This window comes from Lemur catta, chromosome 3, assembly GCF_020740605.2.
Source record: "Lemur catta isolate mLemCat1 chromosome 3, mLemCat1.pri, whole genome shotgun sequence".
NCBI classification, from domain to species: domain Eukaryota; kingdom Metazoa; phylum Chordata; class Mammalia; order Primates; family Lemuridae; genus Lemur; species Lemur catta.
Genome location: NC_059130.1, coordinates 14142393 through 14203340, shown reverse-complemented (window position 1 = coordinate 14203340; position 60948 = coordinate 14142393). Strand labels below are relative to the sequence as shown.

The 60948-nt window shown below is 41.9% G+C and overlaps 2 protein-coding genes across 2 annotated transcripts; both read right to left on the bottom strand.

Moving 5' to 3' along the window:
* Positions 1-1397: 1397 nt before the first annotated feature.
* Positions 1398-39568, bottom strand: GNAI3 (G protein subunit alpha i3). The gene is made up of 9 exons (XM_045546728.1): positions 39240-39568; positions 18855-18897; positions 18596-18737; positions 14191-14348; positions 11765-11893; positions 8543-8672; positions 7977-8130; positions 3858-4070; positions 1398-3767 (listed from the first exon to the last, which is right to left on the bottom strand). Exons 1-8 carry the CDS (start codon positions 39355-39357, stop codon positions 3880-3882), a joined length of 1065 nt encoding a protein of 354 aa, XP_045402684.1. The 5' UTR covers positions 39358-39568; the 3' UTR covers positions 1398-3767; positions 3858-3879.
* A 1241-nt stretch (positions 39569-40809) lies between these two features.
* On the bottom strand, positions 40810-45201 carry GPR61 (G protein-coupled receptor 61). The gene has a single exon (XM_045546727.1). It carries the CDS (start codon positions 45057-45059, stop codon positions 43704-43706), a length of 1356 nt encoding a protein of 451 aa, XP_045402683.1. The 5' UTR covers positions 45060-45201; the 3' UTR covers positions 40810-43703.
* Between the last annotated feature and the right edge of the window lie 15747 nt (positions 45202-60948).

Genomic DNA, 60948 nt, shown 5'->3' with positions numbered 1-60948 from the left:
GAATCCTGGAGTAGAACACAGCAATTACCCCGCAATACCAGCAAACTATTTTTTTTTTTTTATTTGAGAAAGAATCTCCCTCTGACACCCTGGGTAGAGTCCAGTGGTGTCTTTGTGGCTCACTGCAACCTCAAACTCCTGGGCTCAAGCAATCCTCCTGCCTCAGCCTCCTGAGTAGCTGGGACTACAGGTATGCATCTCAATGCCTGGCTAATTCTTCTATTTTTCATAGAGACAAGGTCTCACTCTTGCTCAGACTGGTCTTGAACTCCTGAGTTCAAGAAATCCTCCCGCCTAGGCCTCCCAGAGTGCTAGGATTACAAGCCTGAACCACCCTGCCCAGCTGATAATTGTTCTTAAAGTCAGTATTACATATGAAAAGGAAAGACTCCACAAGTAATAAGACTGAAGGAAATTAGTGCTGTTTTAGGTTTGTTCAAATGAATAGAGGCATGTGATTTTTTTGAACATCTGAAAGGGGAAAAAAAAAAATCAATCAATGGCAGGTTATTAATTGGAATGCAAGACCGACTTTACCTTATATGTAACTGTAATACAGCAAGGAGTTCCATAACAGGAAACTCCAGAACTATGTTACGCATACTAAGCTAATGAATAAATACTATATATGAAGTAACTAGTTAGGCCAAGCAAGCAATGTCCAAAGAAAGTCACAGCTACAAGTCCGAGAATAGTGGCCTGAATATAAGAATATAGGGTGAGTGAATGAATTAAGAAAAACCAGCAGTTATTTTTAAATTGTCTAAAATGTACATATAACACAAACAGAATACATATGAGAATTAAAAAACAAGGCCAGAAAATAGTTTTTAAAAAATCTGGCCCATCTATTCTTAGATTGAAGCACCTTGTGAAAAATAATCCATCAGTGAAAATAATAAAATGATATACTGAACTGGAGATTTAGAAATCTAACAGTGCAAGATGCAAATGTCACCTCAAGATCCACTTATGAATAATCAAATAATCATAAAGGTTTTTGGAATTTTCACACCAGAGGTGGAATCTGCTGCAAGTCTGCATTTGTAAGGTTAGGGAAGACTGTTCATTTAGGAGAGTAATTCCTCTTTACATAGGGACGAATGATGGCAATTATACTGCCCCAGGTTTTAATCAGGAAAAGATGTGGCTGTCAACAAAATAAAGCCACTGTCGTAATCTTTCCTACTAGGGTCTATTTACTGTTCTATATTCATTAAACTTTAATTTTCTTATCTATGATGACTTCTTAGATGGTCCAAAGCCTGGCCACCTGAATTCTGAAACATTATCCATCACAAATCTCCAGGCAACTTTTAGCTTCTTTCATTACAAGTATCAACCCTTTGTTTCAGGTTAGTAGAACGGATGTTTCATCCCACATTCTGACTCTGTTATAAGAAAAGATCTTTTATTTCAAATACAAATTAGTGATTTATAAGCCTAGCTGACAAACAGAATCCCCTCTTAAAAATTATAGATTGCCAGCCCACCAGCCAAGTCAATCTTTGATATGGGTCCAAGTGATTTTTACTTAACTCATATTTGAAAACCACTGCTTTAAACTGCCTCCCTGTGTCCTGAAGGAATGTACATTTAGATAAGTTATTTGGGATGGTGGAGTAAGGGGTGATCTTCATGAAAACAGAGAACAAATGTAAATGGTATAGAGGCAGAAAAGTGGGGAACTACTATTTTCCATTAACAGAAGGGCTAAAAAAATGAACATATCAGATAGGCACATTCAAATGAAAATACAAAATGCATTTCAAAGTAAAATTAACTTTTTTGGATTATTTGTTATTTTAGATTATCAACACCACCATTCCATTAGCCCAAAGTATAAAAAGACTACAGTTGAAAACAATAATCTACCAGTTCTCATTTGCAGATGATCCTATATTACAGAAAACAATAAGGAAAAGATACATTCAAAATGAATAAGAACTATCAACCCTATTACATTGTGGGTATTAAGTCAATCACCAATTAAAGATGGTAATTTTTTCTTTCAGATCAAGTTTTCTCATCCCTAAAGAAAATTCTGCTAGATAATAATTATGCCATCTGCATAGTTATGATTTAAAGAAAAAAAAAAAAAACTACCAACAAAGGCACTGAACTGCTGTGGCTTGCTTTGTTTTGATGACCACCAATGTTTTTTTTTCCTCTTTAACTAGCAAAAGGTCACATCAAAAGATGAAATGGAATCCAGTCCAAAAAGACTGGATCCCAAAAGGCACTGCTCAAACTACTGATTTGAAATGCTCAATATGCACTTTCTTCATTTGCCTTCCCCCCATGGACTATTCAATTTTTAATGACATTTGCTGTACATTATACAAAAGGACCTGCAGGCTGAAGTGAATATACTCTCCACATAAGCAAAATGTAAATCTGGAAAATGGATTATGACAGCATGTCACCTGTACATAGATATGACATAAATTCAAGATTCAACAATACTATTACACCAAAGGACTAGACCTTCAGGAAATCCTTCTACCTAAACCCATTCTCAAACAAAGGCCAAAGCACACTCAGCGGGGGCAAAAGGAAACAGAAGACAGTATTTCCAGAAAAGACTAGTTACAAAGGGGAGGAAACCTGGGCTCTTTACTCAGCATTTTAATACTGCTGCCAACTATAACAGATTAAAATCTGTACACACGACAAAGTGGATAAAAGTGCCAAAATGCAACAGTTTTAGCAAAAGAACATACTGACTAAGGATTACTACAGTTAACATTGCTATAGTAAAAACAATGGCAAACAGGGATTTGGCACCACATTTACAAAGTAAAAGCATGCACTGTTAATACACTTTAGATGTCTCCCAACAGAAAAGGCCATGAAGATGGAAAACAAGGTGCACCTTGTACAAACTCCCTATTGACTGAGACAAACAAGCAAGAATCAAAGTGGTCAATTTAGTAAATATGTAGCAGCAAAGTCACTGGTTCTTTTTGGAATTTAGCAATTTGCATTTCTGATTGGCAGCTGCCATGGGTGTGTCTGTATCCAAGAAGCTGACTTTATCATACCACATCAGCATTTATCTAATAATTTGATAATCAGCATAAACAAGGTTAACCTTCAACCATAAGCTTCAAGAAAAGAGAGCTAGAATCTTACTGTATAACTCTCCCCTTTTAGAAGCCATAAGGTACTTTGAGCAGTATAGTAACATAAATTTCATCCCAAAAAAGCTGTATTTATAATCCCAATAACTGGAAAGAATTTAAAGTAATTATGGCGATATATTCTGACCATACCAAGAGTTAAAAACAAAGAGTTCCTACTAAGAGGAATATTTTCAAGATGATCTGGTCATAACATATGCATAGTTAAGATTGTTTGTGTTTTAATAAAGATTCTTTTGCAAACAAAGAAATAAAATTTAGTAAAGTTATTCTCTTCATGAAAAAAATTTAAAAATGACTACTGGTGGTTTGTTAAGAAGGAGAGGAAGTAAGCTACATATTGAAGTTCTGGAATGCAGCACCTCAACTTCACATCTGCCCTAAATATTTGAGATTATGAAATCCAAGTGATGTCTTGATGATCAAATCATACTTTATAGTTGTTCCAATTCCAATGTCTGACTTTAGCATCTCGTGTCAATTAAAAGTTCCCTAATACAGAAGATTGTGCTAAAGACTGCTAAGATTCTGCATGCTGCTGCCATTCCCTGGTCCCGTTCATGCTTTCAGCTGCCCCATGAGACAGCAAAAGATGTCTGGTCTCAACACTCCACACTGCAGTAACTAGAAAAGAAGAACATTATTAATTAGGAAAAGTTTACAAAGCTAAGAGACATCACTATAGCACTATAACTAAATTGTCTGAAGTTTTACCTTTCACTCACATCCACGCTCTTCAGTAAAGTCCACATTCCTTTAAGTTGTTTTTAATGATGACATCTGTAACAGCATCAAAAACAAACTGCACATTTTTGGTGTCTGTGGCACAAGTGAAGTGAGTGTAGATTTCCTTGGTATCTTTTCTTCTGTTCAGATCTTCAAACTGGCACTGGATATAAGCAGCTGCCTCTTCATATGTATTGGAACCTAAAAGAGACACCCAATATTCTTGGTTTAAATTATAATGGCTCCCTCAACTCAAATGGTCATTACCATTTACTTATGAAGAGAGGCAACATGACCCACTTAAATATGGACAGAATTCTGTATTTCCATAATCATTAAGCTTTTCTATAAATCAATTCTTCATGAGAACAGACTCTCATTGTAACTAAAATAAAATCATCATACACAAAGATTAAGGAAAACAAACTAAGTCTTTCTCTCCCATTTCATTTAGATTTTTCAGCTTAAAAAAAATCTAGAAAGTATAAGAGCAAACTAGGGAAGTAGGAAGGTGCATTTCTAGAGAACGTAATTATTTAAAATGTCAGAAAGAAGCTATGCTCCTTGGAGTGATCTTGAAATAAACAACCCAAAGGGTTATACTCATTCTTCTTTTCAAAATTATCCCACCATTTTAATAGGGTTTACCCTCAGAGCCTTAGGGAAATAATTTAAATAATCAAAGCCAATATACTTTAAAAGGGTGAATTTTATGGTTTGTGAATTAATCTCACAATAAAGCTATTATTTTTTTAAAAGGGGGCCGGTGGCAGGAGCCAAAAGAAAAGCCTGTCTTCAACAACATTTGTCATTAATGTTCTTAATCACCTGCTTTTTACACCATCTTCTCTAGGTATGGAGCCTTTGGAGTAGCCTTAGAAACTAGATGCATAAGCTCATGTCTCTTAAAATAAAAAGAAAAAAGAAAAAAAAGAAACAGAACTAGATGCAAAGCCAGGGAAACTCAACAATATAGTTATTCCAATAAACTAGAGACTATTTTCAGTGACATTAAGCATGACAAAAAATATCAACAACTAAGTAAATAAAGAGTAGATAACAAAAAGCTTAAGAAAGGAAGGAATATTAATTAAGCAAAATATTTAAAGAACTGAAAGAGGCAGCTTTGTAGGCGCTTGAAGTAAAGGTTTCTTGAAATCTGCAGAACCTCTGTAAATGAAAGGAGGCAGATGAGTGACAAATGGATTTCACCAAGAGGAATAGCTACTAATAGCTGGTAAATCAGGACTGTGTGAATCCTTAAGCACAATGAAGTCAATGGAGAATAGGCCTGGAAGTTCACAACAACAAATGGATATGATACGGAAGGCTCTTTGCTTTGTGGGAAGACTCTCAGCTGTGCCTTCAACATTAATGTCAATCCTTTTAACTTGTTTTACATAAGATTTCTCTCCCAATCTTAAATTTTGGCTACTTTCTTTAAACTCACCTAATTCTTACCTGCCCCGTTCCTTATTCTCAACAGAACACCACATTTCCAACTTCCCTGAGAAAACGGAAGCCATGAAGATTAAACTACATCTCAACTTTTTAGCCTATCACCTCGCTTGAAAAGTTAACTATGTACACTTACGTGTGCCTCTGGTCTTAGAGATATATTCCTTACTACTCAAAAATCAATTGCTCTAGCTAGATTCTTTTTTTTTTTAATTAATGAGGGAAATTCACGTAACATACATTTAACCATTTTAAAGTGTACAATTCAGTGGCATTCAGTGTATTCACAATGTTATGCAATCAGCACCTCTCTAGTTTCAACACTTTTTCACTGCCCCAGGGAAACACTCATTCCCATGAAGTAATCACTCCCCATTCTCTCCACTCCCTGATGCTCTGGTAACTACCAATATGCTTTCTTACTCTATGGATTTGCCTAATTTGGACCTATCTTACAAAAGGAATCACATAATATGCGACCTTTTGTTTGGTTTCTTTCACTTAGCATAATGTTTTCAGGGTTCATCCTAGTTGCAGCATCTATTGTTCCTTTATATAGGTAAATAATATTTATTATATGTATATACCACAATTTGTTTATCCATTTGTCCTACCTAGACTCTTAAGTCTTTTTCCCACCTGCTTGTATGTGAATCCTGCTCCACCAATTACCTCTGCTTTTTCCAACTTCTCTTTTGCTTTTAAGATCTTACCCCTAAACCTACAAACATTCTTAAATCTCTCCTTTCCTTTTAATCTATACTGCTCGAGTAGCCTATACTTGTCTTCATTTCTTCACTTCCCACTCAGTAACTCACTGTATCCAGCTCTTCTCTCACCATCCCGCTGACACTGCTCTCAGTAACAGGCAACGGCCTCCTAACTGCTAACTCCAAAGGCCACTTTTCAATATGTATCTCACTTTATTGTTCTGCACATGACATTGTTGACTAAAATATTTAGTCAATTCACTTTTAAAGCTCTCCTTTTGGTTTTTATGATACTTTGGCTGTCCTTGGTCTTCTCTCTGTATGCTTTACAAACCTTTCTTTCTCTCCTGCCAGTGGAGGCTGGTCCTCTCTCTCATTCTATCTGTGGTTCTTTTCTCTCCTCATTCTATAATATCATCTCCCCAGGTCATTTCATCCATTTCCATGTTTTAATTACTGCTGATCTCAAATCAATACCTCAAACCCTAATCTCTCTTCAAGCTCCAAGGCCACAAATAACTGCCTATTAAATATCATGTAAATGTTCCACAGATACTTCAAAATCAACATTCCTAAATATGAATTCAGATCACAGCACCAGCATCCAAGGGAGAAATCTGGGAGTACTTTTGACTCTCCCCACTTCCTTACCTTGCTACACCCTTTCGCTTTATTATAGAAAGTATTTACAGTGTCTGAACTAACAATATAGTTCCTTTTCCCTGGAAATACCTGGCTCTGATCTATGTTTCACGGTGGGACAGCCCTGGCAGTCATGTTTGTACCCCAGATCTCAACTGATTGGCCTATGCATTTTTGCTGCACTTAACCATGGCCAGAATCTTTCTCCTAGGCATTTGAAACTGAGACCACACAATCACAGTCTAGCCTGGTTATTTTTAACAGAGGAGACAAAAAAACTGTGTCAAAGCCATCTTTTACCACGTAAACTGAATAGCAGAGAAAGTTGGTAAAGAGAGAAAGAAGAATAAAAAAGATATATAGAGAGGAGAGAAAAGAAGAGACAGAGTAGCTTCTAGGGTACCTGATGGCTTCTAATTCCATTCTGAAACCTCTCTACATTCTTGCCTTTGGCTTCTATGATATATCCCTTGGTCCTCACCAGAAGTTTTTATTTGCACCCTAAGAGAGTTATTACTAATTCAACCCCCCCTACTATCTAGCTTTATTGTCATTTATTGTATAATATTTCTAAAGCACAGTTTCTAATAGATTATGTACCCAATTAGAATCCTCCAGCTGTTCATCACTGTCTCAGCACAAGAGATTCGGCCTTCCATGAGTTGATCACTGACCATCTCTCCACCCACTCCTTCCCTACCACTTTAAACTCCAGGAATACCAAATTCCTTCCAAATTCCAGAAAAAGGCATGCCATTTTTCTACCTCCATATTTTCATAATGTAATTCCCCCTTTCTAAAATGTTTTTATTCCCTCATCTGCTCGATCATTTCTAATTCATCCTCTTAGCAGTTCACTCAAGTGTCATTTCCTCTAGAAAAAGACTACACTGACCCCATCAGAAGTAATCACTTCCATTCTGCTTCTACTGATGCACATTTTACACTACAGTAAATTATTTATGTGTGCCTCTCCCTCTGCAACTAAATGTCAGTTTCTTGAGCACATAAACTACATCTTTCCTTGTATTTTCTTGAATATATACCAAATTTTAATTTTTACCCTTCTTTATTTTCCTCAAAAAATAAGGACAGAAATTTAAAATAAACACAGAAAACTTGAATATGTCTGAAATACACTTTAAACTTAAGAGATCTTAATTACATGCTTAATGCTGATACCACTACCAGTGAGCACTCTCCATGAATCATTCAAAACAAAAGGCAGTTGTATGACACCAAAGTGTTGATTTAAGTAATGTGTGTACCTCCAATGAAATCTTTCATGAACCCTTACCTGTGTATTCTGGATAACAGATAGTTAGTGGACTCCTCTTTATTTTTTCCTCGAAAAGGTCTTTCTTGTTAAGGAAAAGAATGATTGAAGTGTCTGTAAACCATTTGTTATTACAAATGCTGTCAAAGAGTTTCATGCTTTCATGCATTCGATTCTAAAAAAGAAACAAAGGATGACAGGTCAGTAGCAAACAGTAAAAGTGAATTAATGTAATGAAAAAACACACCAAGTTTTAAAGCACTGAATGGCATTCATGGAAAAATGTCAGACACTAATAACATGAAAGCTGAGTCAGTCGTCATTTTTACAATTCTTGGGGGTGAGAAGGAGGGAAGAAGGGCAGGCTGACAAGAGGATGTACTCAACGCAGCTATCACATCTCTTTAATAGTAATAAGGCATAGATCAACATTTTGAAAAACTAATCTCACTAATGAGGAGAAAAATTAAGGATATTAAGTTTTGGTTCAATGAACAAATGAGTGCACACAGTCTTCTTAAGAGTTATTTTCCATTTCCTGGCCGCATTTGCCAGGTTTTTTTTTTTTACCAGAAACTCCAACATACCATCTCTTCATCCTCAGCCAGAACAAGGTCATAATCACTGAGGGCCACACAGAAGATAATTGCTGTCACTCCCTCAAAACAGTGAATCCACTTTTTTCGTTCTGATCTTTGGCCACCCACATCAAACATCCTGAGTAAGGGGAAAGAAAGCACAAATTCAGTAGGTCACAGATACACCTCTCCCTAAACTGAAATGATTAGGAAACTTCCCACTATTGCATATTTAAAACCTCATTTATAATAGAAAAGACAAACAAGAAGCAGATAAAATGTTGTCAAAATAATTATCTGCAGGTAAAGGTAAAAGAGAATAACATGAGAAAATAAAATTTAGGAATAATGTAAATTCTCATTTTAGATGGCTGGTTGAGCTTCCTCCCTATAAGCTTGCATCAGATATGCCAAAAGTCAGCAGAATAAACACTGAAATGGATTAAAGGAGGGGGTGGGGAAAGACAGGAAAAATAAAGAGCTAAATAATACAGCTTAATAATAATAATAACTAATATTTATTGAGTGTTTACCATGGTGCCAGACAGTATGCTAAACTTAAAAACATTTACTCATTTGGTCCTTGTAACACTCCTATCAGTACTATTATTATTATCATCCCCATTATACAGATGAAGAAACTGAGACACACTCAAAGTTAAATTACTAACAAATGGGGACTGGAGATCTGAACCCAGGCATTTTAACTCCAGCACCCATGCTCTTATCCATGACACTACTCTGCCTCTCAAAATGGTCTGCCTCTAAATCCCCAACTTGTTCTATAACTTCTCCCTATTGATTCAAAAGTTTGTTTTCTTAACTTTAAGGGAAAAATATTTTAGAGATTGATTGTGAAAAAAATAAATTAATTATATTTTACAGGAGGACTCTAAGAAGCCAATATCTTAGGAAAACAAAACAAACAAAAAAACCCTTAATGAGTATTTCCAAACTCCCGGTCTTACTTAAATCTAATTAATAATAACAAAGCTTCAACTGTTCACACACTTTATGGTCCACTTCAGATTAGTTTTAGTCCACTACTCTCTTCTAGGGGGCTTACTTGAGTCAACTGCTGAACTTCTGTCAACAGTGTTCTCATCCACCTCCTCTAGTAAAAAGAACACCTGCACTGCTTTGTCTTTTAGCTGTTACTTAGTGTGATGTGGTATGCATGCAAATGGTCGGATATACTCTTAAGATCTATGTTGGATGACATGATAAAATTTATAAGGATTAAACTCTGTCAAACTGGTTTAATGTGTTAGATCTACAGTGACTAGGGGCCTACATTTCCAGAGGTTTTTTTCGCCCCAGAGATTGAAAGAAATAAGATGTAGTTGTTGATTTCTCAGTGTACGTTTGAAAGGAAACATACATCATATCTCTTCATGACCCAACTCTTCCTTTGGGCTGATCTTGCACAGTTCTTTTCAACTTTTGGTCATTACATCTGAAATGATGCAATCACAAGTTTCTTTAATATAGAACACCTATATAACACCATATATTTTACCATGGAAGTCTCAAGGGGAGACAAATCAGTACACCAATAATTTTATTTCAGTACTCCCCTTTTTTCTTCTATGAAGACCATAAAGCTGGGAGAAAACTGAAGTTCCAAGATGAGCTTTTAGCACATATTAACATTTACAATATCATTTACTAACAGATCAACATTTTATAAACATTACCTCATTAATTGAGAGGCAAGTAAGCAATTACACAATGCCTTGCATATGGTAGATGCTCAATAAATGTTTGAATAAATGGATAGTGGTTTTGCCTAGAGAGAAGAGGAAAAGGAAGAAGTGATAGTACTTCATAACAAGATATCTACATGCCAACAATAAAGGGGGTGTGGCACTTTAATTAATCTGGCTATTGATCCTGGCATAAAAAGACAGTTAGGATTTACCTAACTAAAGATCAATCTATGACAACATCAACAGGAAAGTTTCCCACACTAAAGAAATAATGGTCACAACTTTTAATTATAAATGGGTTACAAATCTTACGGCACACAAAAAGACATCTCATTCTTACGGTTTCACAAGTGATAATCCACATGGGTTTTGCCACTCTTGTTGAATACTTTCATCAGTACTACAGATAAGCGGCTTGTCTACTCTATAAACTATTCAGCAGGACTGCTATTTTCCTACACCAGGTTTCAAATCTGGGTTAGTGTATTAAGATTTTAAGACCTCAACTGGTATCTAGTAATATGTAAACTCTGTGTGGATTTCACAAATTCTGTGGAGCAATCCTTTTCAGAGAAAAGAAAACTGAGAGGATCTGTGTAGTAGTTACATTTGTATGCAATAATACCAAATACTGCATTTTACATATATGCATAATGAGATAACTAAAAACTACATCATATATTGAAGGGGAAAGTTTACTCCTAATCTTAAAGGTCACAAAAGCAGAAAACAGGAACCGAAAAAAAGTTTTAATATTTATAAAAGACCATTAACACAGAGACAAGCTGAGGCCTGTTTTAGAATTACTAATGCTAATGAGAAAATTCTTTGTATTAGAATACTAGAATTTTCTCTCTCTAAAACAATCACTGTTTATGTCATCATACCAACCCAAAATACCTCTATTCCCTAGTCTATTTTCCATTCTGCACTGTATTAAGAACTTAGTTTGCGTGGCACTATGCACAAAGTGCACAATTAGTCCAAGAGCCATGACAATCAATACTAGCTCCATTCCATTAAACTCAAAAGGAAATCTGAACCAGTAAGAAAGGACTAACACAGGTGAGAAAAGCATTTCTATTTTAATATCAAAATGGCAGGACAGAGCCACATAACTAACCAAAACTGGTTTCCTATCCATATAATATTTTGTTATCCTGCTAAAAAGCACTCAACACCTGTTTTGGCAATTCTAACAGAAAAGCAGCAGCTGAAAGGAATAAAACTAAGAAATAAAACAAACCAGTAATCACATGGTTAATTCCATTGTTAGGCAAGTTACAATTTAATTTTGAATTTAAATTCTTCCAGAGGGACACAAATATTTGATGCTATTTGGAGAATGAAGAAATGTTTGGGCCCCCATTTGGTTAAAATATTCAAATAATGGCTGATGAATATAGTAAGTTTCTAAACCAAAGAATATGGCCTAGATAAGTTTTACTCTGATTAAGAGATCCTAACTAAAAGAAAATATTTGTGTTTGGCACATCTAGCAAAAAGGCTAATAATGACTTACTTGAAGTATAGGTCTTTGAAGGTAAAATGTGTTTCCACAATGCCTGTGGTCTTCACTCTTGTCCGAAGAACATCTTGCTGAGTTGGAATGTAGTTGGTTTGGGATATTCTATCCAAATCATTTAGGTAACTAAATAAAATACACATTTATTTTTTACTGGTAAAGCCAACCATGTGCACAGTATAAATCAACAGACTAATTTAGTTCCTTACCAAAAGTAGATTCTGAAACCGTCACTAAAGCAGTGGAACAATATCAGATCTTTAGTAACATAGAAATGATAAGAAAAAATGTGAATTTGGCATAGGATAATTAAAGTAGGCTCTAGATACACTAACAAAAGTGGTTTTAATTCTATAGAATTAAACTGTAAAAGCCAATTAAAAATTTAAAAAACAGGAAATGTTACTCTTATTAAAGAAAAATTCCTGAAATTTAATACTTAATCAACTGTGCACTGTACAGTACCAAAACCAAACCAATAGTCCTCAGACGTTTAAACTTAATAGGTCATCTGCAAGTTTAACCATTTAAACAAGACATTAGAGAATGCCATTTTAATTATTAAAATTAAGAAGAGAACTATCAAATTACAAACTGTAAGAGTATTTCTTATTTTCTTTCAAGAAACAGAAGAGCTGGAGATTTTGGGGTTCTTTTACTCTAAGCCAAAAACAGATATAAATGCCACCACCCCCAAATTTAATTTGTTCAGTGAAATAACTGAAAGACTGATTCAAAGCTAACTTCTTCCCAGATTCCAGGCTAGAAAACTGAACAGCAGGTGGCACCAATATAAGTGAATCATTAATGATCTATAAAACCACGTATTATTAATATCATTAATGTTAAGGAATCAAACTTAGATCGACAATTATGGGGGAAAAAGACCCAAACCAACTCTATAAATCATATGTGGTTAGAGAATTCACAGCATACTGAATGTATGAAAAAAAAAACAATGACAATCTACCTTTAATGACCTCTAGGAGAATTATTTAAGCTATCAATATCTGCAACTAAAAAACGTTATTGAAAGGTAGGCAAGAATCCTGAAATCAGTGCAGTGGTGTGCATCAATAGCCCCAGCTACTCAGGAGGCTGAGGCAGGAGGATCACTTGAGCCCAGTGGTTTGAGACCGGGGCAATATAGTGATACTCTGTCTCTTTAAAAAAAAAAAAGCCCAAAATGTTTCTAAAGCTAAGTTTTCACCGAAAGAATAAACAAGTTTTTCAAATATAGTCATGTGCCATGTAATGATGTTTTTGGTCAACAACAGACCACATATACATATGATACTGGTACCGTAAGATTGTAATAGAACTGAAAAATTCCTATCCCCTAAGTGATGTCACAGCCATTGTAACATCATAGTGCAGTGCATTACCTTTTCTATGTTTAGATATACAAATACTTACCACTGTGTTACAGTTGTCTACAATATTCACGACAGTAACATGCTATACAGGTTTGCAGCATAGAAGCAATAGCCTAGGCATATAGTAGGCTATACCATCTAGCCGTTGTGTGAGTACACTCTAACTCTATGATGTTCACATGACAAAATCACCTAATAATGCACTTTTCAGAACATATCACTGTCACTAAGCAATGCAAGACTATATCACTTAATTTCTTCTTACAACAATTAAAGCTAGAATGAGGATGGGAAATGTAGGAAAATAATAATATTGGAGAAAATACCTTAATGCTTAAAAGTGCCCTCATCTAGCACAGAGAGATCCCCAAGCTCCCAAAAAGTACATTGAAAAAATAATACATTCCAAATATAGGTCTTATAAATAAATGTATGTAAAAGAGACAAACAGGATCACATAAAATAACTTAACAGAAGTATTAATTACAGATTCTCTAAAACTATGTAATACCCAAGAGAATTTCCTTGACAAAACCATGCTTCAAATTCATTCTATGACTCAACATTCTCTTTCTATACAAAGTCTATTGTGATCAGGCAAAAGATGTGTAAGTGGTGCCTAGTCCAGAGAAATCCATAGCATAGCCCAGACACAGATAGTTGGCTACATCAAAAGGGATAGCACAATTCTAACTTCCCTCTCCAGTTCCCCCATATGCAGAGGGAACTTATGAATTGGAAGAGATCCAGAACCCGGCTACAACAGATCTCCAGATCTCTCTCCTCCTTCACTTGCTTATTATAAACATGTCATGGAACTTATTTTATGGCGCCAAGTCTCCCATTTACATTCCAACAGGGAACTTTTTTCTGCAAGTCATACAGATGACCAAGGGCTCTATAATCCTAAACTGAGACAACCTTTATAAAGGATCCTATAGACTTTTAAGAGCATCTATTAAACATTTCCTTAAGGATGGGCGCTGAACTTTCTCTAGGGTCACCAAATTATTCTCTGTTATAGTTTCACAGAGAAAAATTACTTACTATGAAGCAGAATCATTGAGTTGATATTCCCTGGATCTGCTGAAGCAAGCTTGCACCCCACCATCTCGCCATAACCGTTTAATCACTCCTGCTAGTTCTGGAGTCATGATTCCTTCTTCAGCACTGCCAGCTAAAACAAATAACTGCCGGGCATCATCCTGAAGAAAGCAGTTAAGAAAGACAGACAGATGATTCTCCATTTCTTTATGACTTGACAACAGTCTCTTTAGAACATACACACATACACTATGTTATTTTGAAAGAGGTGTTAACAGAGAGAGACCTTTTCTGGCAGGCCAGTATGAGAGAATTTACAACTAAGTCTTTCCCACTTCTCACTCTACTATAGTTGTAAGTTCAGAACAGAGCTAAGGAATGATTTTAGCTCCCCACTACTCTTCCACACCACACGACACCACACTACCATCCCCAGAAACGATCCCCTCTGACTGGCCCACAAATCTCCATCCTGATTGCTCATTATTTTTTGACAGGAAAAAACTGATTTGTGAGATAGGCACATGTAACACATTCCCATTCTGTTAAAGGAAGCCTACAATAAAAATAGAAATGAAAAGACTAGCATGTAAAAGGTAAAGTTTAAACATGTCAAAGGGAGTAAAACATTAACCAAGTTTAAGAAAAAAGTATTCTCTTCTTACCCCTTCAGCCCAGACAGCTGAAAAGGAAGGAGAGATGGAGGCATTTAATAAATTTAGAAGCCTAATGGGGGGAATAAATCCCTCAGGGAAAAATTCAAACAGTGTCTAGATTTCCCCCAAAGGAATGATAATAATGCTCCAAGGGAAGGGAAAAAAGGCAGCAGAAGGAAAAGAAAGTAATAAAGAGGGATGTGATCAAAACTTCATGAGTCATACACAGTTTTCTAAGTGGTTATAGTTTTTAAACTTCAAATACATGAGAGGTAGAGAGGACTAAAAAGGGCTATGAGAATTTTTGATTGTTTTTGCTGCTTTTATTCTATCCATCCATATTTGTCAGTTTGTTTTATTTTATTTTTTTAAGACAGAGTCCCACTCTGTTGCCAAGGTTGGAGTGCAGTGGCATGATCATAGCTCACTACAGCCTTGAACTGCTAGGCTCAAGTGATCCTCCTGTCTCAGCCTCTTGAATAGGTAGGGTTACAGGTGCGCATCACCACACCTAGCTAATTTTTTTTTTGTAGAGACAGGGTCTTGCTATGTTGCCCAAGCTGGTCTTGAACTCCTGGGTTCAAGTGACCCTCCCACCTTGGCCTCCCAAAGTGCTGGGATTACAGGTGTTCCTACTTGCCAGATTAGAAGTAATCACGGGTCTCATGGGATGATTTCCCCACCAAAATCTAATATTTATCTGCCTCAAGAGATTTCAAATAACTATTAATATAAAAATGGAGACACTAAAATGCAGATCCTGGGTAAAGAAAAAGGGGAAAGGGGAGCAATCATTTGTATCTTAAGTAGTCATCAGGACAAAATAAACTAATAAGCAAAAGGCTTTTCAGACCACAGATCAAGTCACAATCAAAAACTCCTAAGACTTGTGCATTACCAGAACTTGTACACCTACCTAGACAAAACAAAACTACCCACAGTGCATTCAAATTAATTTTGTCAAACTCTGGGTCTTCAGCCTTAATGGTAATATTCCCTGCTTTAAGATCCTTTCCTGTATTCTTTCTCGTAATACTTTAGGCTCAACCCTCTCCTGTTCAAGTAATAACCAGGCCTGACCCTGCTTAGCTTCTGGGATCAGATGAGATAGGGCACATTCAGGGTGGTATGGCACAGACCTGGCTCAACACTCTCTAAGAAACTTTATGACTCTAAGATCTCTCTAAGATCTATATCCCCCTCCTCTCTTTTCCAAGATACAAATTTTAAACAAGAATGAATGATTGAAAAAAGTTGAAACATACAAATTGGCCAACATACTCAACAGTGAGCATGTCCTTCTATCTATAAGGTATAGTGCTTTAACTTACATTTCAAGACTTTATAGTCCCTTGGTTCTGAAATCTGACTGTACTCATGCAGGTATTCAAATAACCTCATCAAACATTACTTAAAAAAAATAATAAATACCATGATTCTAATTTTAGAAACTTCAAAAAAAAGGAGTTATTGCTACATATTTTTGCTGTCCAGACTCTATAAATACTATTTCAGGAGCGAGACCCTGTCTCGAAAGAAGGAAAAAGGGAAGGAAGGAAGGATGGAAGGACGGAAAGAAAGAAGCCCCTCTTTACAATGAATCTCACTCACACCTTCCCTCTTTTTTTTTTTTTTTTGAGGCAGAGTCTCACTTTGTTGCCCGGGCTAGAGAGAGTGCCGTGGCGTCAGCCTAGCTCACAGCAACCTCAAACTCCTGGGCTTAAGCGACCCTACTTCCTCAGTCTCCCAAGTAGCTGGGACTACAGGCATGCGCCACCATGCCCGGCTAATTTTTTCTATATATATTTTTAGTTGGCTGGATAATTTCTTTCTATTTTTAGTAGAGATGGGGTCTCGCTCTTGCTCAGGCTGGTCTCGAACTTTTGACCTCGAGCGATCCACCCGCCTCAGCCTCCCAGAAGGCTAGGATTACAGGTGTGAGCCACCGCGCCCGGCCTCACACCTTCACTCTTAAGCAGATATGAAAAGGAACCTAGCCCACAGCTAGCTCTATTCTTTTCCATTCACTCTCTAACCAACCATAAAAAACTAGAGAAGGGTAAGAGCAAAGCTATAAATATATCCTTACATATGAAAGGAAAAAAAGAAACTTTTAAAAATTATATAGGATTATAGATTAGGATGGCTGGAATGCTAGATGATTTAGGAGGCCTGAGAGGCATTAATGATATCAACTGCATCTGGTGATATAGGAGTGTTAGGACCCAAAGATTAATGACAACTGATTTGATAAAGGAAAGAAATGAAAGGAGGAAGGATAATCAAGACAAATAGAGACAGCCAGAAAGAAATAAAAAAGGAAAAGGAAAAAGGGAGAAACTAAGAGAAGTAAATAATTGAGATACAGAAAAAGGCAACAGAGAGATAGAAGAGAATAAATTACCGACCAGTTATCACATACAACAAGTACAACAGAGAAGCAGAGTTAGGTGATAGGGAGAAATGAGAACAGGGAGGGAAAAAATAAGATCACAGAGAGAGCTGGTACAAAGAAGAAAAAAAGGAAAAGGAGGGAAGAAAAGCAGGAGGTGAGAGAAGGAATAAAAAGGGGTAGGACAAGAATAAAGACTTTAGTTATGCTTGAGCTATCAAACATCCCTGCTCAGGTGCACAGAAAAATTAAGTCCCTAATTTTTGTAATATGGTACCTTTCAACAAAAATATAAAAGTCTTATTCACATATTTTCTCTTCCCTTATTTTCTGCAACTCTGTTCTCCCATCATTTTACAACCCTTAATCTAGCTCTTCTTCCCTTATACCACTTCTAAGATACTTTCTAGTCTAACACCATCCAACTCTGACCACCTTTTCAATATTTTTCCCTTCAACAATTTCCTAGTTATTTATTGAGTATTAATTTGCATTTGTAAGTTGAGAGTTGCTTATAAGAGTTCTTAAGCTACTTCACAGACATACAGGCTTTGCCTTTCCAAGCAGACTCCCCAAGTCACTTCATTTTTCCATGGTACCTAAGTATGACACTCTGAACACAGCTGATGACTATCTTAGATCTAGGAAATAATTCTAATTTCTCAGCCTCCTCTTGCATTTCGCTGACGATGATATAAAAGATCCCCTGTCTTCATTTTGGCCCTCTCCCCACTGACATCAAACATCCTAGTTTACAAACTAGACCTTCAGGGTCTATTAAGTATTATTATAATTAAACAACACAACTTTTTAAATAGCTGACATGTGCAAAGCATTAAAGAATTATACTAAGACATAGTATAATCCAATTCTATAGCCTATGGCTCAATGTAGTATAGGGATATAATATTCTTGAATACCTGAAAATCATCTCTAAAATTTGGACTTAATGCACATGTCCAGAAACAGTTATTCTGAGAGTTTCATTTTTGCCTGTAATCTCTACACCTCAGAAAGCTGATCTATGTATCATGGCAACCTTTCTTTTAGATTATTTCAATTTACTATTAACTATTATAAAATAAAAGTCAACAGTGCTGTAAAAAAAGCAAATGAATAGAAGCATTGTCACAGAAACCTATGGAAATGGGCACAGAATCCCACTTCTTAGACTCTTCTTATGGTGGAAATCTACTGTCTTCTAAAGGAAATTGCTAACACTTCTCAATTAGTACACAGTACTTTGCTACATCTTATCTTGTTGCTTAAATTCATTTCCCTAAAACATGAAGCAAATTTTGCTTAACTTAACTGTGTCTACTGAATAAGAGCAAGCAAAGAGGAAATGAGAAACACTTACTGCTCTGGCAGCTTCCCCAAAGTCAATCTTTAGCCGGCCCATGGCTCTTATGATTGCAATGATGGACTGTATAGTATTGCTGTAGACAACCACTTTATACTGTTTACATTCTTCCTCTGAATAGCCATCCTCATGAATGATTCTTTAAAAAGAAGAAAACCACAAGTTAATACCACAGACCCAAAATGAAAAGATACTATGGAATTTTTTAAACATTAAGAGAAAATCTATTTAAACAAAAGACCATTTTCCAACTCACTTCATCTGTTTCACAATGGTGCTTTTACCAGATTCTCCAGCACCTGAAAAAAAGAAAACCAGACCTTCAATTTCTCTGTAATCAAACACAAAAGTATGAAATCAACATGAGTGATAACACTAGCATCGACGGAAACCCCAGGTCCTAGGGAAAATTTTGGTGAGGCTTTCGTGTATATCAGGAAAGTTATGGAGCTTCTCCATCAGAGAATTTTGCTTTCTTTACAAAACTCAGCAACCAAGTATAATATGTTGAAAGTACCCCAGGGCCTGCTTGATATCATTTGTGGAAAATAAGCATACCCAAAGAGAGATGACAATACAAACATTTGTAAGAATTCAGCCTCTACATAAAACATCATGATATAGACACTGAACGCAGGTAAAACCAAAATGATTATCTTTTGGTTTATTCATTTTTCTTAATTCCTCTGTGACTACCTGAGGAATGTTCCGAGAGCAATCCTCTCAGTCATGGGAACAAATAGGTTCAAAACAGAGACAGAGAGGGCACCATTCCCCTCATTTTTTCCCTATATACTCCCTCCTCAAGACCATGCTGCCCTCCTTAGCCAAATGGAATCACTTTAACTAATGACCAAAAATGTCAAATAGGCTTTCTGAACTCCTTGACAATCTATCAACTAGATCTCCTCCCTAGTCAATTCATTCTTCCACCTTCCAAGATGCCTACTTCACACCATCTCCTCTCTCTCAAACCTTATAAACTCTTCCCTACTTCTGACTCTCAGCTGATGATCCCACCCCTATTTTTTTTATAAAAATTAAAGCAATCAGAAGAAAATTACTTCATTTCCCTATAACCAAATCTACCAATCTGCACCTCTACTAATACTCTGTACTTTCATCAATGGGTGAACAATCTCTGCCAATGTTTTAAGAATAACCCTTCCCCTTGTGCACTTATCCACCTCACTTTACCTACTCAAGGTTGTGGCTGCTGCAATTTCTCATGATATATCCCATATTACTCAAATATCATTGATTTTTCTCTTTCCACTGGGTCATTCTCATCAGCATGAGATGAAATTGCTGCACTATCTTCCATCTTTAAATCACCGCGCGCGTGCGCACACACACACACCCTTCCTTACTTTTCCCTGACCCCACACATTTTCCTCTAGCTACAACTCCATTTTCTGTCCCTCTTTATAGCAAAACTCCTCTACTCCTACACTCACTGTTTCCAATTCTCTACCTCCAATTCTCTCTCTCTCTTTTTTTTTTTTTTTTTTTGAGACAGTCTCGCTCTGTTGCCCAGGCTAGAGGGCCATGGTGTCAGCTTAGCTCACAGCAACCTCAAATACCTGGGCTCAAGAGATCCTCCTGCCTCTGCCTCCTAAGTAGCTGGGACTACAGGCATGTGTCACCATGTCTGGCTAATTTTTTCCATATTATATTTTTTAGTTGTCCACATAATTTCTTTCCATTTTTAGTAGAGATGGGGTCTCGCTCTTGCTGGGCTCGAACCCTGAGCTCAAATGATCCACCCACCTCGGCCTCCCAGAGTGCTAGGATTACAGGCATGAGCCACCGCGCCCGGCCTCCAATTCTCTCCTTACCCCATTCCAATCAGGCTTTGATCCCCACACCACTCTACTGAAACCACTTCTCAAGGTCTCCAACAACCTCCACCTTGACAAACCCAAAGGTCAATTCTTGGTGCTCATCTTACTCAGCCTCTCAAGCAGAATCGACTAAGTTCATCACTTCTTTCCTCGAAATATTTTCTTCACTAGGCAGGCTTCTAGCCACTGAACCATCCTAGTTTGACTCCTACTTCACTCTTTCTCAATCTCTTCCCTCCAGTTTCTGAATTCTAAAGGTTGTACTGTACTGCAAGGCTCCTTCCTTGGCCCTTTTCTCTATCTATACTCATTCACTAAGTTATCTCATCTCATGGTTTTAAACACCATTGATAAACTGATAATAATAATTAACATCTAGTGAGTACCTGTGCCGCTCTGCTCTAAGTATTTTGCTTGTATTGATTCATTTAATCCTGACAATAACCTTATGAGATAGGTATTATTAATATTATCCCTATTTTACAGATGAGGTAAATGAATCAGAGAAATGTCAAGAAACTTGCTCACAATCACACAGTAAATGACAGAGCTGAAATTTGTATTCACACAGTCTGGCTCCAAAGTTAGTATACACTGCCTCTATGCTAATGATTTCCGAATTCAGATCTCTAATCGTGCTTTCTAACATTGGTTCTAGATTCATATGTCTAAAACACCTACCTGATATTAGATTTCTAGTAGGCACTCAAACCTAAAATGCTCAAAACTGGGTTACTGCTTCTCTACACCCCAAAACAAACTCTGCTTCTCCCTCAGTTTTCTCATCCTAGTAAATGGCACTAGCATTCATCAGTTGCTCAGGCCAAAAATGGTAAGTGAACTAACATGAAGACGGAATGGGGGCATCAGTGTCAATCTGTATATTAAATACTAGTAAAGCTTAATTTTCTTTAAAATAAAGAAATAAAAATAAACATAGTTTTAACAGTTTGTTCTTGTACATTAGAAAATACAGGGCTAGATCACTCCAAAAGGTTTCTAAATGGTCCAGTGCTTCAGTCCTTGCCTTTCCTATAGTTAGCTTTCCACTCAGTGGCTGGAATAAACTTTGTAAAATGAATAATAAATTAGATCTAGTCACAACTCTGCCCAGAAACTCTCCCATGGCCTCCAATTACAATCAAAACAAAAATCCACAGGCAGGCAATAAGGTCCAATATATTCTGGCCCCTGCCTGCCTCTTCACTCTGGTCTCCTATTACTCTCTACTTGGTTCTCACTGCTCTTGTCCGACCAGCTTTCCTGCTTTTCCTCCAACATACCAAACTGGTTCTCATTGAGCTTGATCCTGACTCTGTCTTTCCTGCCTTTGCATTTAATGTTCCCTCTGCCTGAAATAATTCTTGCAAGATTTTCTTCTTCACTCAGGTTTTTGCTTCCCTCAGAACAGCCTTTCCTGACTAACCTACCTAAATAGCTCCTACCCCATCTATATTCTCCCCTTATCCTGTGTTGTATTTTTTTCATAGTACTTACCACTTCTTCTCATGACAGATTTGTTCATTTCCTGTCTTCCCCATTAAAATACAAGCTCCATGAAGGCTTATTCATGTATTCCCAGGGCCTTAAACTGGGCCTAACATAAATTACTCAAATAAATACTATTGAACAAATGAATAATATTTAATAAGCATGATCCTTTACTAAATATTTCTCAACTTTGTCAACCAAAAATGTTAGTTAAAATAAAATTCAAATAATATAAAAATTCTAAACAACTACATTCTTACAGAATCAAAAGGTACATTTCTATAGACTTTATCTGTTCTTATGACATGATTGATAATTAGGGGCAGCAGTGAACAGTTAATATTCAAGTAGCACCCAGACTTTCTTAGGACACTGTTAGAGAACCCTCCATGCATAAAAAACCTAATGATTCCATTCTGGAGAAGAGAATAAAAGTGCATACTTTTATTTTATATTTTGAATTGTTTAAAACAATTTATATTTTAAATTGTTTAAAACACAGAATTCCCAGATTATCCCATATTGCCAAGAGCTACTAAGAAAAGTTGAAATTAATGAATTAAATACGCACCATTCCTTTATATGTTGAAAACAGCATTTTCACCATGTCAGATGATTTTAATGAAATCGTCAATAAATCTATTAATCTCAGAAGCAATTCCTATCCATCTCAATTAAGTTCTACCTTATGAGGGTGCTGATTTAAAAGAAAAATGATGTTACCCTGCCTCTCTCATATTTTCCCAAGGCTCCTCTGAGAAAATGTCAGTTTGTCCTTTCCTTTATTATTGCACAATATATCTTTTCTCAAGCTTTTACTACGTATCCAGTTCTATCTCTTTTAAAAAGGCATACCTCTTACTGCGCACAGAACTAGGATTTGTTTCAGTGGGTGTTCCAGAGGCATTTTATACAAGAATGAATCACTTTATATTAAAATTCTTTGAGCCATTCAGCTTCTAGATTACCATGAAAAGTGCTACCATCTTACCCATCTTCCAAGTATGAAATCTAAGATACACCTGGAACCCACTCACTCCTCTTCTCTCCTTACCAAACTGTAACAAAATCTCTCTTCTTACGCATTTCTCAAATTAATCCTTTGTACTCCTCACATGTCTGAGCCTGATGTTGTGCCTATTATATGTTACTGCTATAATTTTCTCAAACTTACAGCTCAAAGCTCCTCTTCCTTCTCATCATTTCCAAGTGGCACTATCTTTAAAAGCATCAATTTATCTAATAATTCACCAAATTCCTCAAAGACTTTCTATAACCCTCTCTCTTTGAGTCTTATAAGGTCTGGGCTTTTCCTTTTTACCTCAGTCCTCTGTGCTTCACTGCTGCAGTAGTAAGCTTCCTCTTTTTTTTTTTTTTTTTTTTTTTGAGACAGAGTCTTACTCTGTTGCCCAGGCTAGAGTGCCGTGGCATCAGCCTAGTTCACAGCAACCTCAAACTCCTGGGCTCAAGCGATCCTCCTGCCTCAGCCTCCTAAGTAGCTGGGACTACAGGTATGTGCCACCATGTCCAGCTAATTTTTTCTATATATATATATTTTTTGTTGTTGTTGTTGTTGTCCATATAATTTCTTTCTATTTTTAGTAGAGACGGGGTCTCACTCTTGCTCAGGCTGGGCTCAAACTCCTGAGCTCAAACTATCCTCCCGCCTTGGCCTCCCAGAGTGCTAGGATTATAGGCATGAGCCACCGCGCCGGGCCAGGCTTCCTCTTTAATTACATGTCACTCTTAGGTTTTCCCCAACTGCTTCCCATGTCCCACTATATATGGGGTATTTGGAACTTTCTAATCTTATCTACATCTTTTTACCTATCTGTCTTCAAAAATTCATCACAAGTTTAAGGGGAGACTCATTTTCCCATCTTCAACACACTAGGGAAGTAAAAGTTGGGATACAAAGAATGGGATAGATGCAAAGGATATTGCAGAGACAGACTCTATGGCTTGGAGAGTGAGGAATTGAAGATGACTGTGTAGGCAGAAGAGATGGAATTGGACAGGGGATAGGATATACTAAAGAGAGAAAGTTGGAAAGGTCCCAGAAGCAGGAGGGAATAGGATTAGTTTGACTTAGAAGCTTTATCCTTAAAAGGATATCTATCTAAAAGACACCCTGCAACAACAGGAATAAAGATTGAGAGGTGAAGTTACAAACATTTTTGAGAGAAAAAGGAGGAAGGAAGTTTATGTTAGATAATCTCATTCTCAGTGAAAGAGGCAAGGCAACCTGCAGAGAATAAAGGGGTAGAATTATCTTAGAAATCATCCAAATTTGTGTACAGTGCAGATACATAATCACCAACATTGTTAGAAGAAAAATAACTCACCAGTATATACTCTACTGTAGAATCATTGTATTTAACTAAACATGTTCTTAATTTTATTTTTAAGAAGCTCTTTGGTCGGGCGCAGTGGCTCACGCCTGTAATCCTAGCACTTTGGGAGGCTGAAGCAGGAGGATCGCTTGAGGTCAGGAGTTTGAGACCAGCCTGAGTAAGAATGAGACCCCATCTCTACTAAAAAATAGAAAGAAATGATCTGGACAACTAAAAATATGTAGAAAAAATTAGCCGGGCATGGTGGCACATGCCTATAGTCCCAGCGACTCGGGAGGCTGAGGCAGAAGGATTGCTTAAGCCCAGGAGTTTGAGGTTGCTGTGAGCTAGGTTGATGCCACGGCACTCTAGCCAGGGCAGAAGAGCGAGACTCTGCCTCCAAAAAAAAAAAAAAAAGGCTCTTTGACAGTAGACACCATATTGTATCCCCCATAACATATAGTACATTATGGGTATGAAAAATGAGAGATGGTGATAATTTCTTTGCAAGGTATTTTTTTAAACAAGGCTAGTAAATGGGATTGCTATTATAATATAAATAAACCACTATCATATACAAGCAAACTCATTCAGCTCACATACAAACTAATTTTAAAAATTAACCCTGAGAGATGGCTATACTCAAAAATACTGTCACCTGATGCCTTATCTTTTTTCTCTTTCATTTGACTAAAGCCAGTTCAAAGAAGGTACGCAAGTATATTATGCTCTTTTCTACTGCACCTTCAGGCACAATGAATTTCCTCGTCTGCAAAACAGGGGTCAACAGAAAATGCTAAGAACAGTGCCTAGCACATAGTAAGTATTCAGTAAATATTAGCCAGCTATTATTTGTGAATGTTGTTTTCAATGTTCAGAATATCAACAATTAATGTTATGGCCCCAAAGAGTTTAATTTAATGAAAACTCTTTGGATATGGATGTTGTTTCAAAATCCCAGTACACCTGGTATAACTTTTAGCAGTTGTTTCATAATGGTAAAATCCTAGATGGAATCTAAATTCATAAACTTAAACAACAAGTTATAACCTAAAAGTTACAGCAAACTACATCAAAGCATTAGTCATTTTCTCCACCCAACCTTGAGGAATAAAAACACTCTCTTCCTTAAATGTGTTTGCACCCCTAGACTCCTATCTACTACCACCTCTCCCACACTTCTCATCCATTTATACCTCTAAAGCTTTTCCTTGAAGTTTCCTCACAGTTCTTTGTACCGCTGCTATCTGTGATTGTGGTTATTCCAGAAGCATCTGAAACACCTCCTTTTCCTTTAAAATACTCTTTTCAATAGAGAAATCTTGAAACATCTAATAACTCAGGATTTTAACTAGAACACAGCCCCTCTTCCAGAGGTCTGGACAGCCAAGCCCCAGTAGGGCACTATTTTTGGATAACCCTCTCGCCAGATCTAGATCAAGACTCCTCTCCAGGTTCCCATTATCAGACATATGGAACATATGACTACCACAGGCATGAACAGCCCCTCCCCCACAGCAAGTTGAAAGCTTGATCAGCAAATAAACTTTATCTTTTTTTTTCTAACTTATTCTCATCTTTCATGTACAATACAGGCAGTTAAAAATATTTCTTTTAGCCCTAATGACACCATGTAGTAATCAATTCTGATAGAAGAGCATATTTTAGCCCCAGCTCTGCCATGACTGGCTGTAAGACCTTGGGCAAGTCACACAGGTCACAATGCCTGTCTTTTCATATAAGAAATGTGAAAGACTTTGGCCTAAACATGCTCTATGGCTGCACTATAATATTCTATGACTATAATTACTACAACACTAAAAGCAAACTAAATTTCTTATTCTGACACACAAAGGTCTCGAATCAAACCATGGACCCACATATTTTCCTATCAACTCAACAATTCACAATAGCTCTCATAATGAGGTTATTATCATGTTCTCCAATCATACACTATTGCTCAAGGAGGGACAAAGAGTATAAAGAATTAAAGAGTTCAGGAACAGTAAAGAATTAAGAGTTGTCTGGCACACTGACTTCCTATACTCATGCTTGAGGGTATTCTATAATTATATAGTTTCAAACTAGCAGAGCATTCAAGTTAGACTGCTATTCTTAAAAAAAAAAAAAAAAGAAAAGAAAACGAAAGAAAAGAAAAAAGAAATGTGAATACCTATAACTAAAAATCACAGGCGCATAGTCCATACTACTTCCAATACGAGTACCTATTGCTCCCGCTAATTCCTCTTTATTAACAGGTGTAAGTAACTAAAAAAAATTCAGATTAAGGTTAAAAATGACATTTCATTCAAAATGCTTTTCAAGGTACTATATTTAATACAAAAACCAGCTGCTTCTTAGTTCAATAAAAGGGCAAGCAGAATTAAGATGGGAAAAATGCCTCCATGCAAATAAAAACTTTTTTTTTTTTTTTGGATACAGAGTCTTGCTCTGTTGCTGAGGCTAAAGTAGAGTGCCCTGGAGTCAGTGTAGCTCACACCAACCTCAAGCTCCTGTGCTCAAGAGATCCTCCCTCCTCAGCCTCCCAAGTAGCTGGGACTACAGGCATGCGTCACCACATCCGGCTAATTTTTTCTATTTTTAGTTGTCTGGCTAATTTTTTCTATTTTTAGTAGAGATGGTGTCTCACTCTTGCTCAGGCTGGTCTCAAACTCCTAACCTCAAGCAATCCTCCTGCCTCGGCCTCCCAGAGTGCTAGGATTATAGGCATGAGCCACCACCAGGCCCGGCCCAAATAAAAACTTTTATTCATTTTTTTTTTCAATGAACATGTCTCCTACATGCCCAGAACTGCTGGACATTGAGACTTCAAATACAAATTAATTTAGGAATTTATGGTCTGGTGGGAGAAATTAGAGATCTATTTTTCTTATGAAATTAGCAAATTTTCTTAGCCTAAAACATCAGAGTAATTTTTTCACCCAGCCCACTATCCCTCTAAGCATGACAAGCCTCTGAATATACTATAAATATCCTTGAAAGTCCTATTCAACTCAAACTTCCACTCCTTGCTAAAGCCTCCCCATTCTTCCAGGGCACAGTTATCACTCTCACCCTGAATGCTAGCATAGATTATTCCCTTTCAGCATCGGTCCCAGAGGTTAATTTCCAAATCAACTCTCAACTGTCCTTCCCAGCCATCTCACTTCACTTACTCCCCAGCTCTGGCTACTCTAAAAAAAAAATTATTTGACTATCTTCCCAGCTCCTAATGTCCTTGCCCATTGATTTTCTTGATTTTGATTAAAATAACAATGAAATCTTTTTTTGCCACAACCTGAAAACCCTTTCATGACAGTATACTTCTCCCTCGAGGGTACCTTGACAAGGATCAACCTGACCCTATAGGCTAGTGTCAAACATCAAAACATTAACACTTGGTTAAATTATTCTAATTGTTTGGGTTTGTGCCTGTTTAGGACTCCACTAGCCCTAAACTCAAAGCATAATCCTTCAAAGTGCAAAATAGCACCTACTTTTTGTGTCCCCTCTCCCAAATCTAGAACACAATTTAGGACAGAGTAGGCATTTAATAACTGTCTGTGATATGAATAGCTTGAGTTTCTATGATATTCAGTGGTTGCCTAATCATATTTTGTAAATGTCAGTTGCAATGGATGGAATTTTCAATGTGGGTAGTTAACAGAAACAGAAGATTTCCATTCCTCTGCTATGTTTACTCAGCCCCACACCCACTCCTGGCTATGCCTTCAACTCTCACCCTACAACTATACTGACAATAAATTTGAATTCATTCATGAGCCTCACTCCCCTCTAACCTTACTCTCAAACCCTCGTCCCAGCTCCCTTGCACCCACCACTCCACTGCAGTGAAATAAACTGCTACGAATCTGTCCTGTCCACCCTGTAACCCTAACATTAGATGAGTGCATGAAACACAGCAAGTGCTCATTAAACATCTGTTCAGTGGGAGGAAGGAAGGAAGGAAGGAAGGAAGGAAGGAAGGAAGGAAGGAAGGAAGGAGGGAGGGAGGGAGGGAGGGAGGGAAGGAAGGAAGGAAGGAAGGAAGGAAGGAAGGAAGGAAGGAAGGAAGGAATATTTTAAGGGTAAAAGAAGGCAGTGAGTTGCAGCTAGGACGGAGATAATGGGTCTGGCTCCTAAAAAGATTTTTCTAGGAAGCAATCACATACCAATTACCAGAAAGACTTCACAGATACACAAGAAAATTTTGATAAAACTTAATCAATACACTTGAACACTGGCCTGTCCATAATCTCTTCTAGCAAATTCCCTACTTCCCCTCCTTAACAGGCAGTGGCCTACATGATCTGGACCACATCCTTCCCCATGACTGGATCAGGAATAACTACCTAACACAGGAGTCACCCAGTCACAGGCTCTTGGGGGCCTACACCCTGTGTGACCTAGCTCCAAAAGATGAGCAGGACCAATCAGATTATCTGAGGAATCTGCACTAGGATTACATGTGAAAGAAAACCTAGGCTACCATTATGGGACTTCAGGCACACCAAGGTCATAAAGGAAAAAATTCAGAGGAAGGCTGGTCTAGACAGAAGAGAACAGACAAATGCGCAGGGAGATCTAAAGATGCCATGAGAGAGAAAAGAGAGCTCACAAAAGAAGAAACAGAAAGTGAGGAAACAGAGAATGGATGGGACCAAGGAGACAAAAAAGAGAAAGAGAGAACAAGTAAAGACCAGATAGCAAAAAGAGGCAGAAACAGTGAAGCCAGTAAGAAAGAGAAAGAAGCAGAAACAGCTTAGCCAGTCTCAGAGCTGCCTCAGTTCCTGTAGCCTAATTCTTCAGCTCTTCCTGTATTCCCACAAAAACCTCTCTATATTCTAACAATAATCCCCCTCAACAATTTTTGAGCTAGTTTTAATAAGTTTTCTGTTCCTTACAACCAAAAAAAAAAAAAAGGGACTGAATGGAATTGGCTTTAAGGAAATTAAAACAAACATCTGCATACATATTGCCCAGCCTAAAAAATTAAACATTAGCATTTCTCTTTGAAGCAATCTATGAGTCCCTCCTAATACCAATTACTATTTCATTAACCATTTTCAGAGGGTAAGTATGCAAGGAGGGAGAGGGAGATATTTTTAAAAAATGCCCTAACAACCAAAATATGTCCATAACTTACACAGTACTATATGGTTTGTTCAGAGTTTCACATCTTTCACCAATTACATGGACATGATCCTATAATTTTACAAGCTTTATAAACTATAAAGCAGAAAGCTAATTACTCAGTTTACATTCATAAATCACCTAAGGAAGATTTTTTTTTTTTAAAGGCAGCTCACTCAGCTAAGCAGCTCTCCTCAAAATGTTATCGCTTGGGACTAAGAACAGCATAACTTGAGTGTTGCTAAATTCTCTTTGGGCAACTGGCCAATTAAGGGGGAGAAGTGGGATTCCTTCCTTACCTTTGCAGAATATAAGAATGCTTAAAGGAGCAGCTATTTGTAAGCAAGAGGGGGATTATCCTCTGGCTGTCTTGATGTTCTAATTTTGGCCTCTGGTGAGTAAATTTCCTTTTCACTTCTTTGAAAGCAGGACAACAAAAAGCCATTTTGGTGCTAATGTTAAATTATATGGTATTTACATTAAACTATTTTTCATTTAAAGTAAAAGGGAACAGAAATACCATGAACAACTGTAATACACAAAAAAAATTCAAAGATCTCACTTTAACCCATACAAATAATTCTTCATTATGTAATAATAGAGATGTCCTCCAAAGTTAACTGCAACGCTAAATTCATTCATCAAACTCCATATATCACAATATTTTACATTAAAAAATATTAGAATCATATCCCTACCTAAGGCCCTCAAACACTCATAGCAGCACACAGCACTTTTCTACATGCCTATTTAATCAAATGTAAATCAATACCACACTTCTAAAATTCACCAACAGCAAAACATGACAAATTGAGCCACCAGATAAGGATGCTTATAATTTCAACTTCCTTTACCATAATAAATTCTCAACAAAGCTGTTAAGCCAAAACCCAAAAAAGTCTGGGTTTCACATATGTAATTTACTTCTACTTAATCTTTTCTTACAGCATGAATTAGCGGTGCAATGGCAAAAAAGGCAGGTAATAAAGAGAGAGGACAATGCAAAGTATCTAGGTGATTTCCCCCCAAAGTTTATAAACACATCTGCACACACACACACACACACACACACACACACACACACACACACACACAGACATCCCCCAGTATCCACAGAGGATTTGTTCCAAGACCTCCCCTGGATACTGAAATCCACAGGTGTTCAAGTCCCTTTTATAAAATGTTATAGTATTTGCATATAACCTACACAAATCCTCCCATTCTCTTTAAATCATCTCTAGATTACCTATAATACCCAATACAATATAAATGCCATGTAAATAGCTGTTATACTGTATTGTTTTTTCCAAATATTTTTGATCTACATTGGTTGAACCCACAGATGCAGAACTCCTTGTGTATGTGTAGTGTGTGTGTAAAATATGGCTTAAAATACAGCTACTAAAAAAAAATCAATTAAATTTGCATGTCTTTCTAGGCTCATTTCTTATATTCCTCCTATACCAAACCCTTCATTCTAGTCAAATCTAACTATTTGCTCACTCATGTTCTGTGCCTTTGTGCATACTATTCCCTCTGTTTGGATACACTTCTGGCCAGTCTGACCTTAAGAGTTCCTATTCATCTTGCAAAGCTCATCTTTTTTTTTTTTTTTTTTTTTTTGAGACAGAGTCTCACTTTGTTGCCCGGGCTAGAGTGAGTGCCGTGGCATCAGCCTAGCTCACAGCAACCTCAAACTCCTGGGCTTAAGCGACCCTACTTCCTCAACCTCCCAAGTAGCTGGGACTACAGGCATGTGCCACCATGCCCGGCTAATTTTTTCTATATATACTTTTAGTTGTCCAGATAATTTATTTCTATTTTTAGTAGAGACGGGGTCTCACTCAGGCTGGTCTCGAACTCCTGACCTCGAGCGATCCACCCGCCTCGGCCTCCTCTGCAGAGGGCTAGGATTACAGGCGTGAGCCACCGCGCCCAGCCTTCCAAAGCTCATCTTAAATGTTACCTCCTCTGGGAGGACTTCCCTGATATAAATGTCTCTCTCCTCCTCCTCCTTCCAAAATTGGCTATGCCTTCCGTAATCACATTATATTGTCATTGTTTACTCTGACATCTTGAACTGCTTTTTTGCAGTTTTGTCTATTTCTGGGTTTTATCTATTTCTCATTTATATTTCCAGGCCAAAAAAGTACCTAAGGACACATAAAACAATCAGGGATATATAATCATAGATAAGTTAATTAACCAGCCTCCCACTGGCAGTGCAACACTGAAAACCAAAAAGCTTAATAAAAAGTGGCCTTAACTATATCCAGTGCTATATCCTGGAGCAGAACAAAAACATTAGTGGAAAAACTGCTGAAATCTAAATAAAGTGTGAAATGTAATTAATATTAAGGAACCAACTAATATTAATCTCTTGGTGTTAACAAATACAAATATAAAAACTAGGGATATCAATATGTGACTAAAACAGAAATCCAAATACAGTGTAACATTTTCATAATAAGTTATTAGGATCTTATGAAACAGTATTTTAATTTTAAAATCCAACTTGAAAGGAAAAAGGGGCCAGGAATAGCAGCTCACGCATGAAATCAAAGCACTCTGAGAGACCGAGGTAGGGGGATGGCTTGAGGCCAAGAGTTCGAGATCATCCTGAGAAAGAGCAAGACCTCATTTCTAGAAAAAATAAAAAAAATTAGCTGGGCATAATGGCCCATACCTGTAGTCCTACCTACTCAGGAGGCTGAGGCAGGAGGATAGCTTGAGCCCAAGAGTTTGAGGTTGCAGTGAGCTATGATGATGCCACTGCACTCTACCATGGGTGACAGAGTGAGATTCTGCCTCAAAAAAAAAAAAAAGAAAGAAAGAAAGAAAGGAGAAAGGAAATTTTTAGTATTTGACACAATGTAAATAGGCTGTACTGTCAATAATTATAGGAAAATTAATTACAAGATGACAAGCATCAAGTTATCTTGCTAATTTTAAATAAGTCTGATTTAAATGGGCCCTATATGACCAGTGTAATAATTGCTAATAGCAGGTTATAAAAGCAGATGTGAACACAATTTAAATACACAAATACAGTGTATGTTTTGATCATGGCGAGGCATGTCTGATTCAACAGCTGCTACAGCTAGAAGAAATTCAGAATACTATACTGAGCGGCTAGAAAACATTCAGAATACTATCTACTCTTCAAGTAAAACAACAAGAATTTTTTGAGATGTAAGATACTATCATTCAAAAAACTAAGACTTTTTGTATGTATATTAAAAACATTTATCCATTTAAAAACATGACTTGGTGACAAAAAGAGGCCCACAGCAGCAAAATACCAATGGATCAATAAACACAATAACACCTCTGCTAATTTACTTAACAATCTTTCTTAAACTTTTAAGTATTTTCCAAGTCTAACTTGGAAATCAAATTAAGTTCAGATCTAAAGACATATCCTCATGAAACTTGTGTCTAACATCAGTAGGCTATTCGGGTCCAAGTCAAACACATTTGGTCTTTTGGGTAACCTCCTTCTTTGCTTAGTTCACATCAGATATATTAATTTCCATTACAACTTAACAGCAAGTCATGAAAATTAGGATATTTCATTTACATAGAGCACTGTAAAACTAGCACAACTGAACAGTGATCCTAACATAATGTTATTCAGTTCAAGCAGCCTGAATTACAAAAATGATACAGCTGACTATCAAGCAAGGTAACAGGATCACCTGGATAAAGGCTTAAAGCTAACTCTAACTCTTCCTAAAAACTGGAAAAAAAATTATACCAAAATAAAGACAATTAAAATTGGAGAGAAAATCAAATACTAAAATTATTTTTCTTTGTATTCTCTTTTGAGTATTTACATTATGGACACCTTATGAATTTACGTCTTTCAGGTTTTTAACTATCTTTATGATGTTAAACTAATTTCAATCAAACTCAAGAATAAGAGAATTAACACAAAAATAGGCCTCTTTATAACTTGCTAAAATATTCTATCTGGTTAATAATATTAAGTTCACAGACAACAGACCCAACAGGTCCAATATAAACCCCTTACTGGTATAGAGAAAGGAAAATAAAGCTCAGAGATTAGGACAACTCTCCCAAATTTCAGTCTCTTTGCTGTCTATTAATTACATGGTATCTCCTACTTCTGAATTGAGTTACCAGTTCAAAGAGATGTATTTTATTATTGTTAGTCTACTATATTGTTAGCTAGAAAACAAATTTTAAAATAAACGTCAGCAATCTGAACAAACTTAGTGCCTACTGCCCTAGACATTTCTTATGAGACTGACATTTTTATTTTTTGCTAATGTCCTAGCAGAGCTCCTGAACCTGAATACTTAAAGCATCTCTTCTTCCTCCCCACTTCCCCCAACAAGCTCCACGCTCCAATAAAACTAAACATAAGGTAAAGACAGAGAATGGATAGCTAAAATGTATGAGCGATCTACTTTGTCAAATGTTTTTACCTACACTCTAAAGAAAACTTATAAGCAAAGTTACTAATAAGGACCAAAAGAGTTTGTTTTAACTCTTCCTTTAGCTTTGGACAATTTTCTGATGCTCATAAAAGTAGTAAGGGGGAAAATCAGCAAGGGAAAAGCAGGGGTGATGATGAAACATAGACCCCGAACTGATCATATGCATTTTTAAAAATTAATTCCTAAATTAAAATCAAATATAATTAAATTCAGGTGAAATTAACTATTCTGAGTTGGATGTGATGATAACAGTAGTTTAAAATCCTACGCCCTACCTCAACTTAACTTTAAATCTGAATTTAATCATATCTTCCAACTATACAAAATGACAACTTAACATTGAGAATGATCAGGCATTTTCTCATGAATTAATGAGAAACTAAAGCAGGGATATGTTTAGTTCCTCAACATTTCTGTCTCATTCCGTTATGTTCAACTTGTATTTAATGTGTTTACTAGGTGGTAGGCACTGTCATCTATTTATTAATCATTAACTCTCTAGCCATGCCTTTAATAGGCAATTTGACCTACCCCAATCCTTGAAAGGGTCAGCCTTATAAAACTCATGATACCCCATCAACCTTGCCATACCCCTAACACAGATGACTGGACTGTGGTAGGCACCTGACAAGGCTGGGCCAATCTGATACTCTTTCCCAGGAATCAGGAATGGAGATCCTGGGAGCCATGAAACACCTGAATTATCAGGTCAGGCAGTGTGTGAACTACAGGTGTCACAGTAAGCCAAAGGTGAAGATTAGGGGTGTAGAGGGAGGGGGCAAAGAAGTCATAAGGGAGCAGAGAAAACTAATCTGAAGAAGTGATTTACCAGGAAAGCAGAGTAGCAGCTATTCTGCTCTAGGAGAAGTGGAGGGACAGAAGGGGGTTGTGTATCACAATCCATGCACATGCAACCTACTTGTATTTCACTTATTTAACCTTGGATGTCTACTGCCTATGAAATTGCCTACTGTGTCCTCTCAGTAAACCTCTCCTTTACTTGTATGAGTGGTACTCCTGTTCCTTACAGGCAAAACACTCCAGATGTAAACAAACAAACAAAAAGCATGTTGTGGAAGAAACCAGGGAAGGGAGAGAGAGAGAGAGAATGTGAGAAAAAAAGGAAATATCTGCAAAGCCCCAAAGTTTCCATTTTACTTCCCAAGAAACTAGAGGATGAAGCAGCTCACACCATGGGGAAGGACAGAGCAAGCAGCACAGTGTTTCTCACGTTTCACAAACTTCTAAAAAGTCTCCTGACCAGGAACCACTTTTATCAGAGACAACTGCCCAAAAACTAAAATACTGTTTTATAATAGTGCAAATAACATAACTGCAACCCTGATTAGAACGTCACATGCCCTGACAAATCTTATAAGTATTAAGCACTCTACTCTATGGCCATCACTGTACTATAGGAATGTACAGTAAGGAAAGATTATATTATTATAATTCCTGAAAAAGATCATATTTTCAGATTGCAAAAACGAATACATTTAAATATTAATAAAAGAAAATAACAAGTTTATTAAACACAAACCATTTTCTGCAATGCCAATTTCTATTTTTTATGCCAAGATGCATCCTCGCATTAAATTTAACTTTCTATAAATCCCATCTCAAATAAATGGCAAAAATTATAAAGGATATCATTTTACAGGAGGATATAACAGCATATTCATCAAAGGACAGCCTCATTTTCAGTAAGTATATTCAACCAATAATATGTATAAATTTAAATATGAATAATTAATTGTATAATACAGGGTTTAAGTAAATAGATGATTCTAATTTTCTGCATGCAACTCAATTTTTGCCATACCACCACCAGCAAAATCCCAAAGAACAATGTATTAATCTCATTTTGTAAAATGTTTTCTTCAGACCTCCTAAAGGGAACTATCAAGAAATGGAAATTTGGAGATAGCACAGGAATAGATCATTCAATAACTTACAAAATTAAATGACAACATGTAATTCCTTTCATCACAGAAGAATGTTTATTAAAATTCTTTGAAGACCTTTGAAAAGAGTATATTAACATGAAAAATAATCAAATAACTGTCTGAAGCACCCTGAAAAAAAGTAGCTAAAATGACAAGCCTCACAAACACCATCATAAACAGACATTATCATTTATGAAATGTTTATTATTAATATTTGCCAGGCACTAAAGCTAAGCATTTTACGTACATTACTTCATTCCATATTCTGAAACATCATCATTCCTGCTTTACATATGTGAAAATTATGACTAATACGGTTAAATTACTTGCCCTGGGCCTCAGAGCTAGTAAACAGAGGTAGAACTTGAATTCAGTTTGTGTGAATCCAAATGCAGTGCTCTTGTCCATTATACCAGTGATTCCCAACTTCTGTCACATGATGGCACACACTGGAAATGATAATGTTGGTAAGACTCAATTGAGGTAAGCTGGAAGGGCTTAGTGGAAAATTTTTTCTTTATGAAATTATGGCATGAAAAATAAAATACAAAGTATTACAGATGATATTAAATACTGAATTGGCAAAAACCTTCCCAATAAAATTTCTCCAAATTACCAAATTCAGGAAGTTTACAGAGGGAATCATACCAAAAATGTTCAAAAATCATACTGTAGTAAAATTCTGAAGTTACAAACTGGTCATATCAGGATCTTCCCAATAACATTTAAATGAAATTCAAACCAAAAGTTATCAAAGGAAGAATTACAATAGTGAAGTGTTCCTTAACTAATCCAGCCCACACTAGCTTCTTAATTTGTATTTCTACAGTATCTATAATTTGTAAATTTATTTTGATTTAATAACAGTAATAGCTAATCACAGAGCTAGCACTTAGTGCCAAGCTGTGTTCTGCTTTACATTATTGTCATATTTAATCTTCACAGCAATCCTATGAAGTATCTTTATTTTCTCCATTTTAAAGATAGGAAAACCGAGGCACAGAGAAATTAAGTAAATAACTTTCCCAAGGTTACAGCTCGAAGAATTTGAAGCAGTCTGACTACAGAGCCCATGCTAATCACTATGCTAAACTATGTGCCAGAGGAGACAAAGGTAAACAGATAAATCTCAACTTAAATCAAGTTCGACAGTTTCATAGTGATGAAGTAAAAATGACTTGCATGTACAACAAAGGAGCTATTCTACAGCAAAAAGGAAATTATCTGTATACTGTGTTGGGTGCATTTTGCATATAGAAATAACACAGAAGATTATTTTAATTTCACATGTGTGTTATGATATGGCTCAAGCAAGAGCATCTGTCTTTGCAACCCATCTGAATTTGTGGATTTAATTTGCTCAAGAATATTAAAAAATCTGACTTAAAAAATAATAAAGTTGGTAAAAATTAAAAGCAAATGTTTTAGTATTTTAATTTTTACTCACTGCAAAAAATTAAAAGCAAATGTTTTAGCATTTTAATTTTAATATACTGCTTTTCAAGTTTCCTAAGTCACCAGGTGTTTAATTTTTTTAATTAAATGCACTATTTATAAAGTACTGAATAAAGATTTTTCCAGACACTTGCACAAGTTCTGCTGGCACAAGTTCTGCCTGCCAAATCCTGCCATGTGGAAGAAAGCCTCACAGTTTACAACTGTATTACAATAGGCTAATGTCCTGAAGAGATCTCTAATGGTCAATGTACATCAAATCACTCAAGGAACATGAGAATACACCTTTAATTTAAGAACCAAATCAACCAATAAAGAAAATGCTAATGTCTTGAGTGTTGTGGTTTATATCAAACTTCTGAAAGGCCCCCCAAAAGACCAATGTCCAACATTAGCTAGCTCAGGCTCATTAACAGTAAATATTTAAGGAGCATCTATTGTGTACCAGGGACCATGGTCATCCACTGAAGATACCTGCTACGTAGACAGTGATAGTCTAGTACTAAAATTTGAACTCATACCTTCTGGGAGTTAAGATATTCACACTGGAAGCTTAAGCTCCAATACATAACTTTTCATCTATGGTATATCCAAAAGACCTGTTACCAAAGCCTCTGCAATCTACAACTAATCAATATGTTAACAAAAACAGACTAGCAGGGGCACCCAGCATATCCTGGAGTACAAAATAAGTCTTGGGTTGTGATGGTGCATTCTGAGCTCTGGAGCTTTACACCACGAAAATTTGGCACTTTCGTAAAGGGACTCTCAAAAATAAACTGCTTCAAAAAGTAATGTTCTATTGCTTACAGAAACCATTACTCCCACTTTTTCTTCTCTAATCAATCCCTAGAAAATACTAATAATGAAGAAATGTGGCTTGATTTATTGGTAAGCTAATGCCAGGCTACTTTAGATGATTTACTGAGCCTCTCAAACATTTTAAAACTAAATCATGCTGAGTAAAATGCATGTGACTGTACATAAAAACAATTTTAAATGAATGTTGGGTAACATGAACAGTAATTCCTGAAGCTAATATTTTTTGTTTCGAAGAGAGCAAAAAGGATAAAACAGCTCACCAGAAGCTATCAGTCTTTACAGTAAATATATTCAATTCCATAATTTATCATAAGATAACGCCATTCCCACTGCACACACAGTCCTCTAGCAACTATTCAGCAACTTCCAATGTGTAATCTATTGTCCATTAGTTCTTCTGCCACAAACCTCAAGCCATTCTCTAAATTTCCCCCAGCTCACACCATCCCCCACCCCTATAAAAACAGGGGAAAGAGTTATAAAACCTTAAGAGAATAAAAATGACTTTATAAAAAAGTGAAAAAGGACAGGCTAGGCGACCTCTGCACCCAAGATCTTTTCCTTGCCATCTAACTCAACCATCATGTTCCTGGATAATCCAGGGTTCCGCCACCCAATTAATAGTTCAAAAAGCTCTCTCTCTGACAAATGGCAAAGTCCTATGTGACCACTCTGTCCTAGCCTCTCTATTTAATCATTCAGGCTTCTCAGCGTTATTATGTCATGAAGTATCACGTCGCTCCAAACTCACAAACCATTACACAAGCCCAACATATACTCTATCCCATCCTCGTTACCAACACGCTCCAATCCAACGTAAAACCTACCCTAATATCAGCACTTTCTTTATGAGCTTTTCCCACATTTCTAACATTCTCAACGTCCTACCGCCCCATACTCCCTAACTCTCTTTACTCTGCTAATCGCAATTCCAGCCCAGAGTTCCACGCTCTCCAATTCCTACAACCCGAAAACCCCACCCCCCTCACACGCCCACAGGGGCCTCAGCCAGAACCCCAACACTCCGCCCCAAGCCCGGCACGCCCTCCAGATCCCTTTGGGGTCCTTTTCGACAGCCTAGCCGTACCCAGCTCAGGCCTCCTAACTGCCTAGGCTCTCCGACCACCACTCCATCCCCGCCTTCAGCAGCTCACCGAGCAGCAGGAGCTTCACTTCTTTGGCCGCTTTCTCCCCGTCCTCCCGCAAATTGCGGTCGATCATCTTGCTCCGCTCCACCGCCGCCTTGTCTTCGGCGCTCAACGTGCAGCCCATGGCGGCGGCGGGAGAGGGGACCAGGCCCGAGCTCGCTCACACACCACAGGAACTGCGGCTCGCCTAGCCGAGACAGCGTCTACTGCAGGGCGGCGGCCCTCTCCGTCAACTCCCCTAGAGCCCAGAGGAACCGGATATCCGGCGTTTACGACACTTCCGGCGACGCCCCGCGGCCGTTACGGCTTGTAGCACTCTCGCCCTGGGAGAGGAGGTGAGACCGAAAGCGGAAGTTACGGGGACTGGCGTCAGGGCTGGGCGGTGGTTCCGCGGAGTAGCCAGGTTATGTCGAGACGCTGTGCGCACCCAACTTTAATCCCCTTTTACCTTTCGGCTACCTGATTTGGATAAATGTAGAAGAACCGGGGCCTCCAGCTCGCGGTGCCCTCTCGAGGTCACACAGCGGGTTTGGAGGTAGGAGGGCGGGGATTCCCAAATAAGAGCCACAGTCCGCACGGGAATTTTTGCTGGGAATTTCTTGCCTGCCAGAAAACCCCTTTGATCTCTTGCTGTGGCGACCCGGGAGCCCAGCCCAAGTGTGGGACACTTTTTCTGCCGGGGTTGTCTCAGTCAGATATCTGGGACGGGAACAAACTGCCCAGCTTGGGCTCCGACCACGCCTCACGGCTGCTATCTGTAACACTGACCATGCCTAGGACTTTAATGACTTTTTGCCCTCTCCTCTGGCCCACCGCCTCCTGCTCCCAAAATATGTTACGTACGAATTTCTGTGGGCTTGAGATCTGCTTAGCAACTATGATGGCAAAGGGTCACTTGAAATCGCTAGGAGATACTCGACAACCTAGAAGGTAAGCGTGTAGTTCCTCCACAAAATTTCCTTGCTGCCCATCTCTCCAATATAAGCTAGATTGTCCTACGTTAGGGCCTTAGGACTAATACCAAGATAAATAAACCTCAGCCCCACACGCTAAAACAAACCAGTGCATCCTGTGAGTCTCCTACTAAACAAAAAGGGAAGTTCTAGAAAAATTTGTCTTTCAGCCCTAGTATCACCTGAAAATTAATAAATCCCCCGTGAAAGCCCCAGGCTGATACTCTCTTTCACAGATAACCCAGATACTACTGTGAAGATGGTCCTAAATTGCCTTTACCGCCAAATAACCGCACAATTACTCTTAGCATACATTCTAGCGAGGGGAACTCAGACCCTAAAATCTTTCCCTGTGATTATAAATTACTTTATTTCTCTAATAGAATCTGAACCTTAGACTACAAGATCCCAATAGAAAGGTCTATATAGTGATATTCATTAATCATAAGGATTTAATTAAAGGATTATAGCCACCTTAAGCAAGCTTCATCCACCATAACTTTTATCAACACCAATTCTTCAAAGTTTGAAAAGTCTCCCACTCATTCCCAAATGACTGTTAGAATGAAAGGGACGTCTTTTTCCATTATCAATACTTCTGGGGAAAAAGGGCAAAAGGAAAGGGAAGAAAAATCAGTATTTATTGAGTACCTATTTGCCAGGTATGGCTAGGTGCTTCCACATATCATCTCTTTTAATCCTCACAACAACCCTGTGAGGTAGGTAATAATCATCCCCATTTTTACAGATGAGGAAATAGGCTCAGAGAAATTAAGCAGCTTTCCCAAGTTCACACAGTGAGTAAGTAGATCTGACTCCAAATTCACCCCTTTTCTACCATTGTAGGATATTGTCTGGGGACACCTGACAACATAACATAAGGTGTAAGGTTTTCATCTAGAATTGGGAGCCACTCCAACAACAGCATGATGTGTGAAAAAGCAACTGACCAGATGGTTGCCTCAATCTGTTGATTCTTGAGAGGGTTAGAGAGGTCAGATTTTGTCCAGCAACAGCTTTCAGAGCTAAGGATTACATATTAAACTTTACCAAAACATCCTGGTGACTAGAAAACTCCTGGAAGGTGGTCATAGCAGAAATTGTTGGGAAAGTTCTCAGCATAGTAAAAGAGAAATTTTTATTCCCTTCATGATCCACTCCTACAGGGAAAAATAAATAGCAAATGAACCCATGTTATGTCAAACTCTGTAATAGAGGCCAGTGAGATCCCAGTGTCAGGAAATGTTAGTCTGAATTAAAGATATACTTGCACTTAAACCTTTCGTCTTTGGTGTATGTGAAGGAAGGTTTGAGGGCAAAGTCAAGGGAAAAGGCAAAATAAATTAACAAAATGGCTGCCAGGCAATGTTTAATGCCTTTCCCTTCCCCCCTCCCCCCACAAATACATGTCTTTCCTCCTTCACTGGACTTACACTGCCACCTGCTGGCAATGCTTTGGGTCTACTAGCTGATCAGTGGTGTTTGAAAGAAACTTTTCCCCGATCTAGGAATGAAATTCCTCAGTATGAGTTTATTTTAAAAGGGAGGAGAGAGAAGTGACCATGTTTTTCAGTCACAAAGGACTCTCCTTGCTGTATATGCTATCTTTCTAAGGAATTTCCTCAATATAATAGGCACTAGCCTAGAATAATAGTCTAGTGATAGGAAGACAGAAACCTGGAAATCTTCCTAGATCAAAAGGAGGAAAGCTATGTTTGCCCAGTTTCATTTAATAATTTTTTTTCTTCACTAGAGTTTCATTTACAACCCCCACACTTTCCAGTCTGCAGGAAGCCTCCATGTAGGTCTCTTGCTGCAATAGACTGAACTCTCAGATCTTAGAACCATGGATATATTCTCTAATATAGTTCTCAAACACATTCTATAGTGCTTTATCAGATCTAAATGTTCTATGAAAATACAAGGTATCTGACCAAATTAGACTATGAACTTCTTAAAGGCAATAACTGCATACATCCTCTGCGTGAGTTCCAGGGAATAGAGGGTGTTCAACTATTAAGCACTGAATTGAACTGAAGGAGTCAATGTTGATATCAGTATAACTTTTTATCATAAAAATTATTTATTGGCTGTTTAAAGGGAAAACTATCCCACTCCCACCAGCCCATTTTCCCTCTTTGATGCTCAGTGAGCCAGGAATTTGTTTAAATACAGACCACATCACCCTCTGGCCCTACCTTGACCCTTGAATGTTACCTGATTCAATTGAGGGAAGTGGGATGAACAGGTGGTCCCTGATGGGTGTCCTGTCCAGTTTGCTATTATTCCCTCTTTGTTGAAAATATCACCCCCAGTACTAACCAACACAGTTCCTCAACTCTCAATCAATGAACAGCTGAGCCCAACTCCTGTGCCCTCTCTCCAACCTAGGGCTACAGATAGGAGAGATATTTAAGTCATTGTCACTGAAACTAATTTTGAGAGCCATGATTGGGAGTAGGGAGGCATTTAATGGACCATGGAAACCCCACCCTTCCCATGCCCAACCTTAGTCTCTTGTACCCGATTGTCCAGGGGGCTGGAGATAGGTCACTGCCATGAGGAGAGAGATCAGGGAGGCCAGTCCTGGAAAGAAAAGATTTGCAGTATTATTGATCAGGGTTATTACCTGGCCTCTCTGTATCAACTTAGCAATTCAAATGCCAACTCCACCCTCAACCATCTGACTCCCCAATCATTCTAGTTTTTCATCCTAAAAGAGAGAAAAAGTCATCCTGTCTTATTCTTGTCTCTGCTGAAATCAAGCCCCACACTTGATCTCCTATGTGCAGGAGAGAGACAGAAAAAATAGAACAGAAGGGCTTTTCCTGAAGAGTGGGAGAGAGCTGCAGTCAGCTTTCCTATCTTCTATTCCATGTACCCTAATTGCTATCTTACCTTGCGTCTGGCCAAACTAATGAAAGGAATACACCCTACCAGTCCTCTCACTTTAAGGAATTCTCAGGTGTAAAATTAGAAGATGATCCATTAATTCAAATGGAACCACTTGGCTATAATTTAGTTCTTTTTAAACCGAGCAAGGAAATGAGAAGACACAGGTCATTTTCTTACCTTGCTTGGGTGCAATTACTGCCCTGGACAATTACACTGAAAAATAAAATATCCTAAATGGCCCCCAGAATAACTACAAACATGGCCTGCTGCCCTGTATCCTCCAACTCCTATGCTTAGAGAATTTCCCTGCTTCCTAAGGCATGGAAAGTTCACTCACTGGTTGAGAGGCTTCACCTCACCTTTTTGACCCATTTCTCTCGTCACCGTCTCATCATACCCAGGTTCCCTCCCCCAGTAGTCAGAGATCACAGCCAAGTCCAAGACTTTTGCCACACGTTCATCCTGTTGGCTCTGTTCCTGACCGAGGAAACACTAAACAAAAGCTGTGTGTGGAGACCCCAGCCCCAGCCCTAGCCAGCTGGGAAAAGGTGATCCCACAAGGTGGTCCTTGCAGTCCTAACCGGCCCCCAGCCCCATCTCCCTCCAAGTGTCCAGCGGCCCATCATGACTCCAGCCGGGGTGAGGGGGCAGGACGGAGGTAGCTGTCTGACATGATGATGTCGCTGGTGAGTTGCTGCTCCAGGAACTCAGAGGTCTCCTCAGCTATCTGGCCTGGGATTCGAAAGTCAACAGCAGGTGGCTCCTGCTTGGGGCTGGGTAAGGGTCGGGAAACCCAGGATTCGTTGGGACAGCCAGTCCCCTGAAGGAACTGCAGGAAGTTCTCCTCAATGGAGCCCTCCCGGCTAGGCAGCCTCAGCTCCTCCTCTGGAGCTGGCTTGAAGAAGCAGACAAACTGCTTGCTGAGCTCCCCCCGGATCTGCCGGTTGAGACATCCATAGAAGAAAGGGTTTGAAGTGAAGCAAAAGTAGCCGATCCAGGTCACCACACTCTCCACCTGCCCAGTGGAAATGGGCTGAGCACTCAGGGCAACATAGAGGTGGAAGGAGAAGTAGGGCAACCAACAGAGCAGGAACTGTCCCCCCACAGCCAGGAGAACCACTGCTGCCTTCCCTCCCCCGAACGTCCGGTGTGGGGTGGTCTGGGCAGCCCCCGAGCTGGTGACCATAGTGGAGCGGCTGCTGAGAGACTCGGAGCGTTGCCGGGGTGTCTCCATCCACGTGGGTAGCGGCCCATGCTGCATGGCAGCCACACGAGCCACTCGGAACATGCTGCAGTAGACCACAAGGATGAGGAGCAGGGGCAACAAGAAGTAAAGGACAGCAAAGACCACCACAAAAAGCTGGCAGTAGGCACTGTGGCTCCATTGGAGTGAACAGCCTGGGGGGACACTGGGAGCTCCTTCCTCCCAGGAGACCCTTCCCAACACTGGCACGGAAGCCATGGCCAAGGCCTTCACCCACACACCCACCAGCACAGAGGCCACCAGCCCCAGCGTCATGCGCACCTCATAGCGCATGGGGTGGACCACATAATAGTAGCGCTCCACATTGATGGCCGACACTGAGAGGATGGCCAGGCTGACAAAGCATACGCTCAGGAACAAGTAGAGGCGGCAGGCCACCTCCCCAAAGAGGGCATGGTCAAAGAGGGCAGAGCTGGAGAGCATGGCCAGGGGCATGAGGGTCAGGGCGGCCAGCAGGTCCACCAGGCAGAGGTGGAAGACGAAGACAAATTTTCGGAGGGCGGGTGTCTTGGCGATAACGGCCATCACAGCAGCATTGCCAGCCACAGCAGTCAAGTCCAACAGAAGCATGAAGAACAGGGCCACAGATTCTGAAGCTACATCCTGCAGCTCCAACTCTGGGACCCCACTGGCAGTAGAGGGACCTGGGGTCTGAGGGACCCTCCCCACAGTGGAAGAGTTCCCTGATGACTGGGGGATGGGAGAGGACTCCATGGGGCCGAAAGAGGACACCCAGGGCACCTCCTGTCACAGGCCCATCCCCCATCCTAGTCCGGCAATCCTGGGATGGCGAGCCCAGGCTCAGGCTTCCCAATTTCGTGAGGGGCGCCTCCTGCTGGAGCCTCTTAGTCAGGCTCTTACCACCAGCCTTCCAGGCTGGGCTGTCTGTGTACAGAGTGCCAGGCCAGGCAGCTGAGGGCTCAGGAGCTCATCTCCCCTTGCGGGCAGGAGGTAGCTGCAGGGTCTGCCTTGGAGACTGCTAAGAAGCAGGAGACGGGAGAGATGTGGGAGCCTCACCCACTCAACACTCCACCTTCGGAGCGGCCTTCAGCTCCTCCTTTTCCACTTCCTTTCCGCCGTTCTCCATACCCTCCTACCCTTTCCAGGACTGTTATCCACGGATTCTAAATCCTCTGTCTCCCTTTCCCAGGTCCTGCTGAGCTCTGGGATAGCACCCCAGTTTTAGGGTTGCTTATGTAAATTTCCTGATTTCTTGTCTCCTCAGAATGGCAGGAGCTGCTGGGGAGTAGAAGGAGCAAAAGATTTGGTTTCCAGCCCCAGGTGTGGGTATTACTAACTCTGTGACTCTTCTCAACTTCAGTTTCCTCATAAAGGCATCTGTAAAATGAAGGGAATAATACTTGCTTCACCACTGTGTTTGTGGATCCTGTGTGATTTATTAATAGCAATGCTAATAACCAGCGGTAACATTTATATGGTGCTTTCCACATGCCAGGCCCTGTTTTAAGAGTTCTATATATATTTACTCATTTTAATCCTCACACAACCCTATAAGATAGATATTATTCTTATCCTCATCTTGGAAAGGATAAAACAGGCCTAGAGAGGCCAAGTAACTTACCCAAGGTCACACAGCTAGTAAGTGGCAAGGGCTAAGTACCTACCCAGGCAGTCTGGCCCCAGAGCCAGTCCTCTTGCCCACTGTGCCATGCTGTGTATGAAGGTGCCCTCCACATCGGCTGGACTAGAATAGGCATCCAGTAAATAGTTGTTGAATTTGAACTGTAAAAACGTCTCTCGCTGCTCTAAGGCTATCACCTGAAACGGGGACTGTTCCTTACTCTCTTTTGACATCACCACTCGCAAGACACAGAGCTGCCACTTTGGGAATGTTGAGAAGGAGCAGTGAAAACAAAATGTCCTGGCTGGAAGGAAACTGGGAGGCCAGCTTGTCCAGCCTCTACTGCCCCAAAGCCAGAAGGCCAGACGTCACTTTAAAGCTGCTCTTCTCCACTTACTCGTAAACTTTTCAAGGCCACTGTGCCCCTGCCGGTGGGACAGGAGCTGCTCCCAAATTCCCACTCCCCAGCTCCTCGGATCTCTGGCCACTGGTGCTGACCCTCAGAGGATCCCTGGCCCAAAGCCTTCTTGGTTCTGGACAGTTACCACAGTCACAGAACAAGGAGTGGGAGTAGGCGCCTGTGTAAGAGGGTGGGTAGGGGACTGTGATCGTGGAAGTGGGTGATCATAAAGCAGAGAAGAAAACTGGAAGAAACTGGGAGAGGAGAAAGTCTGTGATTTCAATGTCTCTCATTTGTCCTGATCGAATGGCAGATCAAATACTGTTTTATGTGTCTCATTATCCATGTTGAGTTTGCATATAATTAAAATAGGTTGCCCAATGTAATAAATAAAAACTTTTTTCATTTACATATTCTTGCAGTCCAGACTCACTTACTATAGTGTGCTGAGTTGTGCAAATTAGAGACAAATTGCAGATACACCAAGTCTGATGGCCTTTCTGTAGACAAGTCACAAGTTCCTTAGGACAGTTTCCTCATCTGTGAAACAGAGGATTGGACTAGACAACCTCCAAGGTCCCTACATGTGATAACATTTGATTACTCTGAGTTCCAGGCTCTGGAGGGCCTGGTGGTTGCTGAATTTATAAACCCATCATTTCTATACTGCAATAAAGAGGACCACGTGGCCAGACAGCCTTGCTGTCCTCCAGAGTTATAGCCTTACAATCACTGTTACCACAAACCGTGCGCTAATGCAACTTTTAACATGCTATGCATGCAGTGGGTGCTCAATACAGTTTTGCAAATTGAATCAAACTAGATCCGTTGAATCCCTGCCCGCTAGTACAAACTCCAAGAATACTGTCAGCAGCTGTGTGTCAGCCAGGGGACTCTTCTGGAAAGCGTAACCTGGGCTCCTGGACTTGAAGCAACCCTAACTTTGGACAACTGTCTAGAGATGTGCATCTCCCCAGGGATGTAGAAAGCTCATTTTACAGTTAAGATGGCTACAGAGACTCTGGGTCTGCAGAGAAGGTGAAGAGGGGACACAAAAGTGGAGACATTAGCTTCTGAGAAGAGTCTACCGAGAAAAATGCCTGAAACAAATAGTAGAAGCATCCTTCCCCCTTTCTCTCCATGCCACTATTTACCCATCCCCTTTACCTGGGAGTGGAGCCCAGAAGATATGGCTCTGAGTCTCTAGCAGCTGAAGGAGGAAAGGCCCGCCATGTCTGGATGGACATCAAGGGTCTCAGATTGAGGGAGGCAGACATGGTTTCCACGTGGAGATGGAGGGGTACTATGCAGCCATGATGGAGCCCTTGGCAAGAAGGCACTGGACATTTCTCTTTTTCATTAGCCCACTCAGCCTTGCCAGTATCTCCACAATGACTTCTAAATTCCAGGATTCCTATTTACCTCTTAGCAGACAGACCAATATACCTGGCTGCTTGGCACTCGCTCACTGACGGCTCGGGTTATGGAGGGGAGGGCTGTGGTGTAACGGTTTCACAGGGGAAACCCAGGGAGCCTCACTGCATTCCTAGCTCGTATCACTATGTCTTCTACCAGAACAGACGCTCTCGTCCTCCCACTGCTGCCTGCCGACACCACCCCTCTTACCTCCAGGACCTCTCAGTACCTGCAAGGCTTTGCCACTGGGGCCTGAGGTCTGGGCCTGTAGCAGGGTATGGTCAAGTTACAGATTTTCTTGTTTCAGGATGCAAGATGTACGTGAGTACCCAGCCCAAGGCCACGGAGGTATCGTTGGGATTCACATATGCCTGTTTCCCGGACATAGAGCTTCTATGCCAAAGACCTGAGCCTGGCCTTCCTTCACACAAGAGCATGCCCCTCCTAAGCTAAAGGAGATTTCCAGGGAGCTATAACACCTCTCCCCAGCAGAGTTGCCTACTCCCAGGACACAGTTGCCCATCAGCCTGGATGCTGAAGAACCCATTCCTAGGATGTGGGGGACCCATCTCTATGACATGGAACAGGGCAGATGGAGAATACCGTATGTCCGCAGGATGTGGGCACTCTTGCCGGCAAGAGATGATCAACCCCCAGCTCTAGGCTTCAGAGATGCCCACACCCCAATACTGCCTTTGGGATACCTGGGAACCCATCCGCTGGTAAAACTGCCTACCATAAGGTAGGGAGGGCTGGTCCTTAGAATGCTACCCTTCTCTAGGGTACCTCAGCACCCACCACCAGGCCCTGGGTCCAGTCCCCATTCCTGGCCTAGTCGGCAACTCCTACCTTTGCTGAGCAGCTCCCGGCTCCCATGTGATAGCTCCTCTCAGCTGATGCTTCTCCAAGGCTGCTGAAGCCTAAACCACTGCAGTGAGCAGTGAGAGGCAGCCGGCAAAGCAGAATGCTCTGAGAGCTTCTGGGTCCTAATGGCCTCCTGCTTCCCATCCAGCCCCTTGGAGCCACTTCTGGGACGAAAAACTGGGCACCTGTGCCCTGAGCAAGGTGCCCAAAAGTGAGCCCAACTCCTTTTACTTCTGTTAGGTTGCTGGACTGCATTTCAAAAGCTTTATGGGGCCAGGTAATGACAGGCAGGGGAGACCCTCCTGACCAGCTTGATGAAGTTAGAAAAAGCACTTGGAGTCAGAAAATCCAGGTTCCAGGCCTGGCTGTGGCACTTACTAGCTGTGAGACCTTGGGCAAGTCACTTCCCATTTTTGGTCTTTGTTTCTTATCTGTTCAAAGGGAATGTAGGATAGATAATCTCTGAGGTTCCTGACAGCCCTGCCATTGCCTGGTTCTGTGTGACATCAGAACCAAGGTGCTCCTGTAGCAGGCAGGTGAGTGCAGACATAGGGCTGCAAGGTTTAGGCCAGGGAGGGGCTGAAGCTCCAGGAGGTGGTCCAAGGTTTGGCTCCTTTGGATGCTGCCAAGTTGTATAGCAGACAGATTTAGGAGTGGCAGTCAGGTTTGAAGGGGAGCTGAAGGCTTTGTCTTAACCTTGTACTTTTTTTTCTTAGATTGTTTATTTGGAGTGGGGCATGAGGGTTGATGGAGATGGGGAGATCTAACATCCCCCTGAGCCACCCTGTAAACCACCACCACACTGCTCCCTGAAGGCAGAGTGGGAGCCAGGTGCTCAGGAATGCTGACTCTGGTCTGGATTCGTAGGACTGGACAGAACTTAGGAGCATTAACCATGGAGCGTCACCTATCCATGTGGTGGGCCTTTGGAGGTGCAATGAGGGGCATGGCCTCCAGCTAGCTTTGTATCCCCAGATACATGACTGGTATCCAACACTGCAGAGCTGTAGGACATCCTACAGGCCAAGACATCATGTTTTGGAGGCCCAGAAAGGTGAAGAGATTGCTCAAAGCCACACAGCTCCACATGGCAGAACCATCATGAGCCTAGACAGGGAATTCAGGCATGATACCCACTCCAAAGCCTTCTGCCCTGAGACATCCAGGAACTCATTCTGGCTCCAAAAAGGAAGAAAGGGAATTGTGGAACTGTTTACCAGACCTGACCCAAAGAGCCATAAGAACAATGAATTACCCAAGGAACTCAGAGGGGCATATTGGCTGCCCCAGGCCTCAAGTCAACAACAAAAAGGCCGCTGCCCCTGCTGACCAACCTGGAGCCCATTGGGCAATCTCTGCTATCACTGGCCACTGAGCTCTTACAAGTGCCAGGCCCTTTACATACAGTATTTTCCATCCTCACACCAATCTGTGAGGCAGCCATCACTTGCCCTGTTTTACAGGTGAGGAAACAGGTACTAGAGATGCAGTGACTTTCCCCGGATCACACAGCTAGTAAGTGCCAGGGCCAATATTTGAACCCAGGTCTGTTTGAAGTCAAAGCGTTTACTCTTTCCCACTTGGTCCCATGGCCACTCCGGAGGCCTGACGTGAGACTGGGCAGAAGCCCTAAAAGCCATTTCCATAGAAGTGGTCACTGCCTTCCAGAAAGCCTAAAACGGACAACAAAGCTAAACATACCCAAGTACAGGGAAATCAGATGAAAATAGCAAATTAAAAACCTGTAGACAGCAAAGTGCTTTTTATCAAGCACTATGCTGCCATTTGGCAAGATTGTCTTGGCATCAATGAGATCCTCTGGGATTAGGTAAAGACTGTCCCTGCTCGGCACCCACATCCTTCCTGCAGGGCCCCAGCCCAGACCGACATGGCCCCTTCCCAAGGGGTTCAGAAAGAACCAGAGCTGACTCAGGCTCATCAGAACAGGATTATAGAAGGAGGGCTAGGCTGGGGTCAGAAAACACTGGTTCCAGTCTGGCTCTACTCTGTCGGTTGGTGGTGAAACCTTGGCCTGAAAGCTGTGCTTTCATTTTTCTATCTATAAAATGAGCAAAAGTCTTCACTCCCCAGCTTATTTTATAGGGATAGGGAGCCTGCAATACAAACATAGCCTGCTTCTCAGGCTTAGGGGAGCTAATATAGTTACACTGGCTGGCCAGCCAGCAAGGTCTCCAGATCCTGAGGCCCCTCCCAGATAGCTACTGGGGAAGGCGGTACAAAGAGGTGCTGGATCCTAGAGCATCCTCCCAGTTGCTGGAAGCCAACTTGGCTTAGGGGAGAGAGAGAGAGGAGATAGGGGGAGAGAGAGAGAGAGGAGAAAACTGCTTATCCTGGGGGCAGCTAATAATAATAATAATAATAATAATAATAATAATAATAATGCTACTAGTTCTTGAGGGCCCACTCGGGGAGGCACTTTTTATTCTGTATCAAATTAAATGATCTCAGTGTTTGGAGTAACTATTGACATTATACCCCCCCTCCACCTGCCAGTCTCTCCTTTTAGAGCTTAGCACAGAGGAGGGGGCAAGAAGACCAAGGTGGAGAAACTAGGTATGGTCCCCCAGACTACATCAGAAATCCATGGCCCACCATGCCCCATGCACACCCAGGAGGCAGATCCTGCTACAGGGTGGGGACCAGGCCCTCCTCCCGACAGTAGCACCCCTCTCCTTGGTATCATGGTGGGGCCCTTTGTACTTCCAACTTAGACTTGCTCCTGGGAACAGTCCTACCCAACCCTTGCCCACTAGCACCTCTTAATAGGGTAATGTCCACCCCATCTACCCTTTCCTGCCCCAGGATAAGAACTTGAAGCCAACCCAGTTTACCTTTCATTCATCCATCCATTTCTTCAATAAATATTGAGCTCTTTCCATGTTCCCACGGCCCCCTTCCTAGAGCCCCTCACCTGCGGAGTGGTACCCACGGCCCTGCTTCTCTGCTCTCTCTGCCTTTTGTCAAAACCTGCCCTCAGGAAAGAGGTTGATAAATCCATTCACACTGGTAGCAGCTTAATGTGCTCTCTTTCCCAGGAATATTAACAGTTTAACAGGGAACAAAGGCAAGAAGCAGCATGTTGGGATTCCAGCATTACCAGGGGTGTCCCTGCGATCCCACAACATAGACTGCCTGTCCACCGCCTACTCCCCAGCCTGGCCTCACCCCGCAGGATGCCAGCATTGTGTCCCCTCCATACCCACCTCCATCTACATGGCACCCAACCCTCCCCACCCAGACAGTAGGCTCACAGCCGGGACCTCCCCGCCACACTTCAGTTTCTGGCTGCCCAGATCCCCTCTGCCATCACCAGCCAGGCCTCCCCAGGCACCTGCCTCTCCCTGTCCACCGCTGGGGGGCTGGGCTGAGGAGGGAGGCAGAGGAAAGCAGAGGTGAGAGCCTTTCCATTCCCTTTATTCCCCCACAGTCTGGCCCACACCCCCTGCCAGGAGCTGAGATCCAACGGTATATTCAGCCTGCAGCTGCCACTGGTCATGTGAGCCCATTGCTAGGTTACAGGGACCCAAAAATAAATCCTTCCCAACCAGATTAGAAACTGGGGGCCTTGGATGAACTGGGCTCAAAAGAGTGGCAGGAACACCCACAGTGCATGTTCAAGCCATGCCTGCTATGGGACCCGGGGGCCTTCCCCTGCTGCCCACCTCCTATCCATCAGCTGGGGCTCAAGCTGGATCCCCATAGGAAAGTCCCAGAGAGCTCCTGGGTCCCTAATAACACAATAAATAGGTCCACAGGCTCAGTGGCCCTTCCTCACTAGCAATCAGGGCAATACCCCTCTGCCTGTTTTCCCCATCCAACCTCCCCACCATCAGCCTGCCCTACACTCAGGACACAGGCAAAACAGCATTCGCCGGTTGCCCTGTGGGCTGGGGGCAATCTGTACCCATTATCCTTTTCCAGACTCAGGAAGGGAGCTCTGGCAGTAGGCACTGTACCAGGCATGTTCACATGCCTAGTCTCACACAATCTTCTGAGTCTCAACTCCATTTACAGATACAGAAACTGAGGCTCAGAGAGGTTGAGTGACTTTCCCAGAGCCACACAGCTGAGCCACTGGGATTCAAAGCCCAGATCTATAATTAGTGGAGATGGAACAAGGAAGAGGACAGAGAAGCATAACAAAGGAAAGGGGAGTCCCTGAAAACCCTTCCCTGAGACCTGATAACTTGGCACTTTACTTTCTCTGAATTGGGGCTACTGTCTCCCCCTTCTGCATCCTCCAAGCCAGGATACAGCTTACCCAGGCCCTCCTCTGGGAAACTGCCTAGGACCTGGGTGGGGTCATTGCTGGTGCTGGGGCCTGGGGAGGCACATACAAATCCTCGTTGCTCAGCACCACTCTACTTCAGAAGCTTGACATGCAGTCAGAATAGCATTGCTGAAAGGGTCGTAGGAGGTCAGGTGTTCAACCCCTTATTTTACAGATGAATAGTCCCAGAGGTGGAAGTAACTTGCCAAGGCTACACAGCTACAGGGCGAAGGAAGTACGACTAGAATCCAAGGCTTCAGGTTCCCACTCCTTTTGTGGCCCACATCAAGGATGCTCAGTTGGGGTCCATCAGCCCTGGTGCTGGGGCAACCTGGAGTCCCTCCCAACACCTGGTGCCCTTCCTCACCCCACCACGTCTCCAAGGCCCTCTCAGCTATCTGTTTTCTTCAGCTCCTCCTCCCCAGTAAGGTTCTGAGGAGAACCCCACTCTGCACTGGCCCTTGGCTCCCATTCTGAGACCATTCCTACAGTCTCCTGAAGGCCTGGAATGCCCATCCCTACCTCCCTCCGTTCCCAGTAGCCCAAACTGCAGCCTCCATTTCACCCAACTCAAGACATGTTTATTGCAAGACGTATTTATTGAGCACCTACTGCCTGCACAGCTCTATGTAGGGAGTGAGGGAGAGAGATACAACAATGAAACAGGTACAGACCTTGCCCTCTTGGTGCTTGCAGTCTAGGATGGGAACAAAGCAGGTTATGTGTGCCAAGGGACAGTGAAACTGCTGGGGAGATTCAAAGGAAAAAGTAAACCTATTCCCCCAGGAAATCTAGGACGACTTCATGAAGGAAGTGGCATGGGTCTTAAAGGAGAGGTAGGATTTTAACTGGGAGTAATTAGAGGAGGTTGAGGAGAGTCCAGGTGGAAGGAGAAGGCCTAGCAGAAGCATGCAAACCAGCAAGTTTTGGAAATATCAGGGTATTGTGAGTTCTCCAATTTGACTGAAAAATAATCTGCATGCAGGGAAGAAGTAAGAATAGAAAGGTAGATTTGCAGGACTGTGTAAGGCCAGAGAAGCCAGACTTGGAAGTCAACACAGCAAAATGCATTGAACAGGGAAACGCAGGGCTACAGATGTGCCCATCTCCTGACTTGTAGCAAGTTTGCTGATAAGTAGTTACTGAACCCACAAGTTCCAGAGCGAGGGGCTGAACTAGAGACCGGGAATTTTCCTTGTCATTCAGGCCTAGAGGGAGGAGCAGAAAACCCATAGAGGTCATCAAGATAGTGCATATGGATGTGTGACAGGGTGAACTCAGAAGGAAGGGTAGGTCAGAGAGGAAGTGATACAGGGATCAGATGATACTCATATTTTGCAGGTGGGGCTCTCAGAGCACTGACTGGCACAGGTATCCATGAGTGACCTGCATGTCCATTCTTTGGGGAGGAGGTGAAGAGGGGCGGAATGGTAATTTGAGTGCTTGGAAATTCTCCCTATCGATTCATGGTGTCCTAAGAAGCTGCTCAGCCTGCTCTGAGGGGACATGGCACCCTGGACCTGCTACCTTGGCTCTGGCCTAAGAACAAAGAGCTGGTCTGGGTTTCCCAGCTGAGGGCTCTCCAGACCACTCCTGGCGTTCCTGGTCTGTGACTCTGGGGGGCGCCCCTGCTCTATGTCTGGGGGGGCGGTCGCCCCTAAGCATCTCATCCTCAGCCAAGCCAGGCCCCACGAAGCCCTAAGGCAGCCTGACTCATTCCTGTCCGGGCTGGACCCCACTGAACACAGTGATACTGACCCTGTGGCCTCTTTCCCAGCTGTTCTCCTTCCCTCCAAAGTCCTCACCCTGCACTCCTGATCCAACTAAAAGCAGGACCACCCCCAATCAACTCTCGTGCCCATAGATCCAAGGGAGGGGGAGACTCCCAGACCCATAAGTCTCAGGGCCTCCTGAGGGATGCAGAGATGGCTTGTGAGTGGCCCCTCAGAGTGGGTGGTGCTCAACCCTCACCCACCTGCCTGGGGACCCTATTGCAGAACGGCATGTGGAAGCTCAGTTTCTTGGTGGCTCAGCCTGGAGGGGCAGCCCTGGGGGATCTAAATCAGCCTCGCACTGGGGCAGCGTGCAGACCTGGGATGGATGGTGAGGACCTGGGTGGAAAGAGGACCCAACTGCGCTCCATTTCCGGACCCCCAGACTGCCCTGACAGCCACCGACCACATGGGGGCAGTGTTGGCCACAGAGCTGCAGAGACTTGACTGCAGTCTCAGGTGACAGGCTTCTCCCTGCCAAACCCCCACCTGCTTTCTCACTCCCGGAGACTTGTCCTGCGGGCCCCAACCTTTTTATACTATCACAGTCTCGGCTGGAAGGGCCAGGCAGGAGGGCCATGGCTCCCCAGAGAAAATCCCTCCTAATCCTAGGAGGTTGTGAGGGATAGATGGGAGACTGGCGTCCCAGAGGGAGCCCTGAGCCAGCAGGCCAGGGTGCATCCGCTGAAGCAGGCAGTGAGCTCTGCGCTACCCTCTTGGCTTCTCCGAGCCCAGGCTTCAAATGAGGGACTAGGATTTTAGACGTTCTCTCAGGTCCTTTTTCTCCCTAGAATTGGAGCGTCTGAGTCAGCAGCTGCTGTCCTTCAGTGGCTTCTCTCTCCAGGGTCCTGACAGCTTCAGAGAATCAGGGCCTGGGTGGGTGGGGGGTGCAGGAAGTAGCAGTGGGCTCTTCTGATCTCTACAAACCAGGCCATGCTTCTGGGAATCACAGCCAGGAAGAAATGCTGAGAAGGGGCCAAGGAAGGGATGACCAAGGTCGGCTGGGTCCCCAAAAGACCCCTCTAAGGGGCTCCATCTGATTGCTTTGTGTGTGACTACTGAATGGTAGGACGGCTAGAGGCTGAAGAATGGCCCCTCCCAGGCCCATGGCGCCGTGTGGGGCTGCCCTGAAATAGAGGCTGCAGAAAGCCTAAACCCCTCCGTCTTAGGCCTTCTAACTTGCAGACCCCTGCAACAGACATTTGTCTCTTCCCTGAATTGCTCAGACTCACGCTTCCAGCTCCCTGCCTGAACCCAAACTCCCAGAGAGCAGGGGCCCCAGCTGCAGTTCTGGGGGAGGATCCCTGCCTGGCCGGATCTCCAGACTGCCCTGCCCACCCCTGTCCCTCCAGACCAGCCTCTGCTCACACCCTCGTGGCTCTGTTCCCTGTGGCTGTCTGACCCCGGCATTCTCTCCTGACTCCTGTAATTTCACACCAGGCCCTGGACATTCTGTGCCCAGCACCTCAGCTTCCCTGATGGGGCATCTGATCTGGCACCTGGGGCCTGACTCCCCAAGCATAGTGTGTGTCCTGGTTCTTTTATCCCATCTCCTCTTTCTTCCTCGGCCCCATTTTTCTCGATTTTTCTGTCTCTCTTATTTGGTTTCTGTCCTTTGATCTCACCTTTGCTCTCTGTGTCCTGTTGTCAGAACTAAGTCTCGGAGCCTCTTGGCCACTGGTCTCTGCTCCCCCACCTCTCTGTTTCTTTGCCTCAGTGTATGCCTTCCCCTTTCCCCTTTCCATCTCTCTTTCCATCCTCACTTCCTCCTCTGCAGTGAGTACATTGAGAATCTGATCCGTCCCTGCCTGGACTGAGGGTATAAATAGCAGGGGGAGGCTGGGCTGGGAGCCAAACTTGCTACCGGCCTCTTCCTTGCAGTCCTGGGCTCAGCCATCCAGGACCAGTGGTAGGGACAGTCCTGGACAGGGCCTTGGGGGTAGGGAGCCAGAGGGTCAGGGCTGAGGGCCACTGAACAGAGTGACAGACCCAGGCAAAGAAAGGGGTGTGACGGCCAGCTGGGGGAGTACTGAGCTAATATGTGTATGAGTCCCCACTTCTGCAGCTGGAGAAGGAGCTCTGGGTCAGAAGACCCTCCCAAGGGCTGTTCCTCTGGGGCGCAGATGTGTGGGCCCAGGTGGCGGCCAACAGACAGCAGCTGGGGACTGGAGTGGAAGTGGTCCCCTCAGGAAACAGGCCACACTCTTGCCCCAGCCAGCTCCCCGGCCTAATTAGAGACCGGAACGGCATTGATCGTCCCTGAGCTCATTATGTCACAGCTGGGGAACAGCTGGCCAGTTTTTTCCAGGCCATTAGCTGCGCCATGAAGTGGAGAGAGGGAGGGGGTGTGCGAGCAGGATCAATACCCTGTCTGTCTGGGGGAAAGCGGCCTGGTGGCTGCCTCCTCTGGCATCCTGGGTGTGCTTCTCCCCGGGGCTGCCACACTGGCTGAGCTCCTTGGGTTCGTACACAACAGCTTCACTCCTTCCATCCTGGGGCCTGGAGAGGTGGACTTGCGGCTTCTGGGCTGACCCTGACCTAGCCCATGGGGACCCTCAGAACCCTCTCTCTTGGGGGAGTAAGAAGGGCAGCAAAGAGGCTCAGATTACCTATGCTGGTCTCAGAGGGAACCTCAAAAGTGCAGCTCCTCTCTGCCCCCACAGCAAGACGACACCTAAGGCAGCTGTTCCTATTGGCCCTGAGCCCACCTCTCCGTGCCCCTGGGCTCAGCCGGGTTTGGTTTCCTGTAGGCTGGGGGGATGGCAGGGGATCCTCTGCCCCTTGGGGAATGGGGGTGCTGGAAGGAGGGAGGGCGGAGACAATAGTTCTCACTCTCTTTCTCCCTCTCCCGCTTCCTGGCCTGCGCAACAAGAGGCTCAGCTGGGCAGCACCCAAGACAGGAGCAGGACTGTCCACACTGCCTGACCCCTAGAGTCCCACTGTCAGAAGGGAGTTCAGCAATACTTAATGAATTGGCGTTTTACTTATGGGGTTAGAAAGTGTGAAGGCTGGAAGAGACCTCCAAAATATCTTGAGCCACATTCCTCGTGTTAAAGGGGGAGAAAGCAAGCTCTAGTAAGCCGTAAGCTTTACTCTGCCTGGCTGATTCTATCCAAGTGCTTTATTTTAGTTCTCTCTGTTCCCCTCCCATTTGTTCCATATTGAGTTCTAATATAGCCCCGAGGTCTCTGGGGCACATGTCCTCCACTGCTGGTGGAGGCGTCACTCTGCAGTAGAGGTGTAGGGGTTGCTGGGCTCCCCTCCTGCCCCCCACCCCCACTCCCCAGCACCACCATGGGAAGCAGCACCAATCGCTAGAAATCCTGCCGGGCCCAGCTGCTGGGTTCCATGAGCAGTTTTCTTACCCCACCAAACAGAGGCCAGGCTGTGCACAGCACCCTCTGCCCCCCAAATTTCCCACCATGGCCGCCATTTCCAGAATCAGCAGTGAATAGGACACAGAGGTCAGAAGGCCTGAATTCCAGACCTGAGTTCCTTCTAGGCTCAGCTCTAGCCCCAAGGAGCTGGCAGACTGATACAACTAGAAGCACACGAAGGGTAGAAGGGATCCTAAAATGTATTCCTCATGTTCCAGATGAGGAAGCTGTGTCCCAGGAAAGAGAAGGATTTGCTCAGGTACACCCAGATGGTTAGAGGCAGTTTTTGTTTGTTTGTTTGTTTGTTTAGGCTAGTCAAGTGAAGCAGCAGGAATGAAGGATCAAAGGAATCTGTAACTGGTTGTGATCAATTAGTTGTGAACACGACTGCACTCGGACCAGCTAAGGCAGATTTGAGATCGTGTTTCCAACTTCCAGGTAGTCAGTGTGGGTTTCATTTCACCACAGGGCTTCAGCTCTAAGTTCCAAAAGCCACTGATCAAGGTCTAGTGGATTACCCTTGACCCACCCATGCTTCGACAAACCTAACAAAATGACCCCTTCCAAATCCAGAGTGCACCCTCTTTCTCAGGGCTCTCAGAATAGTGAGGGGACCTGGGGCCAGTCAGAATGCGCATTGGTCACGCCACTACCACCAGAAGTCGCCTCTTCCCAGGTGGGCCTGTCAGGTCAGGAGCGGCTACTGCCCAGGGGATCAAGCAGAGACCACTGGGCTCTGCCATGTCTGATGTTGACCCATGTGTCTGTCTGGGTCCAAGAGGTACTTAGGGCAGAAGGGCCTAATGATAACTTGGCATTGCCAGAACTTCCTCCAGCCAGATTCACAGAGATAGAGTGAACTAGAAAAAATCAAGTATCGCTCTTTCAGCTGGCATTGTGAGGAAATGGAACATCTGCATGGGCTGGATGAAAATGACATAGCCACTGGGCTGGGGATCAGAGTGGGCACATAGATGAGTCCCCAGGGCCAGCTTCCTGAGGCCACTGGCAGGGAAGCCCCATCCCTGTGTTTTTTCTTGGCTCCAGAACAGCTGTGACAGCCTTCAGCAGCCAGGGCTAAGGCGCTGAACCCTTGTTCCAGCTGGAATCAGGGGGCAGGGAGAGGGGGTTGTCAGACAGTCTGGAGAGGGAACCCTAGCATAGAGATACAGGGGTGGAGATTACTGTGGTAGGAAAGCGGAGCTCTGAGAAGCCAGGGGCACAGGAAACAGAACCTGGAGGCAGGAAAGGAGCCCCGGAAAGGGAGGCGAGGGAGATGCCAAAGACAAACCATAACCTTTGTCAAAATGCCCATGGTATGGAGGAGCATTGTTAAAGTCCTGACCCTACATGCCAGGGGTGCCATTTGTTAGCTGTGTGGAAGTCCTGGTCTATGAAAAATGTGAAGAGCAATGTCTACCTCACAGGCTGCTGTAGCTCTGATTCACATGCAGGAATGTGGGTGAAAGGCTTTGGAAGACGTACAAGCAGGAATGATGATTTTCATTACACAACACTGTTGTCTGTCAGTTCGTCTGTGGTGTGTAGCATTAGGACCCTGATTCCTAAGTTGCCAGAGGATGGTGTGTATCATAACGCTGTGCACACAAGTATTTTTGTCTGGAGTGACAGAAGCAAAGGGGCTTTCCTTCTAGAAGGGACTACCCAGGCCCCACGAGCAGATGTTTATGAATCTATAATCGCATGCATCCGTCCCTACAGGGTCTCTGCTCAGAGAAGAAGCCTGAAACTGAGGCTTCCAGGATGTGTGTGCACACACACATGCACACCCGTGGACACAGACACACAGACGTCATGGCAATGTCTGGTGGCTTTGCCACTGACTCTGCCCCCTCCTGGGTGCCAGCCTCCTCAGTCCTCAGTCTGTAAGGGAGTCCATCTCTCTGAGATGGTAACTGGATGGAGAACTGAAAGAGATGTGGGGATGGAAGGGAGAGTTTTGGATTCATTAGTTGTAGTTTTCTAGGAGAAAGAAGATACTACTAATGACATATATTTGGTATCATGTTTTATGACTTACAAAGACTGTCACATGTGCTGTTATTTAAGCCGCATGGCACTCTTATGAGATCAGTACTGTCATCTGAAGCTCAGAGAAGTAAAGTGCCTTCTTTCAGATCATCTGGCTAGTAGGTGACAAGATCAGGACCCAATCTGGGTCATTTATACCAAGTCTTGTTCACATTCTATGATGCTTTAGTGCTTCTCACCTCTTGTTAACTTCCAACTCTTATCAAGCATCTCTCCTGCCAGAGTCCAAGGGCACAGGTGTTCTGTATGCTACGCATGTTTCTTTTACTTTTTATTTTGAAATTAGTTCAAAATGACAGGGAAGTTGCAGGAAGAGTTCAAAGAGCTCTTACGCACAGCATACCTTTCACACAGTCCCTCCATTTGTTTTGTTTGTCTTGCCACACTCGCCTCATTATGTGTTTTCTCTCTTTCTGTCTAGTATATATATTAATACATATGTATATGATTTCTCATCCATTAGAGAGTAAGTCACAGACATGCTGCCCTATTACCCCTTAACACTTCAGTGTGTATTTACTAAAAACAGGGACATTCTCCTACATAACCACAGTACAAGACCACACTAACATTGATACAGAACTGCCATCTAACCCAGAGGCCCCATTCAAATTTCATTATTCTTCTTCCTTTTTTTTTTTTTTTTTTGAGACATTGTCTCACTCTATCTCAGGGTTCAAGTGCAGTGGCATCATCATAGCTCACCGCAGCCTCAAACTCCTGGGCCCAAGTGATCCTGATTATTCTAATAACATTGTTTATAGGTCCAGGATCCAGTTCAGGGTCACGTGTTGCATTTAGTTGTCATGTCTCTTTAGTCTCCCTCAGTCTGGAACAGTTCCTCAGTCT

Excerpts from the sequence above, each read along its gene's own strand:
- GNAI3 (XM_045546728.1), bottom strand. The coding sequence starts at position 39,357 with ATGGGCTGCACGTTGAGCGCCGAAGACAAGGCGGCGGTGGAGCGGAGC. Across the intron at positions 18,898-39,239 it reads AGTGAAGCTCCTGCTGCTCG|GTGCTGGAGAATCTGGTAAA; the intron begins GTGAGCTGCTGA and ends TCTTTTTTTCAG. Across the intron at positions 4,071-7,976 it reads CTGTTATCCAGAATACACAG|GTTCCAATACATATGAAGAG; the intron begins GTAAGGGTTCAT and ends TGTCTCTTTTAG.
- GPR61 (XM_045546727.1), bottom strand. The coding sequence starts at position 45,059 with ATGGAGTCCTCTCCCATCCCCCAGTCATCAGGGAACTCTTCCACTGTG.